Below are 63,959 nucleotides of genomic sequence, written 5' to 3'. Positions count from 1 at the left end.
AAGAAGAAGAAGAACACAAGAATCTGTTTACCCAGTTCGGTCTAATGATGACCTACTCTGGGGGAGAGAGCAGCTCTCCGTTCCACTATAATGATATGAGTTTCTTTACAAAGAGATATTGAAGGTTACAAGAATTAGTCTTCAAACCTAACTCTACCCTCAGTCCCAGCCTCTTCCCGTGACCAAGAGACTCAATCCTAATAGTGCTTTGTTCAAGGTGAATCAAAAACAATCCCAACCCTAGTGTTGTTGCCAAGAGAATTTCTCTATAAACCCTAGTTTGTTTGTTGGCTTCTAAACCCTGTTTTTCTACACCACTTAATCATCTGATACAAGGTTTATATTTATAGTGGAAAGCATCCCTCAAAAAACCAAACGGAACAGAACCGGCCCATGAAAAAACCGTTTTTTTAACTTCTGCAGCGCAACAAATCGGGCCCCGATTTATACCATTCGGGCGCCGATTTTTACAGTATCACAGGCCTTCAGAATTAGCTCAAAATCGGGCCCCGATTGCACAGTGTTCGGGCGCCGATTTTGACAGTTCCAGGATGCATCATTTTTGAGTCATTTTCCAACAATTCTCCACCTTGACTCCAAAATGGTGATGATGCCAATTTAACCATCAAACACCTTGCTGCTCTCTCCAACCTTCATCTATGCTTCAATGAAGTTAATCAAGTCCAAGCAATGCTTGAACCTTGATCTCGGTAATGATTTGGTGAACATGTCTGCTGGATTTTCTTCCGATGCCACTTTCTCAACCATGATCTCCTTTGTCTCAATCATGTCTCTAACAAAGTGCAAACGAATGTCAATGTGCTTTGTTCTTTCATGATAGACCTGATGATTTGCCAAATGAATGGCACTTTGGCTATCACAATGTATCTTCACACACTCTTGACTAATCCCCATTTCTCCAATCATACCTTTCAACCATATGGCTTCCTTGACCCCTTCAACAAGGGCTATGTACTCTGCTTGAGTTGTTGAAAGAGCTACAACTGATTGTTGATTTGCCTTCCAAGTTACTGCTGTACCGAACAAAGTAAACACAAAACCTGATAAAGATTTTCTAGTGTCTACATTACCTGCATAGTCCGCATCCACATATCCCTCAAAAGCATCCCTTCCTGGTTGTGACCTTGTATACTTCAGACCACCTTTCAAAGTCCCATTCAAATATCTCAGAACCCACTTAAAAGCTTGCCAGTGCACTTGACCCGGATTTGCCATAAACCGACTTATCACACTTATTGCATAGGATAAGTCCGGTCTACTACAAACCATACCATACATGATGCTTCCAACCCCACTTGCATAGGGAGTACCCTCCATCTTGCTTTTCTCTTCATCGGATTGAGGACACTGCTTTATTGACAACTTTGTGTGATGGCCAAGAGGAGTGCCAACGACCTTAGAATCTCTCATTCTGAACCGCTCCACCACTTTCCTCAAGTAACCTTGCTGAGATAAGAACAACTCACCTTTGTTTCGGTCCCTTATGATATCCATACCAAGTATCCTCTTTGCATTACCAAGATCCTTCATCTCAAATTCATCATTCAATCTTTTCTTGAGCTTCTGAATCTCTTGCATGTCAGAACTTGCCATAAGAATATCATCTACATAAAGGAGAAGGTAGAGAATGACTTTCTCATTTCTCCTCATCATGTAAACACAACTATCATAGTTGCTTCTCACAAAACCAGCCTTTACTAGGAACTCATCAAACCGACGATACCACTGCCTTGGACTTTGCTTCAACCCATACAAAGATTTCTTCAACAAACACACTTTTGTATTATCTTCCACGAAACCTTCTGGTTGTTGCATATAGATAGTTTCTTCCAACTCTCCATGTAGAAATGCGGTCTTCACATCCATTTGTTCTAACTCAAGATCATACATGTTAACAATTGCCATAAGTACCCTTATAGAACAATGTTTTACCACCGGTGAAAAGATTTCATTGTAATCAATCCCTTCCACCTGAGTAAAACCCTTTGCTACAAGTCTTGCCTTATACCTTGGTGCTTCGACCCCTGGTATACCTTCTTTCTTCTTAAACACCCACTTGCTTCCCACTACCCTTTGATTCTTAGGTAATGAAACAAGTTTCCAAGTCTGGTTCTTTTCCAATGAAAGCATTTCCTCATTCATTGCCTTCAACCAATCCTTGCTTTCGTTGCTTTCTAATGCTTCCCTGAAGTTCTTTGGTTCCGAGTCTTGCAATTCTTCAGCTGCATTCAAAGCATAACAAATGAGGTCAGCATAACCGTATCTAACAGGTGGATTAATTGATCTCCTTATCCTATCTCTTGCTAGCTGATAGTCAGGATCAATTGTTTCTTGGCCTTCACTCTCATCAGGTACTGGAGTCTGATCCTCCCCTTCCCTTTCATCAGTGGTAGGCTCCACCTCAAACTGAATTTTCTCTACCCCCGTTTCTGAGCTTGTATCCAGGTCTTTGCACTTCATCCCCATACGGGTCTCATCAAAAGTAACATCCCTGCTTATAATAAATTTTGATCCTCCAGGTTCCATCTTCCACAGTCTGTAACCTTTCACACCTTCAGGATAACCCATGAAAATACACTTCACAGCTCTAGCATCAAGTTTGTCCTGTCTCACATGAGCAAATGCTAAAGCTCCAAAAACTTTCAAATTAGAGTAGTCTGCCGGTCTCCCACTCCAAACCTCCATAGGTGTCTTAAGATCTATCCCTGTTGATGGACATCTGTTAATCAAATATGCTGCAGTACTAACAGCTTCTCCCCAGAAACTCTTGGACAATCCAGCTCCCAACAGCATACACCTCACACGCTCCAACAAGGTCCTGTTCATTCTTTCAGCAAGATCATTCTGTTGAGGTGTGTATGCCACGGTTCTATGCCTCTTTATACCTCGTTTCCTGCAAAACTCATTAAACTGCTCTGAAACAAACTCCAGGCCATTGTCAGTTCTCAACACTTTCAGTTTAGTTCCAATCTGATTTTCTATAAGTGTATGCCATTCTTTAAATTTTTCAAAAGCGTCACTTTTATTCTTCAGAATGTATACCCATACCCTTCTAGAAAAATCATCAATAATAGACATGAAATATGAACCTCCCCCATGAGTTTTAACTGATGCTGGACCCCAAAGATCCGAATGAACATACTCAAAAGGCCTACTAGATTTATGCACACCCACCCCAAACTTCACCTTGTGTTGTTTGCCTAATGTGCAATTATCACAGAAATCTAGTTTGTTCAATTTTTCATTCCCTAGCAAACCTTGTTTAGCTAGCTCAACTAAACCCCTCTCACTGACATGACCTAACCTCAAATGCCACAGTTTAGTTATGTCCAGAGTGTCTACACTAGCAACCGATGCATGACCTATAACAGTGGAACCATCTAAAATATATAAACCATGTATTTTAGACCCTTTAGCTATAACTAATGCACCATGAGAAATTCTCATCATACCACGTTCAATTCTAGTACAATATCCTAGACCATCAAACATGCTTATAGATATTAAATTTCTCTTAAGTTCAGGAATATACCTCACATCCTTCAAAAGGAAATCACGGTCATCAAACATTTTGAGACGGATAGTACCCATACCTTGAATTTTGCAAGCCTTATTGTTACCAAGGCGAACAACTCCACCTTCTTTCAGCTCCAAAGTTTCAAAGTACTCCTTTCTCGGACAGATGTGATAAGAGCACCCAGAGTCCAAGACCCAGCCCTTTTCAGGTTCCCAACTTGTCATAGTTAGTGCTCCAGCACTCTCATAACCTTCCTCTTCACTTGCAATCTGAACGGATGAATCTCCACTTCCATTGCCCTTTCTCTCCGGACAATCCTTCTTGAAGTGACCATAGTTGTGACAAATAAAACATTTGTACTTTGTTTTATTATCACCACCCTTTGACCTAGACTTTGATCTGGAATTCTTGCCTTTCCCCTTTCCTCTGTTTTCACTTCTCCCCCTTGAGACATTCAAGCCTTCTCCACTATCATCAACCTTCAACTCTTTGAACTTGGTCAACTCTTTGGTTCTCAAAGCTGCTTGAACTTCCTCCAAAGTGATAGTGCCCTCTTTGCCATAAAGCATAGTATCCTTGAAATTCTCAAAGGACCTAGGTAAAGCACACAGTAGGTGTAAGGCTTTATCCTCATCTTCCAGATTTACATCTATGTTCGCCAAATCATCAATAATCTTATTGAACTCCGTCAGTTGCTCCATTATAGGTTTTGACTCCACCATTCGGTAAAAGTAGAGTTGTTGTTTCAAACATTGTCTATGTGCCAAGGACTTGGTCATGTACAATGAATCAAGTTTATTCCACATAGACACAGCAGTAGTCTCCCTTGATACTTCTCTCAACACCTTATCACCAAGACACAGAATGATAGCACTGACCGCTTTATCATTCATCTCCGTCTTCTCAACAGGTGTCAGATGCGCAGGCATCTGTGCTTCTCCCTTCAATGCTTCAACACACTTTTGTTGAATTAGAATTGCCCTCATCTTTACCTTCCACAACCCGAAGTCGTTACTACCGGTAAACTTTTCAATATCCCACTTCGAACCCATGATACCTGGTTATTGATTTGACCTTTGCCCCACGGTGGGCGCCAATTGTTGCTAATTCGTTGTGAAAACCACACCAATAATAAAACTGATGCGTGGAGCAAATTAATACCAAGCAATCAATTGAAGCGGATGGCAAAAAAATAATTCAAACAAAAATAAACAGCAAGAGATAAAGGAAGAAGAAGAAGAACATAAGAATCTGTTTACCCAGTTCGGTCTAATGATGACCTACTCTGGGGGAGAGAGCAGCTCTCCGTTCCACTATAATGATATGAGTTTCTTTACAAAGAGATATTGAAGGTTACAAGAATTAGTCTTCAAACCTAACTCTACCCTCAGTCCCAGCCTCTTCCCGTGACCAAGAGACTCAATCCTAATAGTGCTTTGTTCAAGGTGAATCAAAAACAATCCCAACCCTAGTGTTGTTGCCAAGAGAATTTCTCTATAAACCCTAGTTTGTTTGTTGGCTTCTAAACCCTGTTTTTCTACACCACTTAATCATCTGATACAAGGTTTATATTTATAGTGGAAAGCATCCCTCAAAAAACCAAACGGAACAGAACCGGCCCATGAAAAAACCGTTTTTTTAACTTCTGCAGCGCAACAAATCGGGCCCCGATTTATACCATTCGGGCGCCGATTTTTACAGTATCACAGGCCTTCAGAATTAGCTCAAAATCGGGCCCCGATTGCACAGTGTTCGGGCGCCGATTTTGACAGTTCCAGGATGCATCATTTTTGAGTCATTTTCCAACAGGTTGCATATTGTTAAAAGTATTGAAAGACCACTCAAGTTATATAGTGACATAATTCAGTCTTATAGTTATTCAACAACCTTATAAAGTTTATTGCCTTATAGATTATTGTTGTTGAATGATAGAACATGTAGAGACAAACTTTATTCTAGCTATACCACTAATCAAAGACTTGACACATAAGGTCTTTCATATGGTTGTTGTCATTAAGGATGTCTTGGATTAGTGAGAGTCTCTTTTAATTTATGTTCTATACTTTTGTTTTGGGGCTGAAGAACTAAAGGAGCGTGCTCGGAGGAGGGGGGCCAAGCCTAATGCAAAAACTTGGGAAATATTTTAGGATTACCATTTGCGGAATGCAGATTTTAAGTTGGTTGTGGATTGTTTATCCGAGGCAATCTCAATTTGCAGAGGGAATGGTAAAAAGTGGGTTCCATCATCTGAGGCAATAGGTATTATGATGAAGCACTACGAGCAAGAGAATGATGTTGATGGTGCAGAAGAATTTATAGAAATCCTGAAGAAATCTGTGGAATCTGTAGGGGAAGAGGTGTTTGAATCATTGATTAGAACTTATGCAGCTGCTGGTAGGACAAGTGCTGCTATGCAACGACGATTGAAGATGGAGAATGTGAACGTTAATGAAGATGCCCAGAAGTTGCTTGAGGCTATATCTGAGGAGTGTTTCATGTAAATTGAGATGTTGTGTACTTTCTTCACATTCTGTGTTGCAATAAAAATTTGGTATTTCAATTTAAACATTTTGAAGTGGCGCATGCCTTATATTCAATACCGTGTCCATCTCTCTTCAAGTGAAATAGAAATATTTATTAAAATGGAAAGGATCTCGATTTTTTATATTGATACATACTTTATGTTATGATTTTCTGCAGAAATAAAGTTCATGAGGTTATGTTTATTATAACCATTTATGTATCATTTTGTGCAAATATTGAATTTGCAAACTTCAGTTTTGATCTCACTAAAATTTTTAGTTGGACCAGTTGGAAATAGACATGATTTAGAGATCACATTGCATGAAATTTCTATGTCACTCATCCATATCGATCTATGTCATCAAGTGTATTGATATGGTGGTCGTCGGGGTTACGTCACGTAATACGTCAGTGGCGACAGCCGCGGTGGTCCCATTATTAATGTATGAGGTGGACCAGATTATAAGTTGAAATCTAAAGATAAATAGCATTCACTTGCGCGCCTAAAGAATTCTGATATAATTATTAAGATATATATTCCAAGTGGGAGGTTGTTGGAATATTTTATTATTTATTATATTCCAATATCATTATGTGGGCAAATATCGTAACAATAATTATATTAGCTATTTATCAATTGTGAGCCTTAGTTGATTAGTGATCAAATTAAGTAATAAGGCTATTAGATTTCTAATTGGATAATTAATTAAATATTTAATTAGTTGATATGGACTCAATGAGTGGATGTCCGGATGACCCATTAACGGAATAATGGGAAAACCCTAAGAGATTTACTTTTCCCACCCGACTGCCTTCTCTCGCGCCCTACAAAAATTTCAAAAATACCCCTGGTCCGGATTACGTAATCCAGACAAGATTGTTAGTTAATTCCGGAATATGAAATCCGAACCAGATGTTGTGTGCTTTTTTGTGTCTTCCTTTGATGTCAAGGGTCTCTGTTGACCGTTATATGAACCCCACAGAAGCTGCAATGCAATTGCAGGGTTCATATGAACTGTCAATGAGGATGGAAACGCGCTGCAACTAAGTGCGGTTCATCTGAGGGTCATGTGGGTCAGTGTGGTTCTTAGCTTCGCATACCTAGGCGTAAGTTTGAGCACCCCCCCACCTCCCTCAGGGGCATTGTTTTCTTCTTCCCGCCCTCCTCTTCCCTCCTCCTCCGGTTTTCCTCTAATAGCCAAACTACTGGTATGTCCTATCACATACCAGTGGTTAGGCTCTTAGGAGATTAGAATTAGGCTCTTAGGAGATTAGAAATAGATTTAGGATCTTATGTAATAAGCTTAAAAAGCTTGAAAATTATTGTAATGTATTGTTTATATATTAATAAAATGAGTTGTTTTTATGTTTGTGTCTTTTTATTTCTGTTTTTTATTTTATTCGCATTTTATTTTACGAATTGTAGAGCTTAAAATTGCAAAAGTTCTGCTAAAATACTATTCCGGATTTTAAAATCCGGAAACATCTGAAAAATACTAACAATCCATTCCAGAATACGAAATCCGGACCAGGGGTAAAATTGGAAAAAAATAGGGTGCGCGAGGAAAGGCATAGGGTGGGAAAAGTAATACTCAAACCCTAATGGTCATCCAATATAAAAGAGGCTATGGTCCCCAATACACCGTACATGGCAAACTCTCTCTTCTTGCATCTGAAGAGAACTTGAGGCATAAAGGTACCGGTTGAGGAAGAACCAAATCAGCCGCCACTAACCGTTAATGTTTGTTTCAGATCACCTCCTCTCTCTTTATCGTTGTTGTTGTTGTTGAGAGGGCTGTCATGAAAGCTTTATCCATGTATTCCTAATACCCTAATTCTTGATATCCTTGATAAATCAAACATGTCGTAGATCCAATCATGATCATGTTCAATATTTTGTTTGCTTCCGCTATTGCTTAATCATTGTTGAACATGTTTTATGAAATATATTTTTATTAAGACCTAAATTTCCAACGGTTCCTTCAACCAAATTTTCTCCATTTTTTCATTTGATTTCTACCATTGTAGTATTCAACCTTTGAGATGCTTTAATGTTGATCATATTCCTTGATTTTTGTTTTTTTTTCCCTTGTGGTTACAGGGGTGTTTTGTTGTTATGTTTAGTTCAATCTTAATCTTATCTTAATATATATAAATGTTAAACAGTTCTGATAAGTTTGCCCTAATTAATCCCGCCTTTTTTGGTGGATCTGAGTAACTTTTATGGAAAAAAAAGAGTTTGCAAGGAATCGAACCAAGTACCAAAAAGAGTTTGCAAGGAATCGAACCAAGTACCATATGCTTACACTTTACAACTATAACCACTATGCCACTTCTATTTTTGTTGAAATATTGTTGCTTCCAAAATTGAAATACATGACTAAAACATTTTTTTTAAAGCCCCAACCGCCTTAGCAGTTTCCTCTCTCATAGCAGTTATTTTTTATTATTAACGGTACCTTTATTGATAGTAGTTCTTATTCATTTTTTTTTGTTGTACGCTTACTACGTTATACGATATTAAAGTTGCATCTTTAAAATTGTAGATAATTTGACTGATCTTGATGATAATTTTATAGTTAGAAACTTCACTTTTTCTGTAATTTTGCCGGCCTCTTTGTTTCTCCTATTAATAGTTTAAATTGGTGTAATTTTTGCAATTTTTTGTTGCTTTTTGCAGTCGTTTCATAGAATAGTATTGAATGTATAATCAATATGATATTTATATATGAAATTCTACAAAACCCGTGTACATCGCATGGGTTAGAGTCTAGTTATTTGTAATTTCCTATTCATAGCAAAGTTGCGTTTATATATTTAATCTCTTGCCTTTTAAAATCAAAACAACATGACAATGATTTCATATACCTACTGCTTTTTCAATATTTTTTTAAGGATGCTTTTTCAATAATGGACTGTCGATCCAATTATTGTCCAAAATAATGCTACTCCCTCCGTCTCTAAAAATCCAATTATTGTCCAAAATAAAGCTATTGAATGAAATAAATAATGGACTGTCGATCCAATTATTGTCCAAAATAATGCTACTCCCTCCGTCTCTAAAAAATAGTCATTTAAGGTTTATGCATTATTATTAAGGAAGTGATTAATTGTGTTGATTTTGATGGTAAAATTAGTGTCATTTACTAAAACACCCTTATTAATTGTAGTTAGTAGAATAGTTAAGTTGGATGAAATTCAATAAATAAGGGAATAATAATGGGAAAAAAATAATAAATGTTGTATTGATATTCTAAAGTGACAATTATTTTAAAAAAATAAAAATGAATAAAGAGATAATTATTGTGAGACGGAGGAGCATTGATGTAAACAAGATGAGTGATGTAAAAGAGGACAATAATGATTGTGGATCCCATAAATTTGTATACGTGTGTGGATGAAAATTTTGAAAATTATTAAATTAAATGCGAAACAGCATAGGACGACAACACAAAATCTTTGGACTTTTTTTACTTTGTACAAATTCTAGAAATTTGTTGTTGACACATCATCAATGATCGAAAAACACATGTAAATGAGGGAAACGTCCCGACGGCAGTTAACTGCCGATGAATGAAAGAACAAGCGGCAGCTAACCACCGATGGAACCGATGGCAGTTAAGTGTTGAGGATTCCATCGACAGTTAATTGCCGATACGATCTTGATACAAATCCAGGCAGAAGCTCTCTCATCCATTATTACTCTCAAAATCTCACAAAATTTCCCCAATCTCTCTCAAAATCTCTCTAAAAATCTCAACCAAATTTATTCAACAAAATCTTAAGTAAGTAATCATAGTATTATTAACTTACATTTTAGTTGTTATAAATGTTTTTCTATTTTAGTTTTTGAGTTTTTGAGTAGATTTTGAGTAGATTTATTTTATTTTAGTTTTTGAGTAGATTTACATGTTATTCATTTTTAGAGTAGATGTAAGTTAATTAATTTTGTTAAAATGTTTTAATGATGTTTATGCTATAGTTTTGAAATTTAGGGTTATTTTAGATTTTGGTGTTTTTTTTTTTTTTTAATTTTAGTTTTTGAGTAGATTTACAAGTAAGAGTATATATGATTTATTTTAAGAGTAGATATAAGTTGATTAATTTTGTTAAATTTTTTGCATTTATATGTTATAGTTAGGATTTTTAGGGTTTATGTATATTTTGCACTTCAAGTGTTTGATGAAATGTTTGAATGAGTTTTTCATTGATTGTTTACTTTTTTATGGTGTAGGTTTGAAACAATGACCGATTTGTTTAGTGTTAACATACGCTTCAACGGTGGAAATCCTCAGATGTTCAAGGTTCGGTACATTAATGTCACGTTAAAAGGTCTCAAGGATCAACTAGATGAAATCAACCACGGACTCGAGTGGTTAATGAGCTTCACCAGGGATGAATCGTTCGGGAGAACCCGAGTTTGATTCCTAGGTGGAACAATTGATGACCAATCTATATCCTTACCTCACGGTCGAACTCTCAGGCCCATGAGCAACTCTCGGACCATGGGTTACTATCGGTTTGTACTGCAATCTAGTGTATTTTAGGGCGTGTCCATCGTATCGGCTGCATGGTGGACTCGGGTCGGACCCGAGCGGAACCGGATTGAGCCTTGGACCGGTCCGGAACGACTTTTAATTCTAATCCCTCTAAAAAAAATGGAATTTTGATCCTCTAAATTTTCTGATTTCAATTTTAGTGTCTACTTTTTTACAAAAGTTCATGTTTCATGTTCTTACCGACTTTTTTTTTCCGTTACAATGTTCTTAGTGACTTTTTTTATAACATGTTTCATAAGATCATTGAAAAGACCCAAACATTTTTAGCCCTAAAAAAATTTACTCACAAAAAAAAAAAAATTCTACAATGAGGCACACTCCATTTTCATTATATTATAACATGATCATAGTACATCAACAGCAAAGATTGTGCCTCTTTAGGGTACATAAAAGTAGCTCAAGTCCAACTCTAGCTTAATTAGCTAGAAAAGTTGCGAGCATACATTACAAACGATAAATTTATTTATGTTACACAATCCCATGGGTTGTCCATGATGGAGAGTACTCCTAAACAGCAACATTGGCACCATAGGCATTGTCCAAACCTAAATTAGGTACCCATAAAATAGCCTTATTTCCTAGGAAATGACAAACAGGTTTACTACCAGGATCAGCTTTCATAATCTGTTGCAGCATTTCATGATTCATGCCTGAAGTATCAGCATGACAAACAGCGAGTGCCTGAGTTTTTGTTCCATCATTTGCCACCAATGGAACCATAAAAGCTGTTGTTCCATGAATTTCATGACAATAAAATACAACCTTTTGAAAGTTCAACCTATGACACATCACTGCTTTCTCTCCAAGATTTTGCACTGACTCTATTTTGTATTGTTCATGCTTATCAATGAAGGAACTTGAAAGTGCTTGAATATTTTTTCCAAGTTTAGAAATTGCAAATCCAATTAGTGTTCCCAAGGATTTTGCACAAAATTTTTGTTCTCCTTCTGCAGCTGCCTTCTTCACACATACCTCATTAAATGTGTATCCTTCTTTTTCAATGTCTTTAATTTCACGCATCCATGTATAAACACCATAAGGTTGTGCAAAGGGACGCTTGCTGAATTGCACTTTCATTGTTTTTCCTGGATAAAGCTCATGTTCATAGAAAAAAGTTTTTGGATATTGTGTGTCGTCGACTTCCATAGGTAGGTCAGCAATTTCAACACCTGTTGATAAAAAAAAATGAATTAATTCCATAAAACTTCTATTAGATTTATTGACGAAAAAATTGTTACTACCTATGTCTTTAAATTTAAGATAGTCCTATCTTAAAAGTTTCAAACAAATGATGTCTTAATATAAGGTTTATTTTAAATTATTAGATGCTTGATGCATTTTTCAAGTTTATTAAAGAAATAAACTTAAAACATAGTAACTTTATAGCAACAATAATCTTTATGAGCATAACTCAGCTGGTAGGGACATTGCATATTACATGTAGAGCCATGTTTGAGCTCGAGACTTCTCATTTAAAAAGATGAAATTCTAGCCACTGAACTACTTAAAAAAAATAATAATAATTATAAGTTTTAAGTAATGTAATGCAAACAACCTTCTGGTCCAGGCTTTAGAAGTTCTCGCAAAGAAGTGGGAATGGGAGTGTTGGGCCAAACAGCTTCCCAATATTCTTCTTCAGGCAGTGGTGCATGGCTTTCTCCTGCAAGTGCAAGCTGCACATCACAACAAACATGTACAATATTCACTTTAAAATCTTAACAAACATTCACAACATAATAAATAAATAAATACTACATACACACACACACACACACACACAGATATATATATATATATATATATATATATATATATATATATATATATATATATATATATATATATATATATATATATAATGTGAATAACTACATTATTAAACATCCAACCCCCACAAATAATACTTTAATTGCCATATTTTAAATTGTTTCTTAAGTTTATATAGTGCATCAGTTGGTAACTAAAGTCCAAGAATTCTTAAGTGTTGAGAGGGTCATGGAGATGAAAGGTTTTAGAGCAGTCTAGAGACGTACAGAGAGAACTGAAATGAAAAGGAGAAGGTGATGAAATCCCATTCTTGCAATCAACAATGGAAAGTAACTGAGCAAGTGAGCAAGTGAGCAAGATGTGAGGTTTGAACTATAGGTTGAATGACTTATATAGGCCAGTGACCGAGTAACCACTAGTCGGTTTATTAGATATTATATATGTTTGTCCTCGTGAAATTAGCTCAGTTGGTATGGACAATGCATAAAATATGTAGGGTCCGACGTTCGAACCCCGGTCACCACAAAAAAAAAAACTATATATGTCTCTTTTTAAAATTATCTCGAATAATAACATTATCTCAATTTGACAAAAAAAATAAAGAATAATAATTATCTCAACGGAAGATAATATTATTCAAATCATGTCATACACTAAATAGACATATATCTTAATCTAAATTTGAATCTTTGTCTATATTGTAAGAGTTGAATCTTTGTCTATATTGTAAGAGTTAACCCCGTCGGTTAAACTTAACTCAAGTTGCCGAAACTTTATAAAAACCTTAATCTTTATATTTCCAATACTCTCACCCCACCAAGCATATTGGATTCTTTTTTTTTTTTCAAGTATATAACAATTTCCAATACTCTCACCCCACCAAGCATATTGGATTCTTTTTTTTTTTCAAGTATATAACAATTTCCAATACTCTCACCCCACCAAGCATATTGGATTCTTTTTTTTTTCAAGTACTCCCTCCGTCTCACAATAATTGTCTCTTTACTAATTTTTCTTTTTCTCAAAATAATTGTCACTTTAGAATACCAATGCAACATTTATTATTTTTTTTCATTATTATACCCTTATTTATTAAATTTCATCCAACTTAACTCCTCCACTAACTACAATTAATAAGGGTGGTTTAGTAAATGATAATAATTTTACCATCAAAATCAACACAATTAATCATTTTCTTAATAATCGTGCATAAACCTTAAACGACTATTATTTAGAGACGGAGGGAGTATATAACAATGTATGTCTCTGCCAATTGAGTTATACTTATAGGGACTGAATTTTGATGCATTGACAATTGATTAACTGCGATTAATGGAGATATACTTTTATATCATAGACCTTAATATTATGGTACTTTTTGAGCCTTATCAATAAACTATTCTCCGGCCAAAAAAGAAGAAGAAGAAGCTATCATAGTGCTTTTTAATTATATTTTTTGATATTAAATATATTATTATCTTTTAGAATAGTAAAGTTAATAATATTAGTATTAGATAAATTAATTCGTTCAACCTTCATCTTAAGTTTCAGTATATAGTTTGCCTTATATTTTTAATACATTATATATATATAACACTTGTTTTTGGCCGTAAACGACGCAACTGTAGAAACTAGTCCCTTGAGGTAGGGACCACAATGGGTGGCAAAGCTCAATTTCAAGATATTTAACATTGTTGTATACTCAAAGTTGGATTCGAACCGATACCATCTGGTTTAAGTTGGAAGAGACCAGTTATCATCTCATCCAATTATCTTGGGTTATCCAACACATTTTTTAATAAAGAGCACTTTTAACCTCCAATAAGTGTCTCAAGGTATATCCTCATGATTTAGGTATTTTGGATTGGGTTAAATAAGTAAATAGTCCCCCTAAATATACCAACATTTGATTTTAGTCCCTCTAAAATATTCTTTAGGTTTTTGGTCCCTCTAAAATATTTCATTTATGAAATTAATCTCTGCTCTAGTATAATACTCAATGTAAAGCAGAGACTAATTTCATAGATGAAAAATTTTAGAGGGACCAAAAGCCTAAGAAATATTTTGGGGGGGCTAAAATCAAATGTTGGTGTATTTAAGAGGATCATTTACTGTTGTTTTTCGATTTAAAAATTATACCGAACGAAATTACTGGGTGAGTCACGACCAGGTCGCTTTCTTTAAGACGTTTCGCGGCACTACCCTAGTTTGTGCAAGGTAGACTATCAACCACGCCGTCTCCAGGATAAAACAGCCCAGATCACTGTTACGAGTATATACTGCACAATATATAGTCGCTCGAGAATTACACCTCAAAGTATGGTTCAATCGTATGATCGAAGCCACTCGATACGGTACGTAGCCGCTCTATTCGAAACCGGTGGGACAGAAAGGAGTAGAAGAAGAAGAACGATTTAAAATCGAAGGGAGAAGAGAGAAAATCGCACAGGAAGCATCAACTGTGAGATTTTGGTGTGAAGAATGAGTGGGGGGAGCTCTCCTTTTATAGGCAGAGTTCGCGAGAATTACTTGGGGATTAAGTTTGCTTAATCCTTAAGCAAACGCGTTTTACGCGTGACTTGGGGATTAAGTTTGCTTAATCCTTAAGCAATGCAAACGCGTTTTCTTTAATTGGAAATATCCGGAAGTTTCTGGATACTGGTTTGGATCGGGTCGAAATGTAACACATTAATTTGTTACGCGAACGCTTTCGTATAATGAAAAATTAATTAATTAATTTAACATTTTCAAGTGACAAAAAAATATATATCAATTTTCCAACCCACGACCCAAGCCCAAGCCCGGTCGGACGGACGACGTCGTCGTCGTCGCGCGTGATATATGTATTTTGTAAGCGTTCACCCGTTCACAAAAATGGGTACCCCAAGGGCACACCCTTGGAGGTCACCCCACCCTTATATAAACACTTACTAGTTGGGGTGACTCTCCAATGTGGGACATTTTTAAGTCACATACCCACACACTAGTTTCTCATAGTGTTTTCTTTCTTTCCAATTTTTTCACTAGACTTTAACTAGTGTTCCAACATTTACTTATTTAACCCTTTTGGATTTGCTATAAGACTATATTTGAGTTAACAATGCGACATCTAGTCTTTTTTGCTAGTCATAGGCCACCTCTCAAATGAGCGACTCAAAAACACAAACACGTATTTTTTTTCTTCTTAAAAGTGAGTCAAGTTGTCATTTCTTCCAACACCATAATGGTTTTGATACATATTTTCCTATTAACTGAAGTTGAAATGTGTTCTAAACATTTATCTCAAATTAATCTAAGTAAATGACTCATTTAATTTTCAACAAATTTTATTTATAGAACTCCTTTTTTTTAAAGTTAGACTCACATATTTCACAATTTTAAGCGTAATGGAGATGATGATGATGATGTTGCATTGAATGTGTGATATGACTAGACATGATAGGATTAAAAATTAGAACATTGGAGAAAGAAGTTGGGTAGCACTTATAATAGAAAAGATGGTGGAAACAAAATTTAAGTGGTTTTAAGTATGTTCAGAGAAAACCTTGTCGATTTTGTAGTAAGCAAGCATGAATCTACCATAGGGGTACTAGGTCAGCTGCCCCCCACTTGTTTTTTTATATTATTATTGTTGTTGTTGTTATTAACCAATATTAAACTATTTATAAATTGTTATCTCATTTTGTCAAAAAAAAAAATTGTTATCTCATTTATATGGTATTATAGTCTCCACATAGTCCATTCATAACACCAAAACAAAATATTAAACTAATACTTATATATTATTGAGATTTACTATTTTTTTTCCCAATTTTATTATGTTTTTACCCTTGTGCTTGTATTAGAACTAAATAATTAATTAGGGTTATTTTTTTAATATTCTAGAAATAAAGAATATTAAAAAAATCAATATTTGAGAGCAATTGTAAACTACACTTATATAATTTTTTATCGGTTGCGTGTTTATATATTGACATAAATTTTTATGGTATGCCGTTGATCCCATGTATTAAAGTTTTTGGATATGTCCATGGTATTAAGAAGAGCATATCACAAGGAGTGTAGTTCACCAGAAAACTATAAAAATTATAAGAGAAATATAAGAAAGGTCTATATATTAATGAGAATTTAATCGAAATACTCCCTCCGTTTTAAAATGAGTGTCGTTTTAGGTGTTTACACACATATTAAGAAATGCAATGATTAAGAGAAAGAGAATGGTTATTTTACCAAATTATCCTTATTAACTATTGGTTAGTTTTAAAAGTAATACTTTGGAAGTAGTGTGCAGAGTATTAATTGGAGGGTACAATTGAAAAGAAAAATTTATTATTGCATTGGAAACTGAAAGCGACACTCATTTTGAAACAATTTTTTTTTGCTAAAGTGACACTCATTTTGAAACAGAGAGAATAGTATTTATGATAGAACATTATGACATAATTTGATTCATTTATTCAATATTATTTGATGGGATAATGTTTCATTGTTTAAGTAGTTAGTGGTGTATGCTCCAATAGAGGTTGCCATAAACGACTTAACAACTAAGCATTTCTCACTCACATATATATAATAACCAGTTGATAATGCATGAATTTTTTATTTTTTTTGGAGAAAATGCATGAATATTTAATATGTTGGGGTGCATAATAATTAGGGAAATGTTAACTTGTATTTTTTGCCTATAAGTTAAAAAGCCAAACATAGAATTTTTTTAGTTGGAAATGTGCATTCAATGTTTAAAAGTTTCAAAAGTTATCTTTTTAATATAAAATTTATTTATTTTGTAATTTTATTTTAAGCTCCTTAACTTATGCCCTTAGGGTGTGTTTGTTTCAAGTTATATTTGTTGATTCCTGGGAATAAAATGATATAAATATATATACCCTATGTTTGCTACAAGTTTACTAAATTTTATTCCAGAGTATAAAATGTTCCTGGGAATAGAAAAAATTTCCCAAAGAAAAGGGTGGGAATAAAGTTCCCATGGAGATGGGAATAAATTCATATGAAGTTGCCTATTATAATCCCTATTTTTATGGTTCCTAGGAATCTTATAAAGTTAACCAAACATATTTTTTCTAAATACCTTTGAATAAAATTCCCATATATTCCAAAGAATGTTATTCCTAGGAATAAATTTGATAAACTTGAAACAAACACACACAACCAACTTAGCATGACCCTAATAATTATTAGGGAAATGTTAACGAGTGCCCCCAGGGCACTCTTTAAGAGCCTAAAATAGTAACTTTTTATGAAAACTTGTGTATTTAATACATTGGAAGTGTTCGACTTTTTTAAAGAATAACTTCATAATTTAGCATGCTTAAAGAGTGTCCCGGGGACACTTGTTAACAAGACCCTAATTATTATGATGTTGATAGATTACCTAATACTCCTGTTGAGAGAATACTTCATCCTTCTCACATTAAATGTTTCATTTAAATTTTACATAGTTATTAAGAGGGTGATTAAGTAAATAATTTGAGACAAGAAAAAATAAGAAAGAAGACAGCAAAAATCGATTTCATGACCATTTGCTTAAAGACCAAAACCCTTTCTTTTATTTAAAAAAAAAAAAATAATGTTGCAAGTGTAAATTAATGAAACATCCTTGCAGTGTAAATTAATGTTACTGAAATAAATAATGTTGCAAGTGGGCTTGCATTTACAAGGAAACACGAAGATTGATAAAAATTAATGAAACTGAATGAAAGACATTATAATAATGGGAACAGGTACACCCTCTGGTCATTAATATAAGCAAAAGTTTGATTTTTAGATTCATTCATTAAATGCAGTATGTAGTCTTTATTATAGGCTACATGCGTCATTTAATGAATGAATCTAAAAATCAAACTTTTACTTATATTAGTGACCGGAGGGTGTATATTTTAGGACAATCAAAAGAGAACCATATAGAAACTTTGGACACTTGGGAAGCATGCAACTTATCATGATTTTGAAATGTCAAAAATTCGCCCTAGATGGTCAAAGATAAATAAATCCATCTCAATTTGCAATACAATAATGGAAATACTAACTAATGCACTTGTGACAGTGGTTAAAGAAATCAATAGAGAAATGTTTATGGGTCTTGTTAACTTGTGCCCTAAGGGCACAAGATAAGAAACTAAATGTAGAAACTTAATCTTGGAAATTGTGCATTCATAACCTTAAAAACTTCAAAACTTATATTTTCAATGCAATATTTATTTCTATATTCTATTTTAAGATCCTTATCTTGTGCCCTGAGGGCACAAGTTAACATTTTCCAATGTTTATTCAAAAGTATGGAAAAGTTATGTATTCAACTTTTTAAAAGTAAAATATTTTGTGTCATGCTAACATGTATATTAAGAGTACATGTTTTTTTTTTTTAAAGAGTCTTAAGAGTACGTGTTAATGAGACTAAAAGTAGAATTATTTTTTTAAGATTTGAAATGAAAGTTGTTTGGTCATTTTCGAATCCCTTCTTCTTTGCTATTTGATAACCACGTCTAAATTACTACAATTGATTTCATTCGTTTCACGACGATTTAACAAAATAGTTAACTCAAATGTCTTGTTGCTTAGCCTTTTCTTCTAGTATAGCCCCGGGAAGCACTTGGGTGACATAATGTCACCGTAACATTAAATCTGAGCCACACAACACATACAACATATCTGGGTCACACAACACAACACCTTTGTGTGGCCCAGATTTAATGTCACGGTGACATTATGTCACCCAAGTATTTTCCTATAGCCCCTAATGTCTTAGGTGACTCTAACTCTTACTGTCGGAACATATCTCCTAGACCGAGTATTGAAAGGTAGGGTTAATAATCATTCAATACATGAATTGATTTACATATTCATAAACATTTAAAAATCAGGAAGAACAAGTAATAACCAAATAATACTAAGAGTTCAATTTGCATAAAGAAGTACTCTATGATTACTTGGTTCAAATAGCTAGGAAACATGTAGCCACTCATGATCAATAAAGACATGTCAACAAGATTAAAAAAATTACACATGAATCAATGATGAAAAGGAGATTTCAATCTAGTTTCCAATTTGAATCTTCAGTTTTAACCGCTTAGAAATCAAGTTTTCGGCCCTCTTTTGTGTATTTTTCTACCATTGGTTTAATTATCGTCATGCCCCATTTATAGAAAATGAAAATTTCACTTTTTAGCGGTGATAGTGCGCATCACACACTGTGGTATGCACATCGATGATAAGAGTTAAATTATTGTTATTTTTCATAACAGTTATTGACTTGTTTCGCAAGTAATTAATACAAAAACTGCCAATTATATATAAAAATAATTTATATTTGTAAACTATGCCATAAAGCTATTACGTCTATTTTCCATTTCTTTCTATAGGTTTTGGACATGACTACACCAATACGTAGAAAAGTGAGGCAAGCACGCGCTCTATAAGCAAAGCCATAACATTACAAGACATATGGTGAAAAGTCTGATTCCCTTTGTGAGCTGAGAGAAGTGAAAGCGAGCCAATACAGAGAGTTTTAGATGTAAAAACTTAAGACGGTTCTTCGAGCAAGTTTGGTTTGTTTGGAGAACTAACGCGGTTCAAGAAAGTATCTGAAGACAACTGGTTTTTTCCTCCCAGGAAGAAAGCCCGGTTTGCTAGGCAAGCCTTGCCTCGTCTAGTGAACTTAACATTTATGAACCTCTATAAATTAGGTCATTTCAGTAGAGATTAACCATTGTAAACCAAACTCAATAGAGAGAGAGAGAGAGAGAGAGAGAGAGAGAGAGAGAGAGAGAGAGAGTGAGAGAGAGAGAGAGAGAGAGAGAACAATAGGAGTCACCATTGGAGGGCTACGAAACTTGGTATAAAGCTTGTTGATGCATCTCCAACATCCATCAACTCACTTGTGTTAATTATGCATTCTATGGATAACTAAAAACTCTTTTATGTTGGGATTGGATGTAAATAGCTAGGAATATATGTAGTACTCTTAGGACGCTTGTTAGCATCTTTTGGGCATGCAACAGCGTTAAAACTTTTAGGAAGAATTTGCCATCCATTTAAGTTTTACAATGCTCGAGAGATTAATCTCTACAGTTGTGTGCGGATGATATCCGTCTGCAACACACACAAAAGTTTAGTACAATGTATAAGTGTCCAGGCTATGCACGTTAAACTCTAAAAAGAAAATCCAATGGTCTATAAGTTCAACTTAGCAAGTGGATCCCACAAAAGGAAAATACTAATTTAGTAAGTATTTAATGCAAATAGTGATGTTTGTTGTGGAAAAACATGTTTTACTTTATAAATCAAGCAGCGGTATCTTTTGGGGCTGGTTGTGACAATAATAAAAGTCAAGTGCACTTAATGTTTTGGGGTTGGTTACACCAAATTTTGGTCCTACAAAAGAGATCAAAAGCTTAGAAGAAGAAGAAAAACAATTAAACAAATATTCTTAGGTACTCCCTCCGTGTCAAAATATAAGCAAAATTGACTTTTTAGATTCATTCATTTAATGATGTATGTAGTCCATATTATGAACCACATACATCATTAAATGAATGAACCTAAAAAGTAAATTTTGCTTATATTAAAAAACGGAGGGAGTATGCATGCCTCAAAAATATCATCAAAAATGATACTATAGTTAAAACTCTATAAATTAATAATATCAGGACCGGAGAAATTTGTTAATTTAGAGAGTTATTAATTTATTGATAAATTAATAATTATTAATTTAAAGAGTTTTTAAGTAATTATACTGTACATACCAAACAAAAAGACAAATTAGTCTATGCCTCTTAGAATTATGTTGCAGCGAACCTTGAGACTCAACGTAAATTAGTAACTATTGTGTTCATATGCATTGGAAATCAATAATGACTTTTGAAATACAGTAAATGTAAACAAGAGGAACAAATGTGTTCAATGTATTCTTAATATATTTTTTTTTCAGTTTCTATGAATTATTAATTTATGATTTTCTTGGGACCGAAAATTATAAAGGGATCTCCCGAAAAATTATTATCTTATTATTTTATCGAGTTTTTCAATTTTTTACATTGGCCCAAGTTGGGACCGGACAAATTTATTATTTTAGAGAGTTTATTAATTTACCGAGTATTAAATTAAAGAGTTTCTACTGTATTAAGCTCATTAGGAGGGATCTTTAAAACAACAAAATTTCAAGAATCTATGGTAAGGCTAAGATTAGCAAGCCAATCAGCACTTGTGTTGCCTTCTCGTCAGGTATGATGAACCTCAACGCACCAACTACGGTCTAAGAGATTTCTGATATGGCGAATCAACGAAAGGGCCGTCCCATTAGTCTTGCAATTATTTGTAACCATGTCAATAAGCAATTTTGAATCACTTTCCACACATAGATGTGAAATTCCATCACTCCAAGATAGCTTTAACCCCAAATACAAACCCCACATTTCTCCATTTAGAGCATCACAAACTCCAATCTTGCGCACAAATCATTTGAGCCATATGCCATTAGTGTCCTGAAGAAAACCGTCACAACCCATACAGTTTTCATCTCTTTGCACGCCCCATCGTAATTGAGTTTAACCCATCATTTATGAGGACACTTCCAACCAATGGAAACTGTTTCAATGTGCCGATGACTATTCTGAAGAAGATTATTGGTGCAATCTTCAATAGTGCTAGAGAACGCATGGATGGCACTAGTTGGATTAGCTGGTCTTTGAAAATTATCCTAAAAAATTGTTTTATTTTGCCAATTCCACAAATGCCAACATGTAGTCATAAAAGTTGTCTTTCACCTAGAGTTAGAAACTCCATTCCAATGCTGGTTGAGGTTACTAAAAACCTAGTTCCTGCAATCAAAAGTAAAGAAGTCAGTTGACAAATCTGATCCATACTTGAGTTGCATAAATGCAATCACCGAGCAAATGAAGAATAGTTTTTTCCTCCATCCCACAAGAAGGGCAAGTAGGGGATATGGCCACATCCCTACCTACTTCAGCAGTAATTAGTTAAAATATGATTATAAACTACCAATCAAATGAAAGATTGAATACGGTAAGGCCCCCTCCAATTCCCGTACTGCACATTTCCGTTTTTACAAATTAATTTTTTTTTTTTTGTAAAAACAATGAACTTAAGTGTAAAAACTTTAAATTTTTAAAAAAATAATTTTTATGACGGTAAACAAACTGAAATTATCTCATTCTCTTTTCAAAAATCTCTAAACAACCTCCGGTGATTATTATTACTATGACTCAATGTCATTAACCTTTTTCTTTCAAATCACAAAATATTATAACAAAGTGTTTATCATTCATTATAGATAATACTTGGCCGCAAAAATTAAAACTCTCAATAAATAAATTGTCTTGCAGTCTTTTTAATTACTTCCTGATTCCAAATATTTGCTTACAAAAGCAACAAATCAAGCTTTGAGTCATCAAGTTCAATACCTACTTCAAGGTAGACACCTTTAATGTGTACATCCCTTTGTACCACTTCTGAAAATAGTTCAGTTAACTAAATATATGGTCTGTGTGACCACTTTTTTTCAGCTGCGTGACCACTATTTTTCCAGCATTTAACTAAAATGTGCGTGACCACTATTTTTCCACTAAGTTAACCAAATAAATAGTGGTCACACAATTAAATAAATGCGGTCACACAAACCATATATTTAGTTAACTTAAATTTTCCAGGGTGATATAAAGGAATGTACACATTAGGGGGTGTCTACCTATCATTGCTCTTAAGATTAGGGGTGTCTACCTATCATTGCTCTTCAATAAGAGAGTAAGAGTCAACAAGTCAAATTTTTATTTTGACTCAGTCAACAAGTCTAATAAAAAAAGATACACATTCTCTAATTTATTCATTTCTAATAATCTCAAATTCTCAATTAGCCTGCAAAAGCAGGCTTAGCCGGCAGTGTAAAAAGATTGAAAGCTTCAACTTTGACACTAATAACTTGTATATATAACACTGAAATTAACACTTATAATCCAACTCATAGACAAACAACTCTATAACACAGTTAAAGTTAAACTCAAAAACAGAGAGAAACAGGGAAAAACAGAGGAACAATATGAGACAAGCAGGTGCATATTCAAGTATAGTAAATGGTGGCATAGGAAGAACAGGTCCACATTCATTACCCTTAGCAAGAATAAAGAAGATAATGAAGAATTCAAGTGAAGATGTTAAAATGATATCAGGGGTAGCTCCAATTGTTTTCTCAAAAGCTTGTGAACTTTTCATTGAAGAACTTACAAGAAGGTCTTGGATTATGGCTATTGATGGTAAAAGAAGAACTTTGAATAAAGAAGATGTTGCTTCTGCTGTTATAGCTACTGATATTTTTGATTTTTTGATCACTTTGGTTTCTAATTCTGATTCCACTAATGATGCCACTGTCATGCAAATGGAAACTATGAATTCTTAATTAAGGTTTATGCTACAACCTTTTCAAAAAAAAAAAAAAAGATGTTTATGCTACAACATGTATAATGTAACACCGACACTTCTAAATTAGCTGAACGAAGGTGTGTTCAGTGTGTAATATGTGTCGTTTGAAATAGATAGATATACTTACATTCAATATATACGTTTTCTCAAATTATTATTGATGTTAGTGTCATGCGGTGTCCGGGTATATGTTTCATAGCTAGTATCTGAGTTCCATTATTTAGTTATGTAAGTTATTAATATATGTTTTTATTTGTTTGTTGTGCAATATTTAGCTGAAATGAAGCAGACCCACGCTTTCCATTATATGGAGGGAGAAGAAGTCATCATCCATAATAAATGTTTATTATCCCACAAAACTCTTATTTTAAATACACTCTAGCTAACTTAAACATTTGAGTATCTTTTAAAAAGAAAAAGTAAATGAAGAAGATGAGAGGAAAATGAAGAAGAAATAAATTACTATACACTTAATTAGGCATGAGAGTTAAATAATTCGGCTGATTTTTTAAATTAAGAGTTGAAGTAGTTAATGAGTTAAGGTTTAACTTCTAAAGTTTTAATAAGGGAGACAATATTGTTAAGAGTTTAATACATAACTAGCATGTAATAAAGTTAGTTAAATTTTGTTACAAAATTTGTTAGTTAGTTAGATAGCTTGTTCTACAAGCAAATTGGTATGGACAATGCATGATATATGCAAAGTCTGAGGTTCACAATTCATAGCAAACTCTCTCTATTCTCTTCTCTCTCAGTTTTGCTTTCTATTTGTTATTTTTCATCTTGCTTAGAAACATCAAATCGGAATAAGCACTTATGATGCGTACACATATCACAGTTTTGATCTAACAATTGGTATAGGGAGTCTGGTTCAATCCAAGGGAAACACGAATGAAGTGTGAGGGGAATCATTCTAGGAAAACACTGAGTGAGGTGTGAGTATTGATTTCTTGATAAGTAAGATGAATAACAATGGTTTTGGATCAAATATTCTAGTTCTAGATGGCAAGAACTAGGAATGATGGAGTTCATTGATGAAATCTCTATTTGGAGCACAAGATGTGAGTGATTTGGTGCATAATGGCTATGAAGAATTACAGGCAAATCCAACTGAAGCATATAGGTTGGCATTCAAAGAAGCAAAGAAAAAAGATTGTAAAACACTGTTTTACATTCAACAAAATGTTGATAACCAACATTTTAAGAAGATTTCAAAGGCAACAAGATCCAAAGACGCTTGAGACATTCTGGAAAATTATCATAATGGGGGAGAAAAGGTGAAACAAATCAAGCTGCAGTCTTATGGAAGAAAGTATAAGATGATGCAAATGGAGGAAGATAAGAAAGTAAGTGATTACTTCAAAAAAATGATTAAGATTGTGAATCTAATGAAAAATTGTAGTGAAAACATCTCAGATCAAATGGTAGTAGAGAAGGTATTGAGATCTTTAAGTTAAAAATTTGATTTCATAGTAATAGCAATCCAAGAAGCAAATGATGTTAAAACTATGAAGATTGAAGAATTGGAAAGTTCTTTGGTAGCACATGAACTACTGGTGATTGATGGAGGTTCATAAATATCAGTACAACAAGTTCTTCAAGCACAAACATCCAAGAAAGAGGGAAATCACAAGAATTTCAAGAGAAAGGGAAAAGGTAAAACAAACTTGTCAAATAATAGAAAGTCTAGAGCTGATGACAAAACCGAATCCTTAAGAAGATGAGGTTTTGGGAAAGGTCAGAATAAGAAGAAGGATTTTGACAAAAGCAAAGTTCAGTGCTACAATTGTGATAAGTATGGACACTTTGCTAATGAATGTTTGTTCAAGAAGAAGCAAATATAGCTCATGGAGATGATCCCAATATAGTCTTGATGATGGCTACTACCTGTGAAGACAAGATCAAAGGTGAAGAGTGGTATCTTGATATATGACTGCTCATAGAGAATGGTTAACTAATTTTGATCATAGCAAGAAAACCAATTTCAAGTTAGTAGATAGTAGAAAGCTTGCATCAGAAGGAAGTGGACATACAGTGATCAAGAGAAATAATGGTGGGAAAATCATTATTGAAGATGTCTTATATGTTCCAAATATGAAGTGATTCATTGAAACTATTTGATGCAAGGAAGAACTTAGTGCTAAAGTTTACTTTGTCAAAGATTATAACCTACAGATGCAGCATCTCAAGTGATAAGATGATGTGCATGTCTGCAACAGTTAGTGAAGATGTTGAAGCTCTATAACATCTGAGGTATGGCCACTTGAAGTAGCTTCTCTGGGTGGTAGTAAGTACTTCATTACCTTTGTTGATGAACTTACAAGAATGATTTGGTTGTATACTATTAAGGTTAAGAATGAAGCCTTGGATATATTAAAAAAATTCAAAGTCTTATTAGAGATAGAAAATATGTTGGTTAGAGTTTAATACATAAATGCCATGTAACAAAGTTAGTTAGATTTTGTTACAAAATATGTTGGTTAGTTAGATAGCTTGTTCTACAAGCAAGTGCCACTTTTGCCTATAAAATGCTTTGTATTGTGTACCTTCAATCGTCAATGAGATTCACAATTCATAGCAAACTCTATTCTCTTATCTCTCAGTTTTACTTTCTGTTTGTTATTTTTCATCTTGCTTTAAAACAACTTATCTGAATAAGCACTTATGCTGCGTACACAGATGACAATTTTGATCTAACAAATATAACATACTCAATAACTAAACATTTACTCATCAAAACAAAAATTCCACAATGAGACACAATCCATTTTCATTTATTATAACATGATCATAGTACATCAACAACAAGATTGTGCCTCTTTAGGGTACAAGTACAAATAGTGCATAATTGTAGACAAGTCCAGTTCTATAGCCTTGGCTACAAAAGGTACGAGAATGAAATACATTGCAAACGACAATTTATTTATGTTACACAATCCCATGGTGTGTCCAACCATGATGGAGAGTACTCCTAAACAGCAACATTGGCACCATAAGCATTGTCCATACCTAAATTAGGTACCCATAAAATAGCCTTATTTCCAAGGAAATGACAAACAGGGTTACTACCAGGATCACCTTTCATAATCTGATGAAGCATATGTTGATTCATGCCTGAAGTATCAGCATGGCAAGTAGCTATTGCATGAGTTTTTGTTCCATCATTTGCCACCAATGGAACCATAAAAGCTGTTGTTCCATGAACTTCATGACAATAAAATACAACCTTTTGAAAGTTCAACCTATGACACATCACTGCTTTCTCTCCAAGATTTTGCACTGACTCTATTTTGTATTGTTCATGTTTATCTATGAAGGAGCTTGAAAGTGATTGAATATTTTTTCCAAGTTTTGAAATTGCAAATCCAATTAATGTTCCTAAGGATTTTGCACAAAATTTTTGTTCAACCTTCTTGGGTTTATTCTTTACACACATCTCATCAATAGTATATCCCTCTTTTTCAAGGTTTTTAATGTCATGCATCCAATAATAAACACCATAAGGCTGTGCTAAGGGACGCTTGCTGAATTGCATGTTCATTGTTTTGCCAGGATAAAGTTCATGTTCATAGAAAAAGTTTGTTGGGAATTGTGTGTCATCAATTTCCGTTGGGAGGTCATCAATTTCAACACCTGTGTCATAAATAGGTTTAAATTAGGGCATATGTTAAGCCACCTAAAAGTGAAAAAAAAATCTTAAATTGTGTATTTAATTAATTAAAAATTAAAAATTAAATTCAAATTCATTAATTATAACAAAAATAAAAATTCCTTTTGACTCACTAACTTGTGTCTTAAGGGCACAAGTTAACATTCCATTAAATTATTGGCATAATTCCTTCTTACTTTTATACAATGAATGTCATTTACAACATCGACGATCATAGTAAATTAAAAAAATGTTTTCAAAAATGAGTTTTACGTGTACATATTATTTATTTATAATTTTTTGATAAAAGTATATATTAAGGAATTAATAACTTCAATGGTAGGAAAATAAAAGAGTCGCTAAATAAATAACTAAATAAAGGGTCTTCTTAACTAGTGTCTTCGGGGCACTAGTTAAGAAAGTTAAAAGTAGAAATTTTCAAAACAACAATTTTTTGACTTTCATAAACTAGAACATTCCACTTTTAATCACCTTCCAATGCAAAATTTCTATATTAGTCTCCTTAACTAGTGTCCTGGAGCACTAGTTAATATTTCCCATAAATAAAATTGACAAGAGCAAGAATCACATGAGTTTGAGATGACGAGACTAACTTTTATCTATTTTTTTTATTTTAACCGTGGGGCTTGTTATTGTTGAAAAGAGAGAATCCTTGTATAAGCGTTAGTAATTAATAACTACCTATTATTTTCTTCTTTCAATGGAGGTCCTTAATAGGTTGAAATCCTTAATAAGTAAAGTTTCTTCATTAAAATAATTTATTGCATTTCAATCATCTACAATTACACCACTAATTTTAATTAATAAGAATATTTTAATAAATGATACATATTTTACTATTAATTCAACACTATTAACCAATATTTGAATAATTGTGTAAAACTCAAATAAAAGATGTTTGATCTTCTTCAGTGACCACGCCCCACCCACCCCCACCCCCACTCACTATAACAAAACCAAAACACATCGCAGACACACGTCGAAATAAACAATTTTTTTTATCAAACCTAACCTCACTCCACCCACCCACGAAAACGCTCTCTCTTTCCTTAGTGAGCAAAACAAAACTTTTCTGTTTCTTTTTTTTTTTTTTTTGTTACAACTTTTTTCTTTGATTCATGGAATCAAAAAATTAACCATTGTGACGATAAATTGTAGAAAACACTTGTGATCTATATTTTTGTTTTTAAAAATAAAATATAATATATATTTAGTGTTGCAAATATATATTTGAGGCTGCTAATTTACACCACCTAAAAACACTAAGGTGTAAATCAGCAAGCTACAATCACCTAAAATCGTTAAGAAGTAAGTTAACAATTTACACTCAATTGATTATTTATACTCATTTTTATTAGTTTTATTAAATTGTTTACATTCACCTCACTAATTGACATTCACTCTCATCATTCTAATTTCTAAATATTGTTTCCTTAAAGTATATCCTAAATTCTACTAAAAAAACATGTAATTATACTAGCATATATTTACACTAATTCCTTAATATTGTTCCCAATTTAATCATTTTTAAATAAACCAACATCTATTCTTTTTTACAACATAACAACCAGTTTTTTTTAGTTTAGTGCAATTAAAAAACTCTTCAAGTGGCTGTTTTTGTAGCTTAGTGTAATTAAAAAACTTCATTGGCTAAACTGATCATTTAGCAAATATATGTCCTTAACAAACATGTTTTATACTTGTTTTTAAAATCTTACGCTACCACGTCTGTCTTTTTTGTTAAGTTTTTTTTACAAAGCCACTATTTTTTACACAATCTGGAAGTAATGTGTTTAGTTGTCAGAGGAAAAAAAAAACAAGAAAAGAGGCTTTATTAGAAAGAAAAAAGAAATGGGAAAAACTTTTTTTTTGGTGAATAAATTGGAAAAACTTTGGTAACCATAATTTACGATAACAGGTCAATGATAAGGAACTATACAAACATTGTTAGAAGTAAAAACCGTTTCGGAATATGTTAAACAATTAATGTTTTTACATTAATTAAATTAAAAAACTACCATTTTCTTTAAGATGGATTAAATTGGGTTTTTGGTAAATTTGGTAAAAAAAAAAAAAATATGTGGGTGTAACTTGTTTACACTTTAGTGTTAAGATGGATTAAATTGGGTTTTTGGTAAATTTGGTAAAAAAAAACATGTGGGTGTAATTTGTTTACACTTTAGTGTTTTTAGATGTTTTTTTTTTTTTTTTTGTGGTGACCGGGGGATTAAATTGGGTTTTTGGTAAATTTGGTAAAAAAAAAACATGTGGGTGTAACTTGTTTACACTTTAGTGTTTTTAGATGTTTTTTTTTTTGTAGTGATCGGGGTTTGAACTCTGGACCTTACGTATTTTATGCATTGCCTTTACCAACTGATCAGCTAAGTTCACAAAGACATTTTTAGGTGGATTTAAATTAGTGATATATATATATATATATAATGTTTTCACTATTTAAAATTTTTGACTTCGCAACTAATCTTCTTCAACTGTATCATAGTATGGTGCTTTAGTTGTAGAAACCATTGAATTTAGTAAGAGGCTCATGTAATTGATTCACTCTATAAATATAATGATCTCTACCGTCATAGTGTTATACTACAACGGTAAAGGATCAGAAGTAAAGAGAATTTGCTAACAAGAGATTGAATGTTGGACACGCGATGTAATACTCTGTCGGCCTCCCAATTATACCACTAAATTTTTTGGTTTCAACTTTGGAGATGAAAAAATTAATAAAGGATTTCTTTCTTTCTTTTTCATTAAATATGATCAATAATTCTGTTTAAAGTTAAAAATATATTTTTCCCCATAAAATTTACTATTTTAGATCTTACATAAATTTTGTTGAATCTTAATATTAATTTATATATGTACTAAATATTTAGTCTCTACATGACAAAAACACATTTTGTATAACTACTTTTTTAAAATAGAAATTAATTAATATTAAATAACAACCTTGAGGTCCAGGCTTTAGAAGTTCTCGCAGAGAAGTGGGAATAGGAGCGTTCGGCCAAACAGCTTCCCAATATTCTTCTTCAGGCAGTGATGCATGGCTTTCTCCTGCAAGTGCAAGCTGCACATCACAACAAACATGTACAATATTCACTTTAAAATCTTAACAAACATTCACACCATAATATATATATATATATATATATATATATATATATATATATATATATATATATATAATGTGATATAATATGAATAACTACAGTATTAAACATCCAACCCTTCCCTAAAAAAAAAAAAAAACCAACCCCCACACTCTACATGTGTAAGTAATAATTTTACTAACAAAATAATACTTTAATTGCCAAATTTTAGGAGGTTGTTTAAGTTTATAGTACATCAGTTGGTGACTAAAGTCCAAGAATTATTAAGTGTTGAGATGGAAATGAAAGGTTTTAGAGCAGTAAAGACATACAGAGAGAACTGAAATGAAAACGAGAAGGTGATGGAATCCCATTCTTGCAATCAACAAGGGAAAGTAAGTAAGCAAAATGTGAGATTTGAACTATAGGTTGAATGACTTATATAGGCCGGTGAGGACCGAGTAACCACTATTTTGGTCTTTTAGATTAGATACTAGACTTATTTATTATTTTATTTTTTAAAGATACTAGGCTTAATTTTGTATCATCTTTTACAGTAATAAATTTTATAATTTAAAAGCTTAAAAGCGCTTTTAACCCCCTAACTTTGCATTAGTTGCGATTTTAGTCCCGTATTAAAAAACACATTCCAGCCCCTTAAGTTTCCCCTTTTTGCAACTTTTAATTTTGATCATTTTAACCATTCAAGACCATAGAAGATCAAGAAACCATCCCAAGCCATTTTGTTGGCCCTATAAATTTGAAACTTGCTCAACAAAACACCCCACTTGTGTTTTATTGTCTTTAATGGTTAATTTTGAATCATCAAAATTGAAAGTTGCAAAAGGGGAAAAAATTAGGAGGCTAGAATGTGTTTTTTTTAAGGGTCTTGTTAACCAGTGCCCCTGGGGCACTAATTAAGCAGTTAAAAGTGGAAAGAAAAAACAAAGTCAACAACAAAAGCAACACTTTTTCAAGTTTCAAAAAGTAAAATACACAATTTTCGAGAAAACATTTCCTTTTATTCCCTTTTTTTAATAGGTGTCCAAAATTGCAACCAATTCAAAGTTAGGGGGTCAAAAGTGTATTTTAGCCTAATTAAATACTAGTAGTTTGTAAACCAATTTGTTCATCCATCATCATAATTAATTGGTTTAAATACACAAATCTTCACCGCAAATATCAACTGTTTTGATTTTATTCATTGTAAGAATATTTTTTTTTTAGTTTTAGTCCTTGCCAATATAAAATTACAGGGACCGTGAAGGGCATTGGTGTTGATAAGGAGGTATCTAGTTTTGGTGTTGGCATGGGGGCACCTAGAAAGCGAAGAGTTCGAGTAACATCATGCTCCACCGACGATGGTCATTCTTTACGATCAGGACCGTGGAGTGTCAGGGCGACATTGGCCTTATTTCTTCAAATAAGAAGAAATTGCGGAAAGTAGTGAACCGCGGTGAGAGTAGTGGTGTCAGAAATAATGCTTCAGCTAGCAAAAAGAAAGTTGGGGGAGTGCTTCGACATCCGGTGCTTACTCTGAAAAAGGTTGCAAGGCTACCAAGTAGAGATAGAGAAGAGGTCATGAAAGTGTTGAAAGATTCTAAAGTGATGAAAAGGTTGAAGAAAAATATACGTAATCGTCGACGTCAAAGGGCAAGAATTACAAAGTCTTTGGAGGAGGTTCATAATAACTCTTCTAGTGACACTTCAACAGCGGCGTCGGTGACTAACGATTGGCAAAACTGGGTTGTCTTGAAAGGTAGTACGGAAGCTAAGGAGAATGATATTCAGGATATAGGTAAGACCATCGGTGTCTCTTTTAAAGGGATAGATCATAACAGGTTTGAGGTGTTGTCTCGTTCAAAGAAAGTGGCTATGGGGCCGGTGTTGACACCCGTGGTGATTGATGAGGGAGAGGTGGATGGGGCTGTTTAGGAGAGTTGGTCTGGAGGTGGGTAGGGGCGGGTTGGGTGTTAGCGATGAGGGTGTTATCTTGGAATGTACGGGGTTTGGGGAGGGCGGAGAAGAGAAGGGAAGTAAGGAAGATTGTGGGGGAGAAAAGTCCTTTCATTTTGTGTTTACAAGAAACAAAGTTAGCGGTGTGTGATGTCTCTCTATGCAATTCGTTGTGGGGTGATTCGAGCTATGCTTTTTCTTATCGCCCGTCAGTGAGGGCCTCGGGGGGAATGTCAATTATGTGGAATTCGGTGGAAGTGGAGGTATGGTCGTCGGTGAGTCAGGATTATATGCTTCAAGTTCATGGTCGTTTCATCAAGACAAATGAGGAGTTTTATTTATTCAATATATATGCTCCTTGTGAGGCGAGTGCTAAAAAAGATTTGTGGGCAGCCTTGACTATGCGTTTACATTTGCTTCGGGGTGAGAAGGTTTGTGTTTGTGGAGACTTTAACGCGGTTAGGAGCCCAGAGGAATGTAGGCCATTAAGGAGGCGGAAATGCTAATGAATATCAACACTTTAGCCAGTTTATTGATGATAATGAGCTGGTGGATTTACCGTTATGTACTCGCAGTTATACTTGGTTCAAAGGTGATGGATCATCGATGAATAGAATTGATCACTTTGTGATGTCTGAACAATGGTGTCTGCTGTGGCCTAATTGTATTCAGGTTGCCCTTCTTCGGGGTCTCTTTGATCATTGTCCGATGCAGCTCTCTGTTGATGAGGAGAATTGGGGACCGCGACCGCTGAAAATATTAAAATGTTGGCAAGACATGTCGGGCTATCAGCAATTTGTGAAAAAAAATGGAATGCCTTGCAGATACAGGGGTGGGACGACTTTGTGCTCCACGTGATGTTGAGATTGATCAAAGTGGCGATGAAGGAGTGGCATTTAGTGCATGCAAAAAATATTCTTGGCAAAATTGAAACTTTAAAAAACAACCAGTCGGAGCTTGATGACATAGGGGAAGAAGAAGGGTTATCAGCGGATCAGCTTCACGAACTGAGGGAGGTTTCTCATGATTTACACTCATTGTCTCGGGTGAATACAAGCATTATTTGGCAACAATCTCGGTTGCACTTATTGAAGGATGGAGATGCCAACTCTAGGTATTTCCATTCGGTCCTTTCGAGTCGTCGGAGGCGTAATTCCATTGTGGCAATGATGGTGAATGGCACCTTGGTGGAGGGGGTTCAGCCTATTCGGAATGTGGTGTTCTCACATTTCAAAAATCATTATGCGGCTCCTAATACACGACGTCCGGGGATTGTGAATTTGCCTTTCAAAAATTTATCTTATGCGGAAGGTAGCGGTCTTATAAAGCCTTTCTCAGCAGCTGAAGTTAAAGAAGCAGTGTGGGGTTGTGATAGTTACAAGAGCCCCAAACCTGATGGGGTTAATTTTGGTTTCATAAAGCAGTTTTGGGATGAGATGAAGGATGATGTTATGCGATTCATATCAGAATTTCATCGAAATGGTAAATTGTCTCGAGGTATCAACAATACTTTTATAGCTCTTATTCCTAAAATTGACAGCCCGCAGCGCCTTAATGATTTTAGGCTTATTTCTCTGGTTGGCTCTCTTTATAAAATATTGGCTAAGGTGTTAGCAAACAGGCTAAAAATGGTTATGGGAAAGGTTGTTTCGGATACTCGGATAGCGTTCGTAAAAAATAGACAGATTCTTGATGGGATCTTGATTGCCAGTGAGGTAGTAGATGAGGGTAGAAAGGCTAAAAAGGAATTGATGCTTCTTAAATTTGATTTTGAAAAAGCTTATGATTCAGTCGATTGGGGATACCTGGATGCGATCATGCAAAAAATGGTGTTTCCGGTGTTGTGGAGAAAATGGATAAAGGAATGTGTTACAACAGCGACTGCTTCTATTTTAGTGAATGGCATCCCTACAGAAGAGTTTCCTTTGCAAAGGGGCTTGCGTCAAGGGGACCCTCTATCTCCGTTTTTATTTCTGTTAGCGGCCGAAGGGTTGAATGTTATGATGACTTCGGTGGTGGAGAGTAACTTATTTACAGGATATACGGTTGGAACCTCTAATACGACTGTTGTTTCCCATTTACAATTTGCGGACGAGACATTGTTATTGGGTACAAAGAGATGGGCCAATGTGCGTGCCTTGCGAGCGGTGTTGACTTTGTTTGCAGAGATATCAGGCTTGAAGGTAAATTTTAATAAAAGTATGTTGGTTGGAATTAATATTGCAGAGTCTTGGTTGACTGAAGCGGCTTCAATCTTAAACTATAATGTGGGCAAGATTCCGTTCTTGTATTTGGGCCTTCCTATTGGAGGTAATCCGAATTGGTTAGCATTCTGGGATCCTGTGTTGCATACAATTATGTCTAGATTGTCGGGGTGGCAGAGTCGCTTTCTCTCTTTTGGAGGCCCGTTGGTTCTGTTGGAACAAAATGTGTTTAACAATGAACCTTAAAGAGTTTTGATGATAACAAGGTATTAAAAATTGTAAATTGGACTAGCTAATATTTGTTCAAGTGTACAGGACCATAGTTAAAAATTTACATTATATAAAGGTTCTGAAGAACAAAAAGAGAGCTAAGGAATCAAGAAAAAGAAGCTTGAAAGCATCTGAAGAGTGCATCTGAAGGGAAGTGCTCCTGAAGAATGATGACATCATCAGAAGCTGAAAGTCATCAGAAGCTGATAGTCATCAGAAGCGGATAGTTCAGAAGCTGAAGCTCATCAGAAGCTGATTATCACCACAAGCTGAAGATTCAAGGATCAACACTTCAAAAGCTGTCTACTGGATTTGAAAACACTGCAGAAGGCTTTGGAACGGTCATTTTGGTGAAAATTTGAAGGCTTTGGAAGCTTATCTTCAAAAAGCGTTGACATTGTACTTAGCAAATTTTACTTTTTATGTTCATTCAATTAATGATGTATATGATTCATAATATGGACCACATACATCATTAATTGAATGAATCTAAAAAGTAAAATTTGCTTATAAAAAGAAACAGAGGGAGTATACTTTACCATTTTTTTCTCGATTTTATCTCTCATTATTGATAAAAAAAATCATTTTATATTTATTAACTACTTCAAGCAATAATAAGTTTACAAATATCATCTTATTAGTGCGAAGTTTTTACCGTCGTTTAAAATTAACAAATCTTTATCGGAGAGCATGTGAAACATATATTGTGAATTTTTTCCTTCAACCAAATTTACTCCATTTTTTCATTTGATTTCTATCATTGTAGTATTCAACCTTTGAGATGCTTTAATGATGATTTTGTTTTTTTTTCCCTGTGGTTACAGGGGTGTTTTGTTTATGTTTGTTCAACTATTTGTAATTTCCTATTCTTAGCAAAAGTTGCGTTTATATATTTAATACAAAAAAAAAAAACACGACAATGATTTCATATACTGCTTTTTCAATGTTAAAGCACGATTACAACTATGTAATGGATATTATATTTTGAGTGGTGATAGGCATACCACCATAGGTGGCATACCACTCCTACACCCTCTTATGTGGCAAATTTTATTAATAAAAAATTTGGCCAAATTTTTGCCAAGTCCATGTAAAAAAAAAATAGTATTGATTAATTAAAAAAAGGAAAAACTGTAGCAATTGAATTGGGGCATCTCACTCTCCCACGCCATTACCCTCTTCTCCCTATTCTCCCTCGCCGCCGTCGATAACCCATCGGAGCAGCTCACGAAATTTCACCGTCGCCGCCGTCGATTTTCGATTCTCTCCGTCGACAATCTGTCTTTGCTCTCTCTCTCGTCAGCGTCGTTCAACCGAGGTATATTCATTCATCTCCCTTTTGTTTGATTTGGTTGTTCAATCTGGTAATTTTGATCTGTGTATATATGTAATTAAGTAGCCTCTTAATAAGGAACCTATCAACTTCATACTGGATTGGATTGGATCTAAGGACTTTTGTTTGTGCCAAATTGCATGTTTTTACTTTCACGCTACTGTTATTGAAAATCCATGCTGACATGCTAGTTCTTTGATGTTATTCATCTCAAATAATAGCTTATAACTTTATATTAAGTGGTAATATAAGGATAATTGTTATAATGAAAATTATTCTACTAGTTTTATAAGCTTTCAAATGATGAATTGAATTGGTTATGTGAAAATAGACAATTTCGAGAAATAGATGGACTTATGTCTGAGATTTTGGCAGTACTGAAGTTAAGAATGGGTTGAATTTTATGTTGTTTGTTTATTGATGGATAAAATTTGTTTAAAAAGGTAGTTTTTTGCCGGGGTTGGATCGGACGAGTCTGCTGCTGTTAGCAGCTGTTGGTGCTAGCCGAGGGTGCTGCAAGGACTGTTTTGCTGTTGTGTTAGCAGCTGCTGCTGTTGGTGTTGGTTTGGTTTTGGTATTGGCTAGTTTCTAGTGTGTTTTATGTCCTATTATTCTGTTGTTTTTCTGTTTTTTTTTGCTCGTTCTGTCTGCTGTTTTTGTTCTGCTATATTGCCCTTTTAGGTACAGCTTGTACCAGGGCTGTTCTAATATATGCTGAATTCAAAAAAAAAGTTGAGACACTAGCAGTGGGATCCAAGACTCAGGGACCTTTTAATGAACACAAATTGGACCTATCTAAGACTCAGGGACCATTGGTAACATGTACTAACATCTTTGTGATTGATATTGTCTAATATGTGATTGATACGTCTTCTAATAACTTATTGATATTGTTGGTACTTTAACTTATGCGGTTATATCTATAATTATAGTCAATAAATTATTGCTGATTAAGTCTTTCGTAGAACATTTTTTATACTTTTTGGATTGGTGTTGTTTTGAACAGCTAGGTTAGTATCTCACTTGAATTTTGTGGTTTATTTGGTTGATGCTTGATAGAAATGTTCGTATTATTTTTTTAGATTGAACCTGTTGTGGAAAAATTTCAGATTTTAATATTGCTACTTGAAAGCATTGTTGTTTTGTATAAGCATGGTTTCAAGCCAAAGTATTGGTGTTGGGATTCACATAGGGAGAGTTCTTTAAGCTCATGTAATAGAAATACAAATAACATGATTAGAGCCTAAACGTAGTTCTTAAGCTCATGTACACTTGATATATTGAAGGACCTGCACAGAGCCTAAACACCTAAACACAGTTGTATTGTCTCCATTGCGAATAGAGCTTAATTGTTTTTCTAGTTTTCTCTTATCCTATTATGCTTAGCTATTTGCATAGTTTTGACTTGTTTATCATCAATGCTTGCAGTGTGAGTGTGTTTGGAGCCTCAACCTTGTGAAAAAGATGACACCTTATGAGGAGGAGCGGGAAAAAAGAATTGCAGATAATAATAAAAAGATCAATGCTCTCAATCTACAAAATCTCGCCCAATCCCTTGTCGAATCCTCTTCATCCACTAATGAACATTGTACTAGAACATGGAGCACACATATTAATCTAGTTTGTTTAATTTTGTTTCAGACAATGAGCATTTGCTTACTCTTGAATTATTATTTATTTTCATTTGAATCTAGTATGTATTATTGAATATAAATTTTAGGATTTGAATTTAAAGCAAATTAAATTATTTGTTTCGGACAACGCCCTTTCTGTCCGAATTTCGTCCGAAAACATGATTTCGTCCGAAATCCGTGGGAACTATCCGTAAATTTCGTCCCAAAACCGTCCGAAATTCCGTTCGAAAATGACAATTTTTTAGTAGTGTGTGTACTTGGAATCGAAAATCTCCGCATGTATATATTTTGCCTAAAACGATATTATTTACTCATCGGAAAGATAACTAGCCATATATATGGTCTGTATGACCACATTTTTACAAATACGTGACCACTATTTTTCATAAATTAGAACTTGTCCGTCCTTAGGCGTGATAAACTTGCCGATTGTAAAATAGGTTATTTATTGTTGGAAATGCTTTTAGTGCAGTGATCAAATGAGATTATGCGTTCGATTCGCCTAAAACGAAATTATTTACATCTGGGAAATATAAACTAGCCAAATATATGGTCTGTATGACCACATTTTTACAAATAAGTGACCACTATTTTTTCATAAATTAGAACTTGTCCGTCTTTAGGCGTGATGAACTTGCCGATTGTAAAACAGGTTATTTATGGTTGGAAATGCTTTAAGTGCAGTGATCAAATGAGATCATGCGTTCGATTCGCCTAAAACGAGATTATTTACATTTGGGAAATATAAACTAGCCAAATATATGGTCTGCATGACCACATTTTTACAAATAAGTGACCAATATTTTTTCATAAATTAGAACTTGTCCGTCCTTAGGCGTGATAAACTTGCCGATTGTAAAACAGGTTATTTATGGTTGGAAATGCTTTTAGTGCAGTGATCAAATGAGATCATGCGTTCGATTCGCCTAAAACGAGATTATTTACATCTGGGAAATATAAACTAGCCAAATATCTGGTTTGTATGACCACAGTTTTACAAATAAATGACCACTATGTTTTCATAAATTAGAACTTGTCCGTCCTTAGGCGTGATAAACTTCCCGATTGTAAAACATGTTATTTATGGTTGGAAATGCTTTTAGTGCAGTGATCAAATGAGATCATGCGTTCGATTCGCCTAAAACGAGATTATTTACATCTGGGAAATATAAATTAGCCAAATATATGGTCTGTATGACCACATTTTTACAAATACGTGACCACTATTTTTTCATAAATTAGAACTTGTCCGTCCTTAGGCGTGATAAACTCGCCGATTGTAAAACATGTTATTTATGGTTGGAAATGCTTTTAGTGCAGTGATCAAATTAGATTAGGTATGTTGGACAGTTAACATAAGTGATTAACGATTGCTAACCATGAATGATGTGAATTATTTTATATCCATGACAATCTTTAGGAAAACTAACCATATTTCTGATGTAGTTAACCACTAAATATCAAAGGTGTAACCACAATTTCTTTCCCTAACCAATTTGTCTTTCTCATTATTCCTCCACGTGATATGAGGGAAGATAATATATTTGGACACACTTGTGAGTAGACTGATGTTAATAAAGTGCGAGGTGAAGTATCTTGTAAGTTTGACAGACTTTACAAATACTAACCAAACCGAGGAAGCATTTAACCAATATTTATCAAATGTGTAACTACTGTTAGTTTTCAAGAAAAACTTAATTTTGTGCCATACAAATAGGAAATCGTAAAACTTATGGGCCCTCCATGTTTCTTGGAGTCTAAAATGCATCTTTGATATCATCTAAGGTTTGCACGCTTAAAGTCAAACACTTTGAAAACCTGAATATAATAGTGGTGACGCCTCTTAATAATTGTGGTCACATTGTTCTTTGTTTTGGTTATCTAAAATTTTAAGATGGAAAAACTTAGTGATTGAGACTATTTACTAAGTATGTCATTAAACAAGCTCATAATTTGAGCTAATAATACATGGTTACACTTTCTAGTATGCTAATACACCATATAGAAGTAACCTCTAGTACACATGTAATGCTAAAATACCACAAGACAAGTACTTAAACTAACATCATTGTTTGTAAAGCTACTTCAACCTCTACCTTGCATAAACCAATTCTATAGAAACACCTAACAACATTTTAAATTAATTGTAGCAATGCACATTATCTACAAGAAATTAAATCCTCATGCTCAGGAAAAACATAGGTGTTATTCCATTTGTGATCCATGCTTTGCGAATTTATTTGGCCTTGTAGACAGCTAGATCATCATTAATCACCGAAAAACCCATGCAATCTCTCTTGTGAGGTCTCCCCTTAATTCATGACTCAATTTCTCCCCATGAATGGCTGATTGGAAAGCTGGATGAGTTTCTATTATTGTGTAATAAAATTGATATGCAATGGCAAGGCTTGTGCTCTGTCTTGGGTTTCTTCCACACTAATACAAGAAAAATATCCAATGAACAAATGACTAGTTTTTATCAAACATAGAAGTATTTCAATCAGCAATTTTTAAAGTCAAACATTTATGCAACAAACCAAAGCATCTTATTAAAGCCAAGCAGATGATAAATTCTAGATTACTAACATCATACATTTCAATTGCTGGTGGAAATTTCCATAGAAACTCATAGCATGTACTTTCGGTAGAGACTTGCATGATAACCATTGATTTCAATATAAAGTTGGATAGATGGATTTTAGTTATCCTGTAATAAACAACAAGCACAAACTACATATGAGAAGGGTTAAGAAAGCTTAGATAATCACAAATTGTAATGTTTTTTTGATGGAATGTTTCTTGTAATGTTATGAAGTGATAAAAAAAATTACAAATGTTAATTTCTACCTTCTATAAGTTTATCAACCTTACAACAAAATTAATGGAATTAGAGTCTAAGAAACATAACAAATAGTCACTTTTGGTATTTCACTGATAAGTTGTATTAAAATTGTATAGTTTTAACAAGATAACTCCAAGTAACCAAATAATTGAAGCATATAGTCACAATTTTACATAGGTATGTCCATCTTTTTTAACTATTCCCCATCAATTATATGCTTGCTCGAAAAAAAAACTAGTTTAATGCACTTAACCATATCGTAACAAATAATTAACCACACTTTTTTTTTTCCAAAATTCCCACACTTAGCCATTTTTTAACATAACTGACCACAAATCACTAAAGACATACTAAATAATTGGAGGAGAACTTGTGAATTTTGACTGAGAAAATAACAATGAGAGGTGAATGTTATTTTATGTATAACATGTTTCACACAAACTAACTAAAGAATGACATAACTTAACCAACACAAATTATCTTTGAACTGAAATAAAAAATATTGAAAACATATATACCAGTAACGTATCACCAGAGGAGTCAGAGGTGCATCGAGGCTCATTCATTAGCTCCCAAGCAAAAATTGTTGGATCTTCCTTATAAGTGATATTTGTGAGTGTGTTAACTCTACTGAGCACAGTCTACACATCGATCAATCAAGAAATAGTATAGGAACCAAATTAGTTTAAAAGAAAAACAGGAAGAATTAAGTTTTAGGTACATCTCAAGGAACTTACCTTGACATGGTCCTTGTAGTAGCCTCTGAGAGTTGGATGTGAGAAAAAGTCATCATCAGAGGTCAAGTTATGGCCAGCAGCATTGCCCCACTTGACATACCGTGCTTTGCCACCATATGCCTCCCAATTGTTAACCAATGATAATATGAGTCTGATTTTGTATTTATTTGCTTCACTCACCACAAAATCCAGGGCCTTGAATACTACTTCATCATAAAGTGATGGTGATTTCTGAAGGGCTCTCCATTGGTCATCATTGAAGGCCCAAGTCCTACAAACTGTCATACCAACTGAGGATGCATGTTTGAACACCTGAGTGACCCTTCCTCTTGTCGACTCATCCGCAACAAATACCATCAACCAATAAGTGTTGAATCCATTTACATAGAAAGGTTGGTCATTCACTACAAATTGGTTTCCTTTCTTTTGCACCATCTGCCATTCATCTTCCTCCATTTCACTCCTTAAACCAAAAACCATATATATTTAATTAAGTGCCTAAAGTTAATTAGAATTAACAACCTGAGACTCTAATAATATGATTAATTTCTACACCATGAAATTCTAATTCCTTTAAAGTTGGTCACAAATAATTTCAAATCAACAGAAATTACCATCTCATTAGGGTTTAACAAATCATTTAAAAATACATTCAATTTTGGAGAAAAACATTCAAAATGCACACAGATAAACCATAAACACAAATTCTAGTCATAAAATAAAATGAAAATTTGAGATTAACCTCACCGAAGAACAGAGAGATTGCGGGAAGAAAACAGTTGCTGATTGTGAACCGACAGTGGCAGTGGGTGGAGATCACGGAAGGAGACATAGCGGTGAGTGGAGATCGTGTGTTGGTTGAGGGAGAGAGCGGTCCGGTTGAGGGAGAGAGATGGAAGAGTGGGATTGAGATGGAGAGAGAACAGAGATTTGTGAACAGAGAAAAGGGGTGTATAGAAAACTACAGAACTATCCCTAGCGCATGAAATTACCAAACTACCCCTGCCACATCAGCAGTGGTACAAAGGGGTGTATAGAAAAGAGTGGTCTATGAATCTTTTTCCTTATATTTTAAAGGTTTTACTAACTAGTGCTCTAAAGGTTAAAAAAATTATTAATAAAGACTTTATTTTGAAAATACGAGTCTTTACTTTTCTCTTAGCAATAATTACACAACTTTTCAATGCAAACTTACTTATTTTAGGACTTTAACCAATGTTCCAGGAGCAATAGATTGCTTTCTCCACGTTTTAAACCTAATATTGTTGAATCATTTTTTCCTACCTGCTCCGGTGAATAATTTATTAATGTCAGCAATAAATTTGAACAATCTTCCCTAAAAAAACAATAAATTTGAACCAAAAAAAGAAACTTTGTAAACATTTTCCTAAAAAGACAAACAATTGAGGGGACATAAAACTTACCCATGAAATGAAAAATAATGTTGATAAAGGACAGAAATTGTATAGGGATAAAAAGTAAAATAAAAAGATGGATTTGGGGAAAGAAATGGTGAAAGAAGGCGTCACACTCACTTCCAATCCAAGAAGGAATGCTAAGCCAGGAGGAATCGCCACAATGGTAAGGAAGCCATTGATAAGATTCGATAGACAAGTTCTAATCCAAGAACTCAAAGAGGAGAAAACTCTCACTCAAAACACACATAGTGTAATTTTTATCAAAATTCTACATATCTTATTTTATAGAAAAAGTTACAATTTATAGAGTTCCAGCTCTAATAAACTCAACAGTCCCTAATTAATTCAAATAAAACTAATCCTAATCTATATGGCATATAATCAGCCTTACAAAAATATAGTAATTACTGCTCCAAACAAATTGATAAAAGCTGCTCCAAACAAATTCCAAAACGGTTGCAAGCTGCCACCTTTAAATGTAGTAATTACTATCAAGCTGCCACATTTTAATTCTAAAACCGTTATGGACCAGCCCCATTTATCTTCATTGGAATTGACCTAAATGATCACGTTTTATTTGGTCTTTGGTGAGCTAGTACCATGAATCAAAATAATTCTCTACTTTGGAAACAATAAAAACCAACGAGATTGTCCCTTGAGCAGCTTGTGACTTAATACTCTACTTCATGTATCAAATTATGCAATGATGAATCAAATGACACTAGAGATTTAAGCCATGAATCTTCAACTAGTTAATACCAAAGAAGTGAGAATAATAGCTCATAGAAGAAATTATTCAATTAGAAAATATGATGCTCACTTGGAATTAAATGGACTAAAAACCAGAATAAAATATTATTTTTTTAGTGCAGTTTTTTATATGCCTCCTTCCACATGCTTAATGAACTCATGATCTCATCATTCTCCCTTTCTTCAAAAGGATTTGTCCTCAAATCCAAACTTGCACTAAATGGGACTGAATTATGTAAAAAGAATTTTCCTTTTTTCGCTCTCCATGTTTTTTTATGTTTACCTCCTTCATTTTCTTTATTCATAAAACCTTCATTTTTATCAACAAGAATTCTTTTTTCACTCTCCCTTTTATCTTCTTTTTCCTTCTCTCTTTCATTTTTATTTTCCTTTTCCTCTTCTTTTCTCTCACACTTTTCCTTCTCCTCTACTTCTTTCTCACTTTCTTTTCTTTCTTGCTCATATTTTTCTCTCAATTTCTTTTGATCTTCTCTCACCTCACTAGGACTCAATGGTGCAAGAATAACCTTTTTACCATGATGAACAAAAGAATATTTATTTGAATATCCATCATGATTAGTTTTTCTATCAAATTGCCAAGGTCTCCCTAACAACAAGTGACTAGCCTCCATTGGTACTACATCACACAAAACAACATCTTCATACTTACCAATTTTAAAACAAACCTCTACTTGTTTATCAACAAGCATATCCACACTTTCACTAAGCCATTGAAGTTTGTAAGGTTTGGGATGTGATTTAGTCTCCAAGTGAAGTTTAGTAACTAAACATGTGCTAGCAAAATTACTGCAACTCCCTCCGTCAATAATTAAAGCACATACCTTTCCTTGTACTAGACATCTTGTTTGGAAGAGATTTTCTCTTTGAGTTGTATCATCCTCCTTGACTTGGCTTCCCAAGATTCTTCTCACCTTGAAGCATTCTCCACTTGCAATTTCTTGAGACATTTTTTTTTCTAGTTTTTTTTTCCTACTCCAAAGAGAAAATGAAATGAAGGAATGGTAATGGCGACAATTAGAAATGAAGAGAATTTCAAATTTGAAACAAAAATTTGTCCCAAAACGAAATCGTGCTCTGAATACCAAATGATGAAGTTTCGCGGAGCAGTCAGAAGCAAATAAGAATATTGTTGGTAGAAAAGACTCAAAAATGAAGAAATGGAATGGATAGACAGGGACGCCACACTTTCTAATCCAAGAAAGTGATAAGTCTATGGATGCGAGGATCGCCACAAGAAATATGATTTCTTGATAAGATCAAGGATGGTTCAATCCAGAACCACAAGAGACAAAGCTCTCAATACTCATATGTGTAAAATTCTATATAATTCAACTTGTTTACATATCATTTTCGTGCTCTATTTATATGAGCTTATTACATGATGATTTTGACTCTAATATTGTTAGAAAATTAAAGGAAATGCAGCCACTAATTACAATAATGTTTTGGTGGCTGATTAATGCAAATAAAAGGTTACAACATGACTCTCTAGTTGGTGGCTAATCAATGCATGAGGAGGTTACATATTCATTTTCACATTGATTTGTGAAGGTTTATCATTTCTAGACGTTACAATTCCACAAACACCACCTTTAATTCTTCAGCTTACACAGTTTAACCAAGTTTTCAACTTACAGCTCATTTTACACCATTAAATATTTCGAATTTGCTCTTGAGTCAAACAGACGAAATGTAGATAATTTTGTAAGCTTTCCAACGAGTTAAAGATCACCTCAAACGAACATCCAGAGCTCCAAATATAGCCAAAACAAGACAGACATATCATGACCTATGAAAATAAAACTTTGAACCCAAAATTAATTTGGTTCTTTTATTCCACAATGACTTTATTATTCTTTTCAAGAGAGAGAATTTTAGGATCACATCATACTCTCCCTCTTCAAGAGAATTCGACCTCGAATTTATAGCTTGAATACCTCCTGGGTCAAAAACAAATATATAGAATTCCTTCCACATGCTTAATGAACTCATGATCTCATCAAATGTACTCCCTCCGTCCCATTTTAAGTGAACATTTTGTTAATTTAACACATATTAAGAAAAAATGTATAAACGAAAGAGAGAGAAAAATGGTTTTTAGTGTCTTGTCAAGTATTGATGCATTTCTCCTGATCATAAATGCAAATATATTGAATTGAGAGTGATGAAAGTAGTATTAATTAGAGTTATAAATGAAAAAAAAGTAATTAATATTGTATTGAATATTGAAAAGTGTTAATTTTTTTGGGACAATATTTTTTTGCAAATTGCTCACTTATTATGAAACGAATGGAATAATGTTATTTTGGTATCTTAAGCCTAGAAGTTAACTATTTAATCTATAATATATATTTTACGAAAAGTGTAGAAATAAAAGAAAAGTACAAAGCCGGAGGATGGGATTTGGTTTGGGTCATCCCATTTAACAACTACTCCCTTCGTCTCAGTTTAACTTAGTCAGTTGAGCATTTCACACAGATTAAGAAAAATGTACAAATGAAAGAAAGAAATAAATGGTTTTTAGTGCCTTTGTCAAGTATTGATGCATTCTTCTTTATTATAAATGTAAAGTATAATATATTGAATTCGGAGTGGTGAAAGTAGTATTAATTTAAGTTATAATTGAAAAAAAGTAATTATTGTTGTATTGAAAAGTAAAATAGGTCAATATTCTTGAGATAATATTTTTTTCAAATGATTCAGCTATTATGGGACGAAGAGAGTATACTTATACTTGAACGCTAATATGAATATATAATAGGTGCTCTATTCTCTTTCTTATCGGTTATTAACCTATCATTAGTCAAACCGATTGCAACAAGTAGAGTAATTGTATATTTGGATTGACGTTGAAATTGGCAAAATTGAGGTGCCACCGTGATTTTGTTAAACCTTCAAAATGCAACTTTTCCCATAATTGCTATGGCTCACCGTGATTGCGACAATCCCACCGTTAATCCAAACATATACTAAAAGTTATACAAATAGTTTTATGTTTATCTCATGTCATAAATTTTGTGAGACGGTTTGAAAATACTTATAAGAACAACTTATAACATTTTTTATAATCTTTTTCATCTTATTTTCTTAAATGTTCGATGATAGTTTATGAAAAAAACTTATAACATACACCCTCCGGACACTAATATAAGCAAAATTTAACATTTTAGGTTCATTCAATATAGACCACATACATCATTTATTAAAAGAACCTAAAATGTTAAATTTTGCATAATAAGGACTAGAAGGTGTATAGACAAACACTTTAACTTTCATTTTTGATACAAAAACAACTTTCATAAGCGTATACATAAAACTCAATCATAATAAACGCTTGTGATATAAGATTGTTTTCATTAGGAGATGTTTAACTTCATAAACACCTGTATTGCATGTGTAACCCTATTGGGGGGGGGGGGGGGGGGGGGGGGGCTTAATGAGTAGAGGTGCTACTTTAAGCCTCTTCCATTCTCTCAATAGGGCAAACACCTCGTCGATCCAAAGCTCCTGCTCAAGCAGTTCAATCCAATTGAATTGAGTGCCTACTGTTGGAATATTTTCTTCTTTAATTATATTCCGATATCATTATGTAGACAAATATCGTAATAATAATTATATTAACTATTTATCAATTGTGAGCCTTGATTGATTAGTCATCAAATTAAGTAATAAGACTATTAAATTTCCAATTGGATAATTAATTAAATACTTAATTAGTTCACACAGACTCAATATGAGTGGATGTCTGGATGACCCATTAACGAAGTAATAGAAAACCCTAATGGTCATCCAATATAAAAGAATATAAAAGAGGTTATGGTCCCCAATACAGTGTACACGCCAAACTCTCTCTTCTCCTCATCTGAAGATAAATGAAGGCATAAAGATACTGGTTGAGGAAGAAGCAAATCAGCCGTCGTTAACCCTATGTTGTGTATTTCAGATCATAGTTTCTCCTCTCTGATTCAGATCATTGTTGTTGAGACAGTTGTCATCAAACTTCATCCAGGTATTCCTAATTAATACTTAATTATTGTTATCCTTGATAAATTAAACATGTTGTCGATCTGATCATATTTATGTCAATATTTTGTTTGCTTCCGCTATTGATTCATAGTTATTGAACATGTATTGTGAAATCTGTCTTTATTTAAACCTAAATTTCTAACACCGACAACTGTCACCTGCATCGTCCGTTGCTAGTCTGACCACTTCCTTTGATCTGAGGGGACTTCCCATTACTCTACTTTGTTAAGATTATGATAGAGTCTTCGCTTAACAACGAGAATCACTAATATCGGCCTTGAAAGTTAGTAATCTATGTATTTATTTGCATGTGTTTATTTATTTGTTATGCAACATTTAGCTGAAATGAGGCAGTCTGTAACACCCCGTTTTCCCAACATATAAATTTCATAATAAAAATCAGAGTTTCTCAATCATAACGGAATGTCACATTCTTTTCTTAAAATCATAAACTGAATAAATAAATATTTATCCTTCAAAATCCAACAACGTAATTATTTTAAACTTCGCAGCGGAATAGTTTCAACAACTTAAACATAATCTTTGGCACAAGAGCCTCAATATAAAATCTCATAATATCTTGGTTCAACAATAGCTCTTGGAAAATTCATAAGGTAATACGTAAGGAACAGAAAACAATGACAAAATTCCCATCCTGTTACGTATCAGAGCACCTAAGACACACACTTGTGAGGAGTCCACTCACGACCGCAACTAGTCTTGGTTACCTGCAAGTTACCCATACGAAGAGCAACATTTTCAAGCAGAAGGGGTGAGATTTCACAAACAACAATATTAAGCATATAATTCATGAATTACATTTAACAACATAAACATCATCAACATATCATAATAATAATCATGTAACATCATAAACAACTTCATATTAATCATCGACATCAACTTCATAATCAATCATCAACATCAACTTCATAATCAACTTCGTAAATTAATCTTTAACAACTTGACGACTTTGACTCGACTATGCAACTTCAACTCGACTATGCAACTCTTAACATCTTAAATCATCTTGACAATGCAAATGCATGTGCTACCAATCAGGGCATCAAGCCCCCAACATATTTGAGCGTAAAAAGGCTCCAGGGCATCAAGCCCCCAACATATTTGAGCAAAAGCTCCAGGGCATCAAGCCATCAACTTTGAATGAGTATGCATGGACTCAACATCTTACATCTTAAACATCTTGAACATCATGAACATCTTATATGTCTCCAATAATTTGGACGACATCTTACAACTTTACAACTTAGACCGACATTTACAACTTTATGACATTAATGGTCAACAAAAACAAAACAGCAACATATGCAGCAAATAACAGCTCTTATACATCATATAATCATTAAAGAATGAATCGCATCAACATAATCAGCATAAGTAATACTTAAGGTGCATATTTAACAACATCACATTACTATTAATATTAATCATCTTAATTCAGGTCTTCTGGACAGCTTCTAACATCATCAATAACTTTCATTTCCTACCCCAATGTCATCTCAAGACTACACGTGCGAAAGGTTCGCAAGGCAACAATTCAAGGCAGCCTACCACTAGTTAAACTCATCACATCATAGGTTTAATACTCTTAAACACCTTAATTGAACTCATAGTACACAAGCTTTGAAGTTTGGAGACAATCCATAAGTTTTTGTTTAACTTAGAAATAGTTATGCCGAATTTTCATAAAGTTTTACTAAGACCCTCTTGGAGTATTTTCATCATAATTCAAAATTTAAAAATCATTTTTGAGCCAAACCAAGACCATTAGAAATCTAACACAATTATCTAAAACTTTCATTTTTACACTGAAGGCAAATTCAAAACGGAAAAGGGTGAAAAATGTGAATGTTTTCTAGATTGGCCTGACAGAAAATCGGTGGCCGATTTTGACAAATCGGGGGCCGATTTTTGTAGAACTAAAACTAGAAATTCAGATCAGAAATTGGTGGCCGATTTTGACAATTCGGTGGCCGATTTTGGGCTTCTCAGCAGTTCAAAGATCAGTTTAACAATGCGTTTTTCCACTTAAGAATCACTCTTAAATCCCAATTTTCATCAACCCAAATTCCAAAATTGATAGAAAACTCTACCTATGATTATTCTATGAACTGAACACCAACTGGACATGAATTTGATAGACTCCTATTCAACTAACAACCTATAACGACTTCAAACCCTAATTCTCAAATTCTCACAAACTCAACCTACAACATGTTAAATCTAATTATCAGAATTACAGACTTAATAATACTGAATGTTAGTCTCACCCTTACCTTAGAATGATGAAATCGCAGCTCTCCTTGTCTTCTCCTCTTCTCTTGACTTTTCTCCCTTTTCACCAAAAACTGATCGTACGTTCTGTAAAACTTTTCTAAACCTAACTTCTCTTATTTATAACCCATCATCTAATTTATCTATTTCCTCTTTCTACCACTAATCTTTCTAAATTCACAAAATAACCCCACAACTTAATATTTATTTTATTTTTGAATCTTATTTTATTAAACAATAAAATATGCACAACGTCTCATAAATTTCTCTAAAATCATATAAATCACATAAATCTCATATAAATTACGCTAATCATATAAATATGATCTAAAACTCATTAAAATAATTAAATAATCGAAATGAGCGTTACACAGTCAGGCAGACCCACACTTTCCATTATAAGGAGGGAGAAGTAGTCATCATCCCTAATTAATGTTCACTTTCACTATCCCACAAAACTCTTATTTTACAAATAATCTAGCTAACATAAACATTTGAGTGTCTTTTAAAGAAATAATGGTAAGTAAATGAAGATGAAAGGAAAACGAAAGAAATAAATTATTGGACTATGGTCTTCATAATTAATCACTTCCCCTTGTCCCAAGACTCGTTATTGAGGGGTTGTGGACCGTCAATATATAATCAAGGGCACAACTCCCTCCAGAAGGGCAAAAACGGCCTTAGACGCATCCTCCTAAGGGCGTCGCCTCAAAAGGTTTCTAGAAACATCTAGAGCGCTCTAAAACCTGACTTAGGGCCCAAGTTGTTTGGGGCCTAAGTCATAGAAATACAAGCCCAAGATAGGCTATAAATACCCCTCTTGAAGTCATTCTCAAGGAATCACGAAAACAGACTAAACCCTGGTTTCTGACATTGTACTCACTACAAGTGCAATTATTATAACTTAGGCATGAGGGTTAAATAACTCGGCTGATTTATTAAATTAAGAGTTGAATTAGTTAATGAGTTGAGGTTTAACTTCTAAAGTTCTAATAAAGTAGAAAATATACCATAGTCAATAATACACTTCTAAAATTCTACAATAAGGCACGGTCCATTTTCATTATTATAACATGATCAAAGTACATCAACAACATGCAAGATCGTGCCTCTTTAGGGTACAAGTACAACATAATACATAATTGTAGCTAAGTCCAATTCTATAGCCTTGGCTACAAAAGGTACAAACATGACATACATTGCAAACGACAAATTATTTATGTTACACAATCCCATGGTGTGTCCAACCATGATGGAGAGTACACCTAAACAGCAACATTGGCACCATAGGCATTGTCCAAACCTAAATTAGGTACCCATAAAATAGCCTTATTTCCTAGGAAATGACAAACAGGTTTACTACCTGGATCAGCTTTCATAATCTGATGAAGCATATGTTGATTCATGCCTGAAGTATCAGCATGACAAACAGCTAGTGCTTGAGTTTTTGTTCCATCATTTGCCACCAATGGAACCATAAAAGCTGTTGTTCCATGAATTTCATGACAATAAAATACAACCTTTTGGAAATTCAACCTATGACACATCACTGCTTTCTCTCCAAGATTTTGGACTGACTCTATTTTGTATTGTTCATGCTTATCAATGAAGGAACTTGAAAGTGCTTGAATATTTTTTCCAAGTTTTGAAATTGCAAATCCAATTAATGGTCCTAAGGATTTTGCACAAAATTTTTCTTCTCCCTTCATTGGACCTTTCTTTACACACACCTCATCATAAGTATATCCCTCTCTTTCAACATCTTTAATGTCACGCAGATAAAAATAAACACCATAAGGTTGTGCAAAGGGACGCTTGCTGAATTGCACGTTCATTGATTTGCCTGGATAAAGCTCATGTTGATAGAAAAAGGCTTTTGGGTATTGTGTGTCATCAATTTCCATTGGGAGGTCATCAATTTCAACACCTGTGTCATAATAAATAGGTTTAAAATATTGCCATGATTCATTCTGACTCTTATATCATGCTAATTTCGGATTTATGTTAGCTAGAGCATCCACGATGGTAGTAAATTAAAAAAAAAATCTTAAATGATTTTACTTATACACGTTATTTATTTATAATTGGGTTAATAGTGCTTTTCACCCCTGTAATATAGATCATTTCTGCTTTTCACCCCTATAAAATTTTTGGTTTGATTTGCATCCTTGTAAAACTTTTTTTTCCGGAAAACACCCCTCCTCCATCCAACTCATCAAAAACGCCTATGTGGCGGTGACTTGGCTTTTTTTAAAAAAAAATTATTTATTTTTAATTGTCCACATCATATTTTATTTTTTAAAATATCTGTAAATTAATTTTCAAAAATAAAAAAATATCCAAAAAATCAGAAAAATATTCAGATTTTTTTCCAAAAAATTTTAGAATCAAATAAAAATATCAAATATTAAAAAATCAGAAAAAACAATACGATTTTTTTAAAAAATTTTGGTTTTTTTTTAAATTCATATATTAAAAAAATCAGAAAAAATATTTGGTTTTTTTCGAAATTAATTTATTTTGAAGATTCTGGAGTTTAATTTTCAAAATAAAAACATTAAAATTAGAAAAAAACAAAGTCGAAATTTAAAAAAAAAAATCAGATTTTTTTCCAAAAAAAATATTTTTAAAAATATTTCTACAAAAAAATTTCTGGAAAATATTTTATTTTTAAAAAATTCAGATTTTTTTTTCAAAAATTTTATAGAATCTTTTTTGAAATTAAAATTTTAGAAAAAAAAATCCATTTTTTACAAAATTTTCGAAATTAAAAGTTCATTTTTCAAACAAAAAATTTAAAATTTGAAAAATATTTTTCGTAATAAAAAAATTCTATAAAAGAAAAAATTCCTGAATTTTTTATTTTCAAAAATTAATTTTCAAATTGTTTTAGTTATTTTTTTCTAAATTAATATAAATGAATTTATATTATATTTTTTTTAAAAAAATAGGCACAGATGCCACCTGTACCTTTAAAAAAATAAAATTAATTATACAGTCAGCACGCCACATAAGCATATATGCACAGTCAGCATGCCACACAGTGTACTACGTCAGCAAATATGCACAGTCATATGGGAGAGGGGTGTTTTCCGGAAAATAAAAATTTTACGAGGACGGAATCCAAACTGAAAATTTTATAGGGGCGAAAACCGGAAATAGCCTATATTACAAGGGTGAAAAACACTATTAACCCTTTATAATTTAGGCTTAATTGCAGTTTTAGCCCCCTAACTTTCCCAAAGTTGCGATTTTGGCCCCCTAAGAAAAAACTACAAAACCGCCCCTTATGTTTTGCACCTGTGGCAGTTTTGGCCCCCCAGGCCAATTTTGACTCGGTCAACGCTGACGTGGCACCCTATGTGAGGTGCCCCACATGCGTTTTTTTTTTTTAGTCTTTCGGGGCCAAAACTGCTACAGTTGCAAAACTTAAGGGGCAATTTTGTAGTTTTTTTTTCTTAGGGGGCTAAAACTGCAATTAAGCCTATAATTTATTGATAAAAGTGCTTATTACGACTAATAACCTTAATGTTTGGAAAACAAAGAGTCCTTAAATAGATCGTTCATTTGAGATGGTGGGACCAACTTTTAGCTATTTTTTCTTATTTTAATCGTGGATCCTATATTGCTAAAAAGAAAGAGAGTTCTTATATAGTCGTCGATAACTAATATATACCCATTTTTCTTCCTCTAACGGGGCTCTTAACAGGTTTATGTCCTTGTTAAATGAATGATTCCCCACTCAAGATGCTCTAACAGTCACAAAAATAGTGTTTTTAACGCTTCTCTTACCAACAAAATTTGATTAACCATAAAAACATAATATCTCTATCAAGTAATTTTTTGTTGGCAAATATTAATAATTGATTTGTTAAGATGAAAGATGTTTGGATCCTCTTCAAATGTAATATTTTATAGTATGGTGTTCTAATTGTAGGATCCTTTTAATTTAGATAGAGGCCCTTAGAATTGTTTCACTCTATAAATAAAATGGTCTCTGAGGTTGCAGCACCATACTGCAATAAAGGATAAGAAGTAAAGTGAATTTGTTACCAATAGAATGAATGTTGGACCTGTTATGTACCATAAATATAATTTTCTTTCTTGCTATTTTATTAAATATGATCACTAATTCTGTTTAAAGTTAAAAATATATTTTGTCCCATAAAATTAACCTTTTTAGATCTTACATAAATTTTGTTCAATCTCAATACTAATTTATATAGGTACTAATTTTTTAGTCTCTGCAGGACAAAAACACATTTTCTATAACTACATTTTTAAAATAGAAAGTAAAATAAAATAACAACCTTGAGGTCCAGGCTTTAGAAGTTCTCGAAGAGAAGTGGGAATGGGAGTGTTGGGCCAAACAGCTTCCCAATATTCTTCTTCAGGCAGTGATGCATGGCTTTCTCCTGCAAGTGCAAGCTGCACATCACAACAAACATGTACAATATTCACTTTAAAATCTTAACAAACATTCACAACATAATAAATAAATAAATACTATATATATATATATATATAGATATATATATATATAGGGATTTGCTAGAACACACCCACTAGTTTTTATGTGGGAGTGTTTTAGCAAAGCTACACCTTAGGGTGTATTTAACCACTTTTTAGTTATTTACTTGCTAAAATACTCCTTCTAAAAAGTAAGTGGGTGTATCCTATCAAACCCCTATAGGATTTGCTAGAACACACCCACTTGTTTTTGTTAGAAGGTGTGTTATAGCAACATACACCTTAAGGTGTATTTATTAACCTTTTAGTTATAACTTGCTAAAACACTCCCACATAAAAACTAGTGGGTGTGTTCTAGCAAACCCCATATATATATATATATATATATATATATATATATATATATATATATATATATATATATATATATATATATATATATATATATATATATATATATATATATATATATATATTAAACATCCAACCCCCACAAATAATACTTTATTTGCCATATTTTAAGTTGTTGTTTAAGTTTATGGTACATCAGTTGGTGACTAAAGTCCAAGAATTCACAAGTGTTGAGAGGGTCATGGAGATGAAAGGTTTTAGAGCAGTCTAGAGACGTACAGAGAGAACTGAAATGAAAATGATAAGGTGATGAAATCCCATTCTTGCAATCAACAAGGAAAAGTAAGTAAGTAAGTGAGCAAGATGTGAGGTTTGAACTATAGGTTGAATGACTTATATAGGCCAGTGAGGACCGAGTAACCACTATTTTGGTCTTTTAGATTATATACGAGGCTTATTTTTATTTTTATTTTTATTTTTAAGGTTACTAGGCTTAATTTTTTATCATCTTTTAGAGTAACAAAGTTTATAATTTGTCCCATAAGTCCTAGCTCAACGGGCAAAAATGCCGAAATTGTTAAGTTGGACGTCATGACCGGGGTTCGAACCCCGGTACCTTCACTTTGTGTGAGTTTATGATAGTTTTGTCATCTCGTCTGTCTACCCAAAAATAAAAAGTTTATAATTTAAAAGCTTAAACGCACTTTTAACCCCCTAACTTTGCATTAGTTGCGATTTTAGTCCCCTATTAAAAAAACACATTCCATCCCCCTAAGTTTCCCCTTTTTGCAACTTTTAATTTTGATCATTCAAAATTAACAATTCAAGACAATATTGAAAAGGGTATTAATAAATGCATAAACTTTGTAATGGAAAAAAGTAATTAATATTGTATTGAATATTGAAAAGGGTTAATTTTTTTTGGACAATATTTTTTTGCAAATGGCTCACTTATTATGAAACGAAAGAAGTATGGAATAATGTTATTTTGGTATCTTAAGCCAAGAAGTTAACTATTTAATCTATAATATATTTTAGGAAAATGCTATGTTTTGCCCTTAGGGCAAAAGATAAGGATCTTAAAATAGAATTTAAAAATAAATATTGCACGGAAAATATAACTTTTGAAGTTTTTAAGGTTATGAATGCACAATTTCGAAAATTAAGTTTCTACATTTAGTTTCTTATCTTGTGTCCTTAAGGTACAAGTTAGTAAGACGATATATTTTATTATATATTTCGAAGGGTTGTTAAATTGGTAATAATGTTGTTGCTTAAGGTTGCACTTTGTTTTCTCTAAGGCTATACTTTGTGAGTCAGTTGGCCATTTCACACAGATTAAGAAAAGTGTAATTGAGTCAGTTTAACTGAGTCAGTTGATCATTTCACACAGATTAAGAAAAGTGTACAAATGAAAGAAAGAGAAAAATGGTTTTGAGTGCCTTTGTTAAGTATTGATGCATTCTTCTTTATTATAAATGTAAAGTACAATATATTTTATAAATGTAAAGTAAAATTTACTGAATTGGGAGTGGTGAAAGTGGTATTGATTTGAGTTATAATTGGAAAAAAGTAATTATTGTTGTATTGAAAAGTGAAATAGGTCAATATTCTTAAGACAATATTTTTTTACAATTGGTTCAGTTATTATGGGACGAAGGGAGTATACTTATACTCGAACGCTAATACATATATATAATAGGTGCTCTATTCTCTTTCTTATCGGTTGTTAATCTATCATTAGTCTAACCGATTGCAACAAGTAGAGTAATTGTATGTTTGGATTGACGTTGAAATTGACAAAATTGTGGTGCCACCGTGATTTTGTTAAAGCTTCAAAATGCAACTTTTCCCATAATTGCAGTGACTCACCGTGATTCTGACAATCCCACCGTTAATCCAAACATGCACTAAAAGTTATACAATCAATTTTGTGCTTATCTCATGTCATAAATTTTGTGTGACGGTTTGAAAAAACTTATAAGAACAACTTATAACATTTTTTTATAATCTTTTTCATCTTATTTTCTTAAATGTTCGAAGATAGTTTATGAGAAAAACTTATAACTTACACCTTCCGGTCACTATTATAAGCAAAATTTAACATTTTAGGTTCATTCAATATAGACCACATACATCATTTATTAAAAAAACCTAAAATGTTAAATTTGTCTATAATAGTAACTGGAAGGTGTATAGAAAAACACTTTAACTTTAATTTTTGATACCAAAACAACTTTCGTAAGCGTGTACATAAAATTCAATCATAATAAACGCTGGTGATATAAGATCATTTTTACTAGGAGATGTTTAACTTCATAAACACTGGTATTGCATGTGTAACCCTATTAGGGAGAAAAATAGAAAGGGGCTTAATGAGTAGAGGTGCTACTTTAAGCCTATTTTCTCTTCGAGAACCCAACATCCTTTTAATATTGAAATGTAGTGATATAAAATTATTGATAGATGATATAAAATTCTTTGTAAGTCTCAGTTAAGGGATCTTTGTAAGGTGTCGGATTGGAAAGATGAAATGTTTAAGAAGTACTACAATAAAAATTACAAAAAAAAGTGATGCAAACACGTAGAACACATTTAAATATCTAAAAATGAATTTCTCCATTGTAGATGCTTTAGTATTAGGCTGGCAATGAACCGAGCACACATGCAACATAATTTGAAACTCGATAATTAACTCGTTGAACTTTCTTCATAAAACAAATGAACTTAACTTGAGCTGAAAATTATTTTAACTATATATATATATATATATATATATATATATATATATATATATCATCTCGTTTGTTTCATAAGTTGGTCATCCCCATTGTGTATGTGTTTGTGTGCGTGCGCATTAATTTGGAAATGAAAGTTTCTTGAGGATGTTCTTCATTCTAATTGTGGAATTACATTATTTATTGAATGGATCTAAAAAGTTAACTTTATCTTATAATTGATATCGGGGTAGTATTATTCTTAGTGTATATGTTTTGGGTCATGCTAATTGGCGTTCTTGGACACTAGTTAAGAAAACAAAAAATAATAATTTACAATAAAAACATCATTTTTTTACACTTTTAAGACTTTTTATACGCAGGTTCATATGTGCGTGTGGGTTTCACTAACTAGTGTCCAGGTACACTTGTTTGCATTTTCCTATTGTTTTTTATTGTTTGTAACTTCATTTGTTTTTAGTTTTCTATACACTCCCCGATCGCTATTATAAGCTAAAATCCACTTTTTAAATTCATTCAATAAATGATGTATATGGTCTATTATATATACCATATGTCATTTATTGATTGAATATAAAAAATAGATTTTCGCTCATAATAATGATCAGATGGTGTATTTATCTGTATATTTATACACATATTAACTTTGTACTTGTCTATCATTTAAACAATATATGTTTCTAATATCTTTTATTTTAATTCATCTCTTTTTTTAAGAAAAATTAAAAGGTTAAAGATACTCTCTATTTTTTTTATTAAAAAAATGATTTTTTTTAAAATTTGATTCGAGTTGAGCAAATCTACGAGTCAAACCGATTTATTTGAAAACTTTAAATAAGTCAAACTCAAACTAAACCCAGATTCGTTTCAAACTTCAATCAAATTTTAAACTCGAATAATTTTTATCAAATCGATTTCAGACGAATTTAATTCGACTCGATATATTCTCTACTCTATCTTGAGGTTAAATTGTGTCTGATGAGGGGTAATAATTGCGGTGGTACATACTTGCAGTCCAAAATAGTGCTATTGAATGAAATAAATAATGGACTGTGCCACTGTGGTTCCTACTATTTATTGTCCAAAATAATGCTATTGATGAGTGATGTAGAGTACAATAATGACTGTGGATCACATAAATTTGTATACGTGTGTGGATGAGAATTTTGAAAACTAAATGAGAAAGGGACGACAAAACAAAATCTCTGGACACGCGGGAAACGTGCAGGCTGCAACTTATCAAGATTAACATGTCAAAGATTCACCCTGGACTAGATAACTTTGTACAAATTATTTCATTCAAGAAATGGTTAGATATGTTTTTTATTTATAGATATATTAACTTTTTCGTTTTAATTTTTTAAAATTTTTCCTTTAATTTTTAATTTCTATAAAAAAATTTAATAATTACTTTTGGTTCCTATTTTTAAGTTAATTTTTGTATATTTTTAATGAAACCGTGCATAAATGTGTTGAATATCGTAAAAATCTCTCTAAAAACATTAATTTTTTTTAACAAAACATAAATTAAGAGCTCGTTTGTTATAGCTTTTTTAAGAAAAAATCACTTTTTTCAAACAAATAATCACTTTTAAGAGTTTTGCATCTGTTTGTTACAGATTTTTAAAAAAATCAGAATCTAAAAAAAAATCTAAAAACAGCTTCAAATGAGAAGCTGTTAAGGGTCCGTTTGTTACGAATTAAAATAAAAGTGATTTTGACATAAAATAATTTAGAGATTATATTTTAGAGATTTTATGAAAAATCAGAATCTATTTTGTGTTTGTTTACCATAACAAAAATCACTTTTTTCAAAACAAATAATCTAGTTTGTTTGGATACAACTATATAAAAGGGATTTTTTGTTACAAAATTAGTTCAATATTTTAAATCATATTTTCTCTCTCCTCTAAAAAAAATCTATTTTTTGAGAAGCTGCTCTTAACAGCATCTCATTTGAAGCTGTTTTTAGATTTTTTTTAGATTCTGATTTTTTTAAAAATCTGTAACAAACAGATGCAAAACTCTTAAAAGTGATTATTTGTTTAAAAAAAGTGATTTTTTTCTTAAAAAAGCTATAACAAACGGGCTCTAAGAGCAGCTTCTCAAAAAATAGATTTTTTTTAGAGGAGAGAGAAAATATGATTTAAAATATTGAACTAATTTTGTAACAAAAAATCCCTTTTATATAGTTGTATCCAAACAAACTAGATTATTTGTTTTGAAAAAAGTGATTTTTGTTATGGTAAACAAACACAAAATAGATTCTGATTTTTCATAAAATCTCTAAAATATAATCTCTAAATTATTTTATGTCAAAATCACTTTTATTTTAATCCGTAACAAACGGACCCTAAATATGAATTTTTAGCCGCAAAAAATATAAAAATTCATACTAATTCATATGTTGTTAAAAACTTCTAATTTTTTCGGAAAAGATTCTTATAATTTTTTTTTAACAAACAAAAATGGAATATATATTAACAATAAGGTCACATGTCCAGCACAAGACGTGTCAAAAGAGTGCGACTAAAGTTCGCATACAAGCAAGTGTGCATGCCAACCAACTATGAAACCTTAAAACATAAACAACATTTGTTGTCTTCATCCACCAATACGAATGAATTTTAACTTTTTACAACAAGTTACAAATATTGGTTTCCTTCTAATATTATTAATTTTTCTATAAAAGAAAAACTCAAATATATGAATTCTACATATGAGTTTACTTTAGAAGGATCAAAAGTGAAGATGAGAAACTTTTGGGAACTAAAATTTGAAGAAATTTTTTCAAAAAACTAAAATGAAAAGTTGATATATTTATAGAGAGCAAAAACATATTTAACCCTTGTACAAATTGTGAATTGATTGATCTTGTCACTAAATATTAATCCCTCATTCACTTGTAAAGCATCTACAATGGAGACACTAAGTTTTGGTATTTAAATAGGTCTCAAGTACACATCACTCATTTATAATTTTTTAATAGTACTACCTAAGAAGCACTTAATCTCTCCAACCCAGCAATCTAACACAAATTTCTTAAATTAGACCCACTAATCAATTCTCAATAACTTTATATCATTACATTTCAATTTTTTAATATTAAAAAAGTGTGGGTCCTACTTAAGATTGAGGGTTTTAATTAAAGCGAGACTTTGAGTCTTATAAGACCCCAACAACTTTTCTACCCAGTGGAGGTACCTAATAGGTAACAAGCTTTCAAAGTTTACGAATCCTTCATTGAGAATGATTTTAAGCAATTTTTAAGAATCAGATTGAGTCTCTTCGATGAAGTATTTTTGAATAAACTACTTTCTTCGATATTTATTATAAAAATAAAAATAAACAACCAAATCAATGTAATCATTAAAAATCATAATTTTTATTGCTAAAAAAATCATAATGTTTAGAACATTTTTATAAATATATTCTTATAAAGAATTGTTAAATACTCCATCTGGTATCAAATATACGCAACTAATTTTTTTTTTGTACTTATTTAGATTTATTGAATAAATGATGCATGTGATCTCAATTATAAACAACATATATCATTTATTCAATGAACCCAAAAAGTGAAAAGTTGTTTATAATTGAGATCGGAACTCGGAGGGAGTATTAAATACAATCGTTAATATTAAAAAGATAAAACAAATGCAAATGACAATGCATTGTAATATGTAAATGTTAGGGTTCGAATGCTTGATTAAGAGATAGTGTAGAGTTCAGATTGAGTAACAAGACGGGGAACAAGAATCGCAAGAGACACAACGGTTTCATTGGTGGTTTCCGCTACATCTTAGAAATTGTGGTTGAGCCTAACATAACCTTACAAAACCGACTTATAAGGTGAGAATTGTCCCCAACATTTTGTTAGACCATCTCTTATCCGATGTAAAATAATAACAAATTAGAATAAGGAAACAAAACAACTATAAGGATTGTAAGGGAACACAAGAGTTTAGTATGCTAACATATCGATGGTCTAACTATTTAGAGATTGTTAGTACTGGACACCCTAAGTCTGAAATTGAATGAAGTATCATAGACGGATCTAAAAATACATTTTTAGTGTGGCAAAATAAGTAGCGACTAAAATAGTGATTGATTTTTAATATTTTATACTTTAACGATTGAAATACACTATTTCAGTCGCTAAACATATTACGACTGATTTTTAGTATTTGGCTTAATTTCACTTTTCCCTCTATCTTTTGCAAATAGTGCGATTTTACACCCCCTATTTTTTTTTTACCGATTTTGCACCCCATCTTTCTGCCCCCTTTCTGGTTAGATGGACCTTATTGTGTTTAATTGCATTTTTGGCCCCTATCTTTTTGCCAATTGTGCGATTTTGGACCCCTTTTTTTTTGAGTGATTTTGCACCCTATCTTTTAATGATGATTTTGAACAAAACACAATTGGCAAAAGATGAGGTGCAAAATCGCTCAAAAAAAAGTGGGGGTGCAAAATCGCACAATTAGCAAAAGATAGGGGGTAACATGCAATTAAGCCTTAGTATTTTTATACTTTAGCGACTGAATTGTCAGTCATTATTTCAGTTGCTAAACGTATTAGTGACCGATTTTCATACTTTAGCGATTGAAATTTTGGTCACTAAAGAAGAAATATATATATTTTTAAAAAAAAATGGTGTGGTTATAGGCACACCATGCTTTATGGTGGATCCACTCATGTGAAGTATGAAGTATAGACATTAGACTACTTAATCAACAAAAAAAAAAGACAAATATTAAGCGAGAAGTAAAAAAAGGTCATTTAACAACATCTACACTTAAGAAGTTGTGATATTTTCTTATACATAGGACCAAATTTTTTAAATTATGACTCTATTTTCAATTTAATTTTTAAAATATATAACTATACTAATTAAATCTTATAGTATCCTCTATCAACTATTAGGCTAAAAAAAAATTTTAAAGTATTTGAAATTTGACTATTAACGTTTCATAAATTTATCCTATGTCGATGAGACAATAATTTAGATGAGGTAACGACTGATGTTGGCAACTATGATTCACTTATCATTAAATTACTAACGTTAATGAAGGGTTGAGCGCTATGTATGGTTGTTTAGGTTTGAATGACCCTTTGATAGGTAGCACTAGTGTTCTTTAATCCACACGACATGAAAATCCACTGATAGATTCCAAGGGCACTTGATATCTGAAGGTCTATAATCAGAATGTCGTTATCCTACGGTCATCAGAAGTTCATGGGTTAACGTCTTTCGATGGGTCCTACGCCTAGAAGGTAACCCCATCGTCTTCGTCTGTTAGCATGACATCAAACATTATAGCCTCGATCCCATATGTTTCTAACCAATGCAACATATCATTTTAACTCGAGTGGTAAATTACTTATTAATACATTGTTGGACACTGGGTTCACAGTGGTGGCCAACCTATTAACATTGAAGTCTTATTCGCGTGGTTGTCCCCTTGTATGGAGTTAGCTGACTTGGATTTAGGCCGCCAAATATGTTAGATCACTTTCCTCCATTTCCCATTGGTGAATGATACATACAATCAGGTTAATCATCAAGTTGGATAGATACATGTGTAAAGAAAGCCACATGATACAGTAGGACAAATTGTCATGCTGCAAGTCTCGATTTATGGCAATATTACACATGCGAACAAAATGTCTTACAATGGAGGATGCGTCTGCAGCCTCGAAGAATGAATACAACATCTAAGTGGAGATTATTTGATTCAGCAGCCATGGTTAAATTATCCACCTATGTGTGCTAATCCTACAACGTACCGGTGACACCCTAATTCCAAAATAATATACTTAATATTTATGCAATTTAAGTCACTTCAACATGTTAAAATTATAGAATGTCAAAAAAAATTGAGACAAGGACATCAATTATTTAAAATATGTACATACAATTCATATTCAATTATTTGAAAAATTAATAATAAGAAAAATTGGCTATCTGATTGACATTTGGAAATTACAAAAGTTTCACAAGTTAGAGTACAAGTAAGCTTAAATAGAAATTTAATCCCAACTCGATGCCACCTATTAAAGTGAAGCATTTTCCCAAAATAATAGACAAACACAACACAAGTCTTCTTAGAAGTCATACACTTGACTCCAAAACTCATAACCTATAGAACTACGATTTCGCAACCACAGGTCCAAGCCAACAAACACAAACAATGAAAGGGTGACTTTTGAGAACATGTAATAGTATAAAATAAACAAGAAGAACACGCGAGAAATTAATTCAAAACCATATCACATCACAAACATAATATTCATAACCTGAA

The 63,959-nt window shown here is 32.9% G+C and overlaps 5 protein-coding genes, 1 long non-coding RNA gene and 1 pseudogene across 8 annotated transcripts; 3 read left to right on the top strand and 4 right to left on the bottom strand.

The window, feature by feature from the left end:
- Nucleotides 1–10,920: 10,920 nt before the first annotated feature.
- LOC146949912 (embryonic abundant protein USP92-like) lies at nucleotides 10,921–12,749 on the bottom strand. The gene is made up of 3 exons (XM_085745914.1): nucleotides 12,654–12,749; nucleotides 12,176–12,293; nucleotides 10,921–11,789 (listed from the first exon to the last, which is right to left on the bottom strand). The coding sequence occupies exons 1-3, from the start codon at nucleotides 12,693–12,695 to the stop codon at nucleotides 11,128–11,130; spliced, it is 822 nt and encodes a 273-aa protein (XP_085602040.1). The 5' UTR covers nucleotides 12,696–12,749; the 3' UTR covers nucleotides 10,921–11,127.
- Nucleotides 12,750–23,394: 10,645 nt separating this feature from the next.
- Nucleotides 23,395–24,040, top strand: LOC146949911 (nuclear transcription factor Y subunit C-1 pseudogene; annotated as a pseudogene).
- A 2,543-nt stretch (nucleotides 24,041–26,583) lies between these two features.
- LOC146949910 (unknown seed protein USP-like) lies at nucleotides 26,584–31,021 on the bottom strand. The gene is made up of 3 exons (XM_085745913.1): nucleotides 30,942–31,021; nucleotides 30,470–30,587; nucleotides 26,584–27,471 (listed from the first exon to the last, which is right to left on the bottom strand). Exons 1-3 carry the CDS (start codon nucleotides 30,981–30,983, stop codon nucleotides 26,810–26,812), a joined length of 822 nt encoding a protein of 273 aa, XP_085602039.1. The 5' UTR covers nucleotides 30,984–31,021; the 3' UTR covers nucleotides 26,584–26,809.
- A 1,567-nt stretch (nucleotides 31,022–32,588) lies between these two features.
- On the top strand, nucleotides 32,589–33,071 carry LOC146949909 (uncharacterized). Its single transcript, XM_085748585.1, has one exon. The coding sequence runs from the start codon at nucleotides 32,589–32,591 to the stop codon at nucleotides 33,069–33,071; it is 483 nt and encodes a 160-aa protein (XP_085604711.1).
- A 2,955-nt stretch (nucleotides 33,072–36,026) lies between these two features.
- On the top strand, nucleotides 36,027–38,133 carry LOC146949908 (uncharacterized). Of its 3 annotated transcripts, none has more exons than XR_015025453.1 (3): nucleotides 36,027–36,357; nucleotides 36,820–37,194; nucleotides 37,801–38,133. It is a non-coding gene; the product is annotated as an uncharacterized LOC146949908 (long non-coding RNA). The 3 variants fall into 3 exon arrangements; XR_015025452.1 differs by having other exon boundaries at nucleotides 36,816–37,187; XR_015025451.1 differs by having other exon boundaries at nucleotides 36,816–37,194.
- Nucleotides 38,134–39,917: 1,784 nt separating this feature from the next.
- Nucleotides 39,918–42,650, bottom strand: LOC146949907 (mannan endo-1,4-beta-mannosidase 6-like). Its single transcript, XM_085741535.1, has 5 exons — nucleotides 42,333–42,650; nucleotides 41,586–42,048; nucleotides 41,367–41,489; nucleotides 40,600–40,713; nucleotides 39,918–40,442 (listed from the first exon to the last, which is right to left on the bottom strand). The coding sequence occupies exons 2-4, from the start codon at nucleotides 42,039–42,041 to the stop codon at nucleotides 40,705–40,707; spliced, it is 588 nt and encodes a 195-aa protein (XP_085597661.1). The 5' UTR covers nucleotides 42,042–42,048; nucleotides 42,333–42,650; the 3' UTR covers nucleotides 39,918–40,442; nucleotides 40,600–40,704.
- Nucleotides 42,651–51,130: 8,480 nt separating this feature from the next.
- LOC146949906 (unknown seed protein USP-like) lies at nucleotides 51,131–55,283 on the bottom strand. Its single transcript, XM_085745911.1, has 3 exons — nucleotides 55,196–55,283; nucleotides 54,406–54,523; nucleotides 51,131–52,022 (listed from the first exon to the last, which is right to left on the bottom strand). The coding sequence occupies exons 1-3, from the start codon at nucleotides 55,235–55,237 to the stop codon at nucleotides 51,361–51,363; spliced, it is 822 nt and encodes a 273-aa protein (XP_085602037.1). The 5' UTR covers nucleotides 55,238–55,283; the 3' UTR covers nucleotides 51,131–51,360.
- Nucleotides 55,284–63,959: the final 8,676 nt, after the last annotated feature.

Source organism: Medicago sativa, chromosome 2 (genome assembly GCF_051527215.1).
Source record: "Medicago sativa cultivar Bolivia chromosome 2, Bolivia_mono, whole genome shotgun sequence".
Classification (NCBI taxonomy): Eukaryota; Viridiplantae; Streptophyta; class Magnoliopsida; order Fabales; family Fabaceae; genus Medicago; species Medicago sativa.
This window is presented reverse-complemented; position numbering and strand designations above follow the sequence as displayed.

Bases quoted from the DNA above. Each gene is read 5' to 3' on its own strand.
- LOC146949910 (XM_085745913.1), bottom strand. From the start codon at position 30,983: ATGGGATTCCATCACCTTCTCGTTTTCATTTCAGTTCTCTCT. The intron at 30,588-30,941 runs GTATGTCTTTAC...TGTGATGTGCAG, and splicing joins TTTTCATTTCAGTTCTCTCT to CTTGCACTTGCAGGAGAAAG. The intron at 27,472-30,469 runs GTTGTTATTTAA...TTTATGACACAG, and splicing joins TCTAAAGCCTGGACCTCAAG to GTGTTGAAATTGATGACCTC.
- LOC146949907 (XM_085741535.1), bottom strand. From the start codon at position 42,041: ATGGAGGAAGATGAATGGCAGATGGTGCAAAAGAAAGGAAACCAATTT. The intron at 41,490-41,585 runs GTAAGTTCCTTG...ATCGATGTGTAG, and splicing joins ACTACAAGGACCATGTCAAG to ACTGTGCTCAGTAGAGTTAA.
- LOC146949906 (XM_085745911.1), bottom strand. From the start codon at position 55,237: ATGGGATTTCATCACCTTATCATTTTCATTTCAGTTCTCTCT. The intron at 54,524-55,195 runs GTACGTCTCTAG...TGTGATGTGCAG, and splicing joins TTTTCATTTCAGTTCTCTCT to CTTGCACTTGCAGGAGAAAG. The intron at 52,023-54,405 runs GTTGTTATTTTA...ATTATGACACAG, and splicing joins TCTAAAGCCTGGACCTCAAG to GTGTTGAAATTGATGACCTC.
- LOC146949912 (XM_085745914.1), bottom strand. From the start codon at position 12,695: ATGGGATTTCATCACCTTCTCCTTTTCATTTCAGTTCTCTCT. The intron at 12,294-12,653 runs GTACGTCTCTAG...TGTGATGTGCAG, and splicing joins TTTTCATTTCAGTTCTCTCT to CTTGCACTTGCAGGAGAAAG. The intron at 11,790-12,175 runs GTTGTTTGCATT...TTTTATCAACAG, and splicing joins TCTAAAGCCTGGACCAGAAG to GTGTTGAAATTGCTGACCTA.
- LOC146949909 (XM_085748585.1), top strand. From the start codon at position 32,589: ATGAGGGTGTTATCTTGGAATGTACGGGGTTTGGGGAGGGCGGAGAAG.